We start from the raw sequence: 72,089 nt of genomic DNA, 5'->3' as shown, positions 1-72,089 counted from the left end.
AGACCCGGAAGCTACGTCCACTTTTATATACAGTCTGTGGTCCCACTCAGTTCTTGTTGATGTACCCCATAACATTAAGTCCAAATTAAATACAGTATACCAGTTCCAGACAGGCAGCCATACAAATACAAATAAACCCTTTCGTGTTGTGTCACTCCTCTCTGTCACCCACTGAACGCCGTGATGTCGGGATCGGCTGCAATTCAGACACTAAACTCCATCGAGTCACTAAATGATCAGCATCATTGGCAGGGTAGATAATGTGCAGCGGAGTCATTGATGCTCGGCTGCAATCAAAGAGTCGTGGAGTTGAGCCAAACGGGCCGCCAGCTAGAGCTGATCAGAATCTGCTTACATCGTGTTGAAATGGACAGATTAATAATTGCAGGATGAAATGGACTGGCGCTACTCTATAAAAAAAAAACCTGAATATTAAAGCAGAGCTAGAAAAATATCTTCCTCTCTCTGCCCCTCCGCTCAACTCCTAACTAGCGTCTCCCTCATAACTGGCGTCATTAGCGGCCGGCGAGGAGCGACGTTGATACTGCCCTCCTTCCTTCTAACGCTAATAAATGTTCACCATGTCTGGATTAACGCTTCCCCCCTGCCCTTCTCATCATCTTCCAGTATTTTACATCGCTTTCCAAAGCCTCAAACAGGGTCACGCTGTCTGGTCCCCATGAATGGCCATTTCACGCCCACCTCACATTACCAGAAACAGTGGCATCGCCGTAAAACCCGCGGCCATATTCATCATAGTTATGATTCTGTGACAGGGTCGTCTCCCCCGCCTGAGATGCAGGGCTTGTAAAGACGGCCTCTCTGCCAGCGGGCCTCCTGTTATGGAGCCTGTAATTGGCTGATTGGCGGTGAGGAGAATGTGCCGCTGTCTTGGTGAATGGATGACCAATAAGGAGCGAGTGCGGTCCCCAGGGCAGACAGGTACCTATTAAGGGCTCCTTCTCCAGCCCGATGGCTTGTTGTCATTGTTATACACCACGAACCTTTACACGCATCCCTTCCCTCCTCCCCCGTTTGAGTGCCTTTGCCTCCGCTGTAGACCAGTAAACTCTAACTTCTAAATTGTCTGTTGTTCAAAGAAAGTACATCCTGGCCCAGTTTTCTCTGCTGTGGGATGCTTTATTGCTCTGCCTGGCTGTATCGCTTTTCCTGCGAGTAGTTTAGACAATGGCCCTCGAAATTGCCCCTTGTCCTTAAAAATAAATTCTGTGTCAAACAGGGGTAATTAAATCCTAGCGTCTCTCCGCCGTTGCTAATTCGCCTCACCATTCATCGTGTCCACGCACGTCTCCTCTCGCCGCACGCGGCCGTACTCGGCGGCAGATGTTTGGCTTTGTGAGGCACAATATCTCAAAGACCAATAAACCGGATTGTATGCAATATTTACAAAGGTTGGTCTTTTCAATCAGTCTTGATGTACGGTGGCGAGAGCTTTTTCCCTCCATTACCATGCTGAAAGCAGACGCAGAAGTAGAGGGCGAGGAGGGTAAATGCTCTGTCTTCATGTCAAGATTATCTATGCAGCTTTTAGGCAGCGCTGGAAGCTGCTTTTGTTTAATAAAGGGCTGATTAATGAATGGAGCAACAGAGGTAGATAGGAAGATAGGGACAGAGAAGGAAGAGAAGTACTCCAGAGCATCTGGTGTTCCCCCCCCCCCCCCCCCCCCCCCCCGTGCACACATGGATATGTCTAAGGTTCCCTTTCTAGTTTTGTCTGAATAAGCCTGATTTTTTTTTTCCTCCCATCTCTTTTTCTGACAGGAGCAGGAAAAGCTCAACATTGCATCATTCAGCGAGAACTACAGTTTTTCTTTTACTTTTTTTTTAAAGCATCAAAGGCTCTGGAACCTTTTGAGTATGGGATTTTCAATCATAAGAAAATGTTGTGTTTCTTTTTGCTCTCTATAGGTCCAGTATTTTGTTTCCATTCTATGCATTTTAAAACCGACAATTCAAGATGTTTTTTGTGCGATTTTTATTTAATTTTTTCTTTAAGCCCGCTTATTAATAACACTAACTGCAAACACCACAAGCACTCCGAAGAGGATGTGAGAATTACCGTATTACAAGAATAACTGCAGCTTTTCAGTCCTCGCAGCTTGTCTGTGTCAGCCGAAAGGTTGCGAGCTATAATAATCTAAACTTCCTAATCAGATTTGACAACGAATTTGTTATTCATTCTTTGATTTAAATCCCACAAATTACCAAACCGGATGGTTCCTCAGAAGCAAAGCCACAAATTGGGTCCGAGATATAATTGGCTAAATCTTATTCTGTGATGCTTTAGATTAATTATAGAAATGGAGTTGTAGTGTTACACAACTGTAATATATTTGGCATATTTTCTTACTCTGCCATTAAACTTATCACTGATGCAGAATTAATATCTGTTCTCGGGGGAAAAAAAAGAGGGATTTGGTTGAATCATGATTTAACAAAAAAAAAAAAAACACAAGAAAAACGACAGCAGTGCCCTGCGTCCATCCACTGTGCAGTTTAACAACTCATAATTTCACACACTGTATTCTGTTGCCAGCTAATTACTCTGTAATTATAGAAAATATGGGAGCTGTAATTAGAATGTTTCCCAGTACATCATGCCGATGAAACGCTGATGGCACTGTGAGTCCAGACCATCCAGGCCTTTTAGGAAGGTTCAGGCTGATAACGCAACGATGTTCAAGACTAAGAACGCCGGAGACGTACGTATGGCGTTTCAACGCGGGGGGGAAAAAACAAAAGGTGCGCGTGTGTGCGTCCAGGTGTAGAGGAAAGGGAACCTCGAAGTTAAAGAATTAAAGGCCGTCCATTTGGAGGCAGCGACTGGAGACGGCGGGGTCGAGGCCAATTAAACGGCCTCATCACACTCTGTCGTCTGTGTGTTCGCGTGTGTGCGTCTGCGAACGAGAGCGGCGCTTCACCGGTCGTCTTGGCAACCGCTTCCTTCCCTCACCCCAAGAGCCGGGAATCAATTATTCATTACATTGTGTTATTGCACCTAATCTGACTCCTCTCTGCCCTTTTGCACATACACTAAGGAACCATAGCTAAATGTTCAGGAGTAAAACTATGCCTCCGCCTACTCCTCGTGAATTTTCATAGATCATGCTTACCAGACAAAATATTCAATACAGTAATAAAAAATTTAAATAAATGACGCTTGTTGAAAAAAAAGGCTTTATGGGGTTCTGACAGGTTATTAGAAAGAGTCATTGATTATTTATGAACGGACAATTCCTGTATGATTAGTTATCTATATTTAATCTGTGCATGTTTGTTTGATGCTTGCTTGTGTTGTTTTCTGTGTGTGAAAAAGTGCAGAGGACAGGAAAAATTAAGTAGGTGCAAGAACAAAGAGAGGCACAGCATGGGTGTGTGTGTGTGTGTGTGTGTGTGTGAACATGAATATGAATGTCAATGTTTACGTGTTATTTGTGTGTGCACATGCATCTTCTAACATGCTCGACTCCTGCGGTGCACGTGGCCACTTGCGGTGGTACATAGAGAGAAATCGATGCCAGCGCCGATCAAACTCCAGCTTCGGCGTGGGCGTCGGGGGGCTGCAAGATGCCACCTCGCAAAATCAATTAACACAACACAGGAGCGCAACCAAATAGCTGTTTGATTCCACAGAGAGCGGGATCATCGCTCAATCTTCACCAAACAGTTTGCAGTGCTGCGTTACCGGGTTAAATAATTAATTACATAAAACGGTCATGCATGTTTCTTACGGTCAGATTTGTATTAATTGTTTTTGCTGCGGAGCTGAGATAAAGGAATAAGAACCGAAGACTTTTTCTCTCCCAAGTCAGCCCACATAAAGATCCTTTGACTGTTGGACAGCTATTATTTATGGGGGCTCCCACGTTCTTAAACTCTGTGCACGGAGGCCTCTTAGCCTCGGTAGTCCGGTAAATTACTAAATCTTTTATACCTGTCACTAAACTAAGTACTCGGCATATATCCTGGGCGATAGACTGTCCTGGTAAACTTTTGACATTGAAGAGATGTAGACTTAAGCGGTTGAATTTTGTGTGTAATCTGTATTAAGAAGGCTTGAGAGGGCTTTCTTATATTTATATTCAAGCCAGTATCACGGCAAAGTGTGAAAGAGACACGCCCGTCCACTACAGCAAAACGTGAGACAGCCACGCTTTGGGCTGTCTAGGCGTGAAAGTTACACGTTTTGTAAGCGTGAAAATTATACACATGTAAATTTCATATGGCACGGGATTATGTGACCAAGGTCCCGCAATTTTGAGACCATGTGCAAAGGACATTTTTTGGCACTATTGGGAGGCAGGTCAGATGGCATTAGCATTATAATGTCTTTTCTACAAAAAAAAAAGTTTAATTTTCCTGTAAATAACTTTGCTCTAAAGGAAAACGTGTAACTGTCACGCCCAAAGCGTGGCTATCACACGTTTTGCTGTAGTGGACAGGCGTGTCTATTTCACACTTTGCCGTGACACTCGGTTGTCATATTGGTTCACTAAACAGCAGACACGTGTTAATTTGTTTAAAAGTGATTCACTATTTTTATTATTCCAAGATCATGGCAGACAACTTTTAAGACTCTGTGTTCTCCAATCTGTAATACATGACAGTAAATTGTTGCATTTATTTTAGGACGATCTATTTATTAATCTTTTCTGGCAAAGAATTTCAGTTTTGTCCTTTCTGGAGTTTTAGGACACTTACTTTGGCTTACTTTGTATGCTCAGAGGACTCTGTAATTCTCCCTTCACACAGTCAGACAGCTCTATTGATGGGCACAGTACAAGCAGCAGATGGAGTTTGCCCAATCATAGAAACAAAGTTCTGTGACTGGGAACGTCTTCAAATTTTTATAGTATTTGAAGAATATTGTGAAAAGTATATGAAAACCTTTGTGCCTTTATACTTTTGTTGTGAGCCTGTTTATTTTGATTTACCATTGGACCCTTAGTTCCAATTAACACAAATCTCAGTGTGTATTATGACTCTTTATGCGCATCCAACTTTGTGGCAGCATGACATTTTCAGCACGACATTGTCGCAGATGCACTGATCTAGGTCTACAAAGAAATGGTTTTTCAGGGTTTGTTGATTAGTTTGGAACCCAGAGTGGGAGCCAGGTCTTATTACACATCAATGGTGGCTGACCTTACTGAAGCGCCTGAGGCTAAATGGGAGCAAATCTCTTTACCGGGGTTCAAAATGTTGGGGAGAGCCTTTCTAAGAAGAGGAGACTCTTATAGCAGAAGGTTAAGGGTGTGAAATGTGTGTCCACATACTTTTGGCCATGTAATGCAACTATTGCAGCTAGATGACGACTTGTAACCTTCTACTTTACAATGCATGTTACAACCGCGTTTCCAAAATAGTTGGAGCGCTGTGTAAAATGCACCATTAATGCTGAAGGATATATATATATATATATATATATATATATATATATATATATATATATATCCTGTATATACAGGTTTTGGGGCAGCATATCCTTTTTTGGGCAAGAATGGTACAACATTTCACTTTCAAAACTCCACCACTTCACTGATCACCTAAGTCCCCAAACGTTTCCACAGTGTTGTCAAAAGAAGGCATTGAATTCAAAATAAGTTTATATTTTTCATGAAACAATACCATTTCTCAGTTTCAACATTTGACATGTTGTCTTTGGTCTATTTTGCAATTAAATATGGGTTTCACATGATTTGCAAATAATCACATTGTGTTTTTATTTACATTTTACACAACGTCTCAACTTCTTTGGAAACGGTGTCGTAGTATAAACAGCACTGCATTGAGTCTGTAGCTGCATTGCTATATGCTTTTATTAGCTTGGAACATGCATGTTTCTACTGATATCAATTCAGAACTGTTTCCGAAAGCTCCTTATGGTTGATTAATTACTTCCTTTTGCTAGAACCACAAGACAAAGTATTTACACTATGGCTACAAAAAAAAAGGTGCACATACAGTGTGTATATATATATTACAGACTAATTTAAAATGCAAATCACACACAGAAAGCAAGCCTGCACATGATTAATACCTACAGCAGTGGCGCATCACAAAGATACAACACTGCAATGAATAATGAATGAATAAACAACAGGATAAGTTAAGGAATTGCAAAAAGGTCTGTGCTGTAAGACCTGGCCTCTGCAGCAATCAGTGTAATACACCAGGCAGTGTGCTCTTAAACAGTTTAGCCCTCGGGACATTCAAGTATGAACTTAAAGTAAAGTCGGGCTCTTTGACCCTGTGATCCTCCGGTAGTGAACAGGACCCGAGGGGGAATCTGAGCACTGCACAACTCGCTGAGCTTAAAGTGCAGCTCCGTGGCCAGTCGGGGCTCAGCGGACGAGGGTTCAAGGAAAGGTCACGTACACCTCTGAGACCTGGCAAAGACAACAACCGTTCGACCCCGGCCCCGTGTCCATGTTTAACTTGAGCAAACAGCAGCAGATGAACAGAAACATGACGGACGTCGATGTGACTGGCTGCGTGGGAGAAAAAGATGTCTGCAGGTCGACCCAAAAGATCTAACAGAAGAAAGCCAAACAGAGAAGATGTATTAGCTGCTTCTCTGTGGCCGAACGTCTAATTCGATCACCCCTCCCCCCTCCCTCCCTCCTGTTTTCCCCTCCTCGCTTGCTGGGCTTTGCTGCCCATTGTGCCATCAGGATGTCGCTCATAGAAAGAGACAGAGCAATTCCAGGGCGAGTGGTGTGAAACTAGGGAGTTTAACCAGAGGGGGGTTGGAGAAAATGGCTTGTTCTGTCCTGTCTCGTTTGCTCTGGCTGAGGCGGCCACACTTGGCCTCCCCCGGCCTGACCGATCCCATAAATAAACACCGCAAAGAGCTCGGCGCTTTGCTGGTGACCAGGCTCGCTGCTTGTTGTCACTCTCTTGTAGAGTCAATTGCTGTCCGTGGACGGTCACACATCGAGAAGCAACCTAAAGTGAGGGATTGTTTGTTTGTCACAGAAAAAGAAATCATGGCATGTGAGAGGTGAAAGTCAAAAGAAAGCGAAACATTACCAACAAAATTATATAAAGACACCACTAAAAATATTTCAGACATCTTGGAATAGACACCTTAACCTCATTGCACATCTTGTACAGCACTTATGTGAGCAACAAATCCAGTTTTAACACATTTTAAGTGGCATCACTCTCCTCCTCAAATCAAACAGCGCTTCTACCCTTAACTGCCGGTTCCTTATTTTATAATGATCCCTCATTATCAGGTCCCACTCCAGCTTCGTGTGTTTCAACAGGAAATACATCAAGAAGGGTTTGAAATCAGGCTACCAAAATTCATTCCTCGGGATATCTGACACACTAAGAGCATAAAGTGGCCACTAAAAGTCCTTTCAGGCAAGCATTCGCAGCAGGAAGGAAGATCTGGTACACTAACTTTAAGTAGCCGGCTTTATTGTATGTAATGGTGAGGTGACGGAGGCCCACTGAGGCTATATAAAGCTACTGTATGGGGCACAGGTTTATGTGCTGCGCTACTGACTACAAGTGTCATTTTCAATAATTTCATGTCAAGATGAACACAAAATATCAGTCAGACCCACAGCCAATGGTGATATAAAAGGTAACGGTTTAAAAGTTACCAGTTGTGTTACTATAAGTAGTATAAGTGGCCTCCTTCAGTCAAATAATCCCCCGTTTGCATATCATAGTGGTCCCATGGGACCTCGAGCATCTGTAAATGTTAAATACAGTACAGGTACCAAATGAACCTGGCTCAACTTTTACTGCAGCACTAAGTTTTATGCTGGTATACAACGCCGCTGCAGGGCGATACATCATGTTTTGTGAGAGGGAAGAATGGATGTGAGAGCGAGGGGAGGGAGGCAGACGGTGGAAACCTCCACACGGCTTTTGGCTACAAAGGACTGAAAGGTGAAGGAAAGCCAGAGTTCAGACACAGCGAAGCTAGTTAACTGGCAGGCGGCGGGCAGGGATGGCACAGATATGAAGGTTGGAAGCCTGAGGGCGTGCAGTATCAAAAGAGGGGGAAGCAGAAACCTTCGGAGCACCGAAGACTGTTATGCACTCACATTTAATCAGAGCATCTGTCTTGCAAGTCTATAAAACTTTATGAAAGCACTTCTAATTTAAAGGAGGCCTTCATTAATACAGGAGCCAAAGACGGCTCACCCTGAAGAGGAAGAAAAACAAAATCCATGAGGATGGATGCATGAGGGAGGCTGAACCACAGTAAGGGTCTTCAACTTTCGATGTACGGTCAATATAGCCACAAACAAATGCAGGTTAGGGAAGTTATGTTTTGGGGAAAGATTGTGTTGATGGAGGAAAGTTTTGTTGTTTAAAACTCATAAAGTGAAGTTGAGATCGCAGTTAGGGTAAAAAAAAATTTTTTAAAAATGGAAAAGTAAAAATCATTTCATGCAGTTTAGGGGTTAGATCTGTAGTCGATAACAATGTAGTCTGTTGGTTTTTAAGCTAAAATGGCCTCATACAAAGTGACTGATTGAAGCATTGATCAGACGACCGAGACTCTAAAGCATCTCTGATTGTTTTGGACACTTAGCTTTTTTTTTAAAAAGCTTCCTGACAGATCACATAATATGTGAATATGATGCCTACGTGAAAAGTAGCCAACCTGGTATCATGGCAAAACGTGAAATAGACACACCGGTCCACTACAGCGAAATGTGAAATTGCCACACTTTGGTAATATAGGTGTGACAGTTATACGTTTTCCTGCAGTGGAGGAAAATGAAACCTACCGCCTGCGTAGAGCCGTGTGATTTAACTCCTGGTTGGCGCTTGGAAACGTTGTCACATGATATTTGCATGCGTGTAGGTTTCACGCTTTCGTAACGTGAAACTGTCACGCATGGTAAAGCGTGGTAAATTACACACTTTGCAGTAGTGGACCGGCGTGTCTATTTCACGCTTTGCCGTAGTTTGAAGTAGCAGTACGGTACGGGAGGCCCATCGCATGACAGAAGCGTCCAATCTGCGGAGGATCACTGCTCCCGAGTGAAAACCCACACAAAGTAATTGCAGCCTCATGAGTTTGAATGTAATTCCGTTAGTTCAGTCTGGTGCAATTTCCTCACTTTTATAGCTTCGTGCCTCACACACACACACACACACACACACACTAATTCACTTAAGGCTGACAAATCTTACAGCCGAATGTGAAGGGAAACAGTCAGCTCAGCTCAACTCTTTCGACCACTGCTGCGTCATTTCCCCACGAGTTCATCAGTTCACCGTTCCAAGGGGACCAAACCTCCCCCGTGCATTACGTATGCCCTCATAGACCTAATTGAAACTGAAAATGTTATGTTCCACTCCGGTGCCCTCCTAATAAGGCTGGCTCTCAGCAACCAGGCTTGTGAGGCAATTACAAACCGAAGTCTAGATGAAGCCCAAAGTGTGGGGTGGGCAGGGTGGGTGTGAGTGACTGTGTGTTTATACTGGGGGTGTCTGCCAGCTGTGAGAGGCGCTGGAGAAAAGGTGAAGCCTGACTGACTCACTAATTATAGATTTTTTTATTTTTTTTTTGGGCTTTGCCTTTATGGTTCACGCTGTTCTGTCTCGATGAGGGAACGGAGGCCTGGCAGATCAAATGAGACGCTACGCTTTGTCGGCTCAGCTCTGGGCTGCCCAATCAGAAACAACTGGGCACCAAAGCGAGAGCAGCCAGGGTGGCATCTTTATCCAACAGTTTAAAAGGGGATGAAATTTAGGGCACTTTCAAGCTTGCAGTTTCATCTGAATCTGGATGAGGTTTTGCCTGAAACAAAAATTGGTAAATATTTTTTTTCCGGAACAAAGTGGAACGAGATCAGTTCCAGTCGAGCTGCGGTAGCCTAGATGTGCAGACAGAAACGCACCCGTACTCCTGCAGGAGATGAAGTCATGTCTGCTTTTTTTTCCACTGGCTTTGTTTGCAAGAGAACATGACAAATAAAATGTCCAACTAATGTCTGAGCAGGAAATAACATTTAAGCCCAGCCTCATGCCAGCCCGAGCTAAAACCGTCAATGGATGGTAATTAAAAAGGGGCACTCTTATTTCTACTTAGCCTTTTTAACGTTTTTTTTTTGTTTTTTTTAAAACAAAATAAATCTTATATTTAGACTGGTGGACAACAATTCAGGCAGACCTGAAGACACAACGGTTGAGTTGTGAAATGAAATATTTTGACAGTCTTGAGATATTCAGTTGATTAAAGGCAAAAGTGGCTGAAGAGAGTCTGGAAGCTCTGACCATGACCCCTTTATGACATCAGACTGTAATGAGAGTCTGGAAACTCTTGTTCGCATTAGGTTTTGCTCAGCCACCCTGAAGGGCTGTCCAATCCAATCAGCGACAACTGGTGCCGGCTAAGTGCGATGCTGATGAAGTAGTTTTAACAATGGCTGTGGCTGTAGGTTTTTATAAATGGTAAAAGGTGGTCAATGACGATTGGTTAAAAGTTGTTCCAATAGAATCAAAATTAGCCCGAGATCCACGTCCACTAGGATGCAAGAACTAAACAACAATACTCAATGGCGCGTCGCAACATCCAGTGAATTTCGGTCTGGGAAAACCGGGACGAGCTGCCTCCAACAGCTTTGTGTGAATACATGAGTACCAAATTGTCGGCTTTCCAGAGACTGACGGCGATGGATCTTGTGTTTTTTCGTGTGCAAATACGTGAATGCTTTGACTTTGAGATTGTCAAAAGCTGTACACGGTAAACCTTGTTCGATTATTAAATCTCTCTCTCCATGATGCCAGGTTTTGAAACCAGTCTTTGAGTGATGCCATTTGGGACAAGTATAAACACTTTTTGCCTCAGACATCACTTCCTATGAACCAGTTCATTTCAAGCATTGGAGAGTTTTGCTTAAGTTGATTTGTCCCTTATAGTTGCACAAGGATGATTGTGCTCATGTTATCAGTAGTTAGGAGGAAGCCTCTACATGCTAAAACTAGCTCCAGTCCTAGTTTGTGGCCACGCTGGTAAACACCTTCTCCATATTGACAAAGGAGTCAAAGAAGTAGACCAGAGGGAGTTAGAAGTACGGGTGACAGTCGAAATCTGGACTAACAAATGAACTTAAAGTCTCTGGAGGCTTTCCTATACTGTCCTCCATCCCCCTGACCCTAGGGTAGTTCTTTTTGTATAGGTGAACATCTATTACTGTCTCGTGCAGCCAGAAACTAGAGAGCGGAGTGGAGTCGGTCTGGCCCCCGCAGGTGTGAAGCTCCACAGAGGATTAATTAGAAAAGATGGAAAAGGTTGCTGTGGAAGAGCACAGGGGTACGAGTCTGTATTCTGGTTCAGAGCTGTTAGCACCGCAGTAAGTGGTGCAAAAAAGTTCAAATCAACAATTTTACAAGTTCACAAAGTTCATACCTACTTCCTCTCTGTGCCAAAGGAGCACCTCAGCGTTGACAGCGGCACAGATGCTCATGTTCGCAAGTCAAGAAGTCCCAGAGAAGCGGCATAATGTGGCCTTTTTTTACGTTTGAGGGAAGAGTGAAGGTTAAAAGTTGGAATGCAGTAAATGCTTTGTCACTTTGGCAAGTCTTCCCACATTTTATATACGACATTATTAATTAATAATGCTACTACAGCTATTGTGCAGTTTTCTATTTAAAAATGTTCCCAAAACACGATAAAAAAAAATACTTTCGGACAGTATTGTGGATGAAACATGTACGTTTCTGACTAACATTCATCATAATTGTGAATTCTACATCGAAAATGTATTTTTTTTTTTTCTACCTTGTTTAATATGGCAGGGACCGGTGTGTTGATGGCAAATGACAAAAATGTCAAAACTCACACCAAAGAGTAGTTTTGTGACCTCAGTACTCTACATGTTAAGTGACTTGTGGCGTCACGGAGTAACGTAGGGCTCAGATGAGTCGCAAACAACATAATGCAAAGTTTAAAAGTCGGCACCGCAAGCTGGTTAACTGCCTGTGGGGCTGCTGGAATTGCAGTGATATTAAAGTCTATTTTTAGTTTGCATTGATATTGAAATACTCGAGCCTGTGTTGTAAGTTGCAACAAACAAATCCACACACCAGGGGAACACTTTGGCACAGAGTGCATTCACTGCACAAAACTCGGTTGCGTTTATTTTTAGTCATTCTAATTTTGACTTAATGAGTACAAAAGTCAAAACAAATATTTAATATGCATATATACCAGCAGTTTTATTTCTTTGTTAATTAAATAAATTATGTTTTTGCGAGTTTCAAATAAGACATAGTCTTAAACATTACATGGTTACAGTGATTCCTTCATATCTTTCCTCTGTCGAGATAAGTGCTGATTACCAAACTGCAATTCACAGGGCATTAATTGACTGTTTGCTATTTTCAGATGGCTAATAATACAGTACAAATTCATAATGAAGGCAATCTCATTAAGCCAGCGCACCAACATGATCGGCAAGGTCATTACAAAGTAGCGTTTGGCACACCACCTCTCTTACGGATACGACTGTATTAATTAACATACAGTGTGACTCTCCAATAGCAAACGCGTCTGCCGGTAGCTCGGTTTGACCTTAAAGTTGATTCCCTGCTTTCATTAAAATAATTAATGCCTAAAACAAGCGCGGAGTGAACTTATCGTCAGCTGCCCAAAATGCGCCGTTGATGATCTTCCACTGACTTTTCCCTTTTCTCCTCCTCCTTTAATGTTTCACCATTGACATATAATGCTTAATGTGGATGGCTACAAATTGCACTGCAGATTAATAGGAAAGACACAAAGTGACACATCGACCGGGAACACTGCAGAGAGATTCAAATAAACGATGCGTGTTTCTGGAGATATCCGGCGTTATTAAGATCCGTTCGGTTTCTACGTTCGGGAAAAGGTCAGACACTGATTGCCTTGCGCTCGTCCGTCCGTCCATCTGTCCATCCATCCATCCATCCAAACTGTGTTAATTATTACCGGGAATGTAATCCTGCCTGAGCATTTAAGGCTCTCAGATCTCTGCCCCAGGCCGCGAGTACTCAATACCGTTTCCGATTTTGGATGTGAGCCAAGAATAGAGAGTCTCACAAAAAAGGTACCACTGTAAAGAATATGATTAGTTGATTGCGGAAGGAAGCGCGCTGAAGGATCTCGATAAGAGCTGTCAAATGGGAGGCTGAGTGGTGCTGAGAAACGAAAAAGCAGGAAAAATAAACCCCAAATCCTACCGAACCAAATGACTGTTACGCTAATCTCCTCCTCCTCCTTCTCCTCGGCCTTTCTACTCTTCTTCCCTCTCCCACTCCTCCTCCTCCTCCTCCTCCTCCTCGGGCACGATTACTGGATCTATCACTTTAAGCAAAATGCACAGAGAATGAAGGGTAGAAATCTACACAATATAGGGTGAAGAGAGAGGAAGGAGAAGAGGTGCCAAGAGAAGTAGTACTGCAAGTATAAAATATTGCCTGCACACACACACACACACACACACACACACACACACACACACACGTTCATGAGCCAGTTGCACACATTCACACTCCCACTCTGGGGAGCTAATGACCAGCAGTCCTTTCACAGCTAGCCTGAGCAGCCTATAAAGAATTGGGAACTCGACAAGAGACAAAGAAGAGATAAGGTTCTGGATATTGGATTGGGGCAAAAGAGGACAACGCTGACAAGATGTGGAGAGGCTTGCTGATATGTCAGATTTTATTTCCTTCCTCCTCCTGCAGCTCGTCTCTGTCAGAGCAGCACTCATCTGCACGGAGTGTACGGGGAAGGAGGGGAGCCCCGCGAGGAGAACATTAGCCCTCCAGCGATCACCAAAAAGCCGCAGACACTCATCAGTCTAAGAGCCCTCCAACTATGACATGGCATCATCTTAGCCGTGACCTTGATTGACTGGTGCCAAAGACCTCCCATCCTTTCCAAATGAGAGCTAATGAGTATTAATGCAAGGCTTCTAATAGATATGTGCTAACTGGCGTGAATATTGCCACAGCGAGTCCGTTTTTTTTTTTTTTTTTTCTTCTGTTTGTTAATGTGTTCAGGACTTCTTAAATTGGTAGTAAATAATACGTGACCTCTGTGAGAGCAGGAGAAATGTCGGCGCAAACTCCAGCGTCTCTTTTCCTCAGACGTCTCCACTCGTGTTGCCGCTCACACAATTTAATGGATGAAATTTTTCTAAAAGATATTTTTGATTCTCTCAGAATGAGTTGCAATCAAATACTGTGTATAAAAATGGATGGAGCTTCCGGGTCTGAAGAGCGAGGCCGGTGCGAAAGTGCCTTAAGCTGCAACACCACCGAGGGCCACTCTGGGTTGACTCCGAAAAGGCTCCGGCTCCATAAACTCCCATTTAACGTCTCTCATTAAATACGAAGTCAGTAATCTTTTTCCACAAGTCATTATGGTGTCAATCGTTAAAGTCTTATTCGTTTTCTGGTGGTCCATCTGAAAATAATTCAATTGTTTATTCGATTTTAGGCCTTTAAAAAGCGGTATGTTTATAAAAGCGGTGGCGTGTCTGTTTGATTGACAGGCTTCTGGTGCGGTCAGGTTTCTGCCATCGGTGGGCGGGGCTTAGTTTAATCAGATTTACCACTCGCTCCTCCCCAGCTCGTCCAAATGTGCCTCCAAAATAGCAAGATGGCGATGGCCAAAAATACCGAACTCGAAGCCTTCGGTTGATGATTGACTGCCGCTTGGTTATAATACCTTTTTGTCATCTATTATCAGGCATTTTTTCAATACTTCGGTTTATGTTGATACTAATACCGCCCCAGCTGATTGGTTAACATTACACCTGCTAAACATTAGCAATGTAGCATTAGCACAAAGCACCGCTGGGTTTAAGCAGAACCCAACAGAACTGCTGGCATGGCTGTAACCGTGCGATCATTGTATGCTCTACCACTGGTGTAAATGATGAGTACATTTTTTTTTCTTGTACTATACAACCTCTGTCAGGAAATGCTCCGGGGAGCATCAGAGTGACTTGGACAAGGGACCCCTGAAGTGCACTTCTGCAGACTCAACAATCACATTCATGGCAAGGGCAAAAAAGGGCAACAGAGGTGGTTCGGTCCTTCTCTGAGAAGTAGTAGCAGTGCCTCTTAACATGTCCTTGGTTGTGACAATCCAGTATGAGATGTTACTGGGAACATCGTGATGTCTGTGTAAAGGGACTTTTACGGTAAGGAGCCATAGACACTGGCAAGGTGCTGCCACAAAATCACCTCTTCCTTCCCGAGCTTCGTAAATTAGCTGTCTGACTACACCGGGTTCACCAGGAGGTATCGATGTAGGAGTTCTGGAGCGTGAACCCAGAAAACAGAAAGTGGTCACGGAATTACTCTTTGAGTTTTCCACCTTTTGGGATTCGGATACTTTCTGCACACCTCCTCGGAGCTGGACTCGGGTCAAAGTCAATTTCTGAGCGGGGGGGAGGGGGGGTGATGGACTGATGAGATCAAGCACCTGTTCCTTCTTTGGGTCATTCAGGGTCTTGATAAGGATTTTTTTTTAATCCAAATTTAAAAAGATAAATGAATATAAAAGTCCTTGTGGTGCAGCTTGCTCACGTAACATATTTTTTATAGCTCAGACTCGTCTGCTGTTCAAGATGTTTTTCCTACGATCACTCCCACCACTACGCTGTAGCTCAGGCTTTATCTGCCATGATGATGACTAGAATAACCTTGTTATACATGAATTACTGGGTAGAGTTTTTTTCTGTTTTCCAAAATATCTGGTAAGAGAAGTTTTTTTCCTGAATGGCCAGAAATTCTTGCAACTCCATTTGTTGCACACACTTGGAAATATTGCTATCCCTTTGTGCAATGGGGCAGAGAAAAAAACCCTCCTTGTTTCCCCTTTTAAATGTCATAGGGCGAGTTCAGCGCTGACAGCCGTAGGTCCACCTGGCTCAAATGTGAAGTGTTGATCAGATGCAGTTCCTTGGGAGCTTTACAGTGCTTTTGATGTATTGATATTCCGTGACATTTGAAATCCGCAGGTTTCTCTCTTCTGCTTTATGCCGTTGTTCATTGGGATTGATGGCCTTTTATTGCTACAGGCAATGCAACACAATGCTACCGAATTCCTCGATTTGCTCAGCTATCCGCAGAAGAAAATTAACTCGAGTTATTGGCTTGGCAGGTTTCCAGTGGACACACAAGATTGACTATTTATGCACGTCACAAGAGAATATTTTGGGGTTATTCAGCCGGCCTGCTAAATACAGTGCTGCACCAGAATGTGATGAAAATGGTTATTTTTCATTTTTCTTCTGACTGACAGGTAGAATGAAAAACAGGAAGTTGCCCCAATGATAAATTGGTTCTAGTGTATGATTCATATCTTTTCTTGTATTGATCATAGCAGCGATATCCAGATGGAGGTGTCCATCATTTTATAGATTCAGGTCGGAGTTGGAGGGATAAAGCATTTTTTTTTCTTATTCCTTTCAATATTACCAAAGGTGGATACCACATCCTGTGGAGTCCTGGGTCTTTACAGTATTTTTCACTGTCAGGAAATGCTAGCGAACGGTTGAATGAACAAAATGTCAGTGGGGCTTAGCTGTAAGCCAACAACATGGCTCTTTATATGATTCTTTGGACCAAGTTATATCTTCACCACCAGCGTGTCAATAGATCATAAGCGCTGTCAGCTACACGGCTGTGATCCAGCGGCTGTTATTGCTTGTTCTGACACTGCTATTAACAATTCTGTTTCAATCTATTGCTACTGTATAGAAACACTAAAAAAAAAAAAAAAAGATCATTCGAAACATATGGTCGCAAAATATTTAGCAATCAAGCCCACATTCCAATCAGAGCACTCATCGTCCAATTAGACAGGAACTGGCAGATGGCTGCATGGCAAGGACAGCTGGTTTGTGAGATTTCTCAGCGTTTGTCTGTCCATCAGCGTGTCAATCACGAGCCGCTCTTCTCAGCTTCACAAGTACGTGGCTTGAGACTGTCAAAATTGTCAGGCATGTGTCCCAGGCACCCAGCATCACAGAGACGAGTGAGTGATGTTACAGGTGTTGGACAAAGCAAGAGCTCCATCTAGTGGTGTGCTAGTGATGACCAGAGGTTGTTTTTTTTTTTAGGGTGTTGTTCATACAAACTTCAGCTGGATGATTACATGCTTTCAATTCTCCATACTAGAATGCGCTCAGGAATTTCTTGTTGGGGAAATAAATATTTGGGTGATTTCCAATTAAATTCTGCAAATTGGAATGAAACACGGTCTCAAATAAGGGCTCGCTTTATTTTCACAATCAGTTCTTAGAACTGAACTTACTGTGGTTATGATATATTTAATGGAATATAGTGTGTGTAAATGTGCGTTCTCTTTTTTTACCTCGGTTTAAAATATGCTACAATTATCTTTAGTTTTGAGATCATTATTAGTTCGAAATTACATGCTGGAAATAATCTTCTGACATTTTGTCAATTGAACTGTCCAAATTAAGTGCAACCATATGTGAAATGTTAAGTTGTTGTTTTTTTTTTTCGAAGAATATTTAAGTGGCGTTGATTATATTGTTTCTGTTCATTGTCTCAACAAGAAACTTGCTTCAGTCACCTTATTATAAGTACAACTCATTGTCCAATGAAATCGACAAGCGCCACAATGGATGGTTGAATACCGAAGGAAAACATCAGACTTCAGTGTCTTATCAACTCGACACAGTGGGAGTTCTGTTTTTGCAGCCAAACCGCTGCACACACACACACACACACACACACACACACACACACACACACACACACACACTATGCTTATCTGAGACTCACAAACACCTCAATATACCCCCCCCCCCCCTCCGCTCCCCCACCCACCCACCTTCACCGCCAACCCAACCCCAAACACACACACACACACACTGTTTCAAAGTCAGGCTCCTGACTACACCAGCTTCACATGATTTGCCAGCAGGAAAGAAAGGGGGTGGGAAAAAAAAAAAGGAGATTGTGGGAAGACGGTTTTTGGTCTGTGAAGCGTTAGGAATCAATGTATCTTGGTTGGCTTTGAACACTCGCAATGTGAGATGCTGTAATTCAGAAGCAATGAGGAAGAAAGGATAAATAGGTTAATTGAAATATTAAGAGAGGGCACGGACAGGAAATTGAATATCTCACTGCTGTTGAGCACAAAATAAACAGTGAAAGATTTCCCCGTGACATAGGTGAGAGCGTAAAAAAAGTAATTCCTGCAAAGGAGACTCATGTGTTCTTACATTGAGGTTTTTGAGGAGGGTTGCTAAACTCAACAGGGGTCAACCAGGGGCGTTTCAGGGCTTACTCAACGTAGTGTCAATCTCCGACCATGTTCACCCAAAAATCTAATTCCACACGACCTCTTCTAAGGATTTCTGTCAGAGTAGGGTGCGGGGAGGAGAGGGGGGGGGGAGGGGAGGGGGGCGTTGAGACACATAGTAACACGGTGCCGAGAGCCTTCAGATGTCCTTCACCACGCTGTGCTCCATTTGGCCCTACAGTGCACAGCAGGCAATTTCAGACATTTACCTACCATCACCTCCCACGGTTTACACGCTGTTCCCGCTATCATAAGACTGTCACTATCTCTGAGTTTGAACTTACAGATGGAAAGGAAAGGGGAAACGGAAGATAGATAGCTTTGATCATCCCTTCAGTCCCAGCGCAGAGTGGAGAACATTACAGAGGAGAAAGGGGGAAAAAAAAAAGATAAAATGAGCTGGCTCCTCAAAATGAGAATGAGGTCCATCTCTGTCGGCTGTAAATTAATGGGAAAAGACTGCAGGTCAGAGATAATCAGTAGCATGAGTTCAGAGAGGAGGGGGACGGTTTGAGATCTGGTGATCTCTGCAGAGTCTTGCAGCCCTGTTACGTTAGAGTAAATGTCATTTTTCAACCCAGTTGAAACTGTCTAAGTGGTTTAAAATAGACACACCGGTCCACTATAGCAAAATGTGACATAGCCACGTTTTGGCCCGTGGCGTGAAAGTTACACGTTTTTTTAGTCTGTAACCTACATGCATGTACAGTATATGTCTGTCTAGGTGTTAAAGCTGCACATTTTGTAAGCGTAAAACTTACACGCACATAAACGTCATGCGACGGAGGGCTCGTGACCAAGGTCCCCCATCAGACGTCGCAAGACCCAAGTACAAAGGCCATTTTTGGCGGTATGAGGTAGTCGTGCGGGACGAGGTTCGAATTCAGGAGGTGACAATGTTTTTCTTGAGGTTTTTTTGTTTCCAAAACTCCAACCATGGGCTCATTTAATCACCCCAACCAAGTTTTTGCTAAAAGTTAAGAGTAGATTTCATTCTTGTCCACTGCAGGAAAATGTGTAACTCTCACGCCTAGACAGCGCAAAGCGTGTTTATTTCACGTTTCGCCGCAACACCATTTTTGGTCATACTATAAGTCGCCAAATTGTACTGCAAACGTTTAATAATTTTCGTTTCCTTTTCATAATTAAATAGATGAAGAAAGCAAAACATTGGAAGGGGATAATGCATCACACCACACACTATTGCATTGTTAACGAAATAGGAAGTAATGTTGCCATTTAGTTTGGTTTATAAGGAGAGACACTGGATACAGAAACGGCAGGCGGGGCTGCTTGTACTGTCATTACCACTGCGCCAACTCAGTACAGCTCCTCTTGCTCATATAACTATGACAGGAGGAAAGAGGCATGTTGGCGGAATGAAAAACACAAGATGTGACAGTAAGGAGGGAAACTGAAACTCTGAAACTGAAAAAGCCTTTCAATCTACAGTAACAGGAAAACGGGAGCTTCAATATGCATTTCTGCCAAAGGCGCAATAAAAACTGGAGGTGAGGTACAGATTCAGCAACATAATCCCAAAAAATACACAAAATGCAAGTGTCAAGTGATTTTGCTGAGATAAATTAACAAAATTTAACGAGTATAACATCTTCAAAATAATTAATTATGCTGCTTTTTCAGAAAGTCTCACTGAGAACAAGTGATTTAATTTCTTGTGGTTAAATAAATTGGACTGTTTGCTGTTCATTACGGCAGTTGGGTGCAAAGTCTTGGTTGGTACGAGGGAATTTTTAATGCGAACATATGGTACAAATGCTGTTCATATTGTACAATTCAAATTTGCAACAGCAAATATGATTTGAGAAAAGCACAATGCCCTCTGAAACATGTTTAATAAACATACCTGGCAAGTTTGCAAAAATGCTGATACTGAACATGTGTACTAAATGTCCTCTGGCAATCTAACTTGCTGAACAATTTCTGCATATAGCAACTCGTCTTTTTTTAAAATATTTATGGTGGTTAAGCTGCAGAGCTTGAGGGACAGTTGTGGACAAGTTTGTTTTCTATGACGATGACACCACCACGCACAGAAATAGCAACACATCAAATATAACTAACAAATGCAAAGTAAATGGCCACAGCGACACAGATACAGAAGCACATTGTCATACAGTGAAGGTTATCTGATATATGTTACTGGTTCCTCAGATAATAGCAGCCCAAGAGGGAACGTTGCTCAAAAGAAAAGCACAAAATACATCAAATTTTACTTTGACATTCAAGAGATCACATTTCTCTGATGTTTCCTTCTGGCAGGAGTCGCCGAACATCACATACTGTAAATGAGACAAACATTAAACGAGAAACACACGAATATGAATGATATTTTCTCTGCTGTGACCTTGATGTTGAGAATTAAGTCATGGAGGCAAGTCTGACAGTCGGAGCTGAGGAAGAGCTTTCTGTTGACACCCCACTGGTGACTCATAATACGCTGCTGCATATTTAAAAATTTCAAGACTACCGTAATTCTCATCTCGGGAGTGATTGCTTTGCTTATCCCCCCCCCTCCCCCCTAAGTATTAAGAATTCACAGCCGAGCCAACCAGTAAACTCCAAAGCCGACTTTTAAGTTTTTGGGAACTCGTTATTTATGACTGTCGCAAAGACAAAAATGCTGAATGTAGAGAAACCGGAAATTGGGTAAATTTTGTGGATGTTTCCAAGTAGTTACAACAGTAGTTATAGTTTACGTTATAGATTATTTTTTTGGTTTGGTGTCGAAGCGTTGCACGAAAACGCTTTGTTTTGGACACCGCAAAACTAAATGTGGCAGAAGTATGAATGCAGGCAAACACCGTCATAGTGCTCAGCACACACACACTCACACACACACACACACACACACACACACACGCTCATACATATTCCTCTGCTTGACTTCCACCCCTTTCACAATATCTGCAGGAATGAGGGTGTTTTTGTATAAAGACAGAACAGGAGACAGTATTTATTATAACCTGCTGGAGCCCCCGGGTCTCAGTACCTCATATTTCATCTTAATGTATCTTCACTCTCAGCCGCGCAATTTTTTCCTCACCCTCTCCACCCCCCCCCCCACCCCCCCCCCCTTGTCTCGCCGTTGCCAGGAAAACTTCAGAGAGAGAGAAACAACAATGGCAAAGCAGGTGACTTGGTGTTCACAGTCAGCCTCACCTTGGCCTTATCTGGGTCTTCTCATATCTCAACAGATTAAACTGCCTAAATTAGACGCGCCGCTCTCACCGGGTGCCGCCAGACGTCCCCCGGGCAGCTGGGAGAAGAACGATGGGGGCTTCTTTTTTTTTTTGTTTCGCTGGAGCCGGGGGAGTGCGGTAACAGGGGCTCGCTGGGCAGGCCATTATGTGCTCCTGCCATGCTGGATGGGTGGGCCGCTGTGCTTTCTCTGCATCTTTGGTTTCTGCTTCATGATGAGACCCGCAGAGCCCCTTAACGTGACAAGAGTTCCTCACGGGAAGTTACAAGGATCTCACCTCTGAGCAGGTCAGGTGCCGAGCTATGAAATGACAAATGCTGCTGCTGCTGCTGCTGCTGCTGTGTGGAGGTGAAAGCCTCAGATTTTCTGAGCTATTTTGGTTTCCCCTATACAATGTGAATGAAGTAAATAAAAGGTGTGTAAATTAACGGAGCGCTGTCAGAAATGGAAGATTTTCCCAGAAGTAAAAAAAAAAAAAAAAAAAAAAAAAAAGAACTTGTCTACACGTGTTGGAAAGCTGCGGCACCGGCGTAGCTGCGCATACATCGTTACCATATCAACCGAAGCATATAAGTTGGTGATGTCTGGACGCGCTAAATCCGATCTGTTTCCTTGCCAATAGCAGTGCGGACAGTCGGTCCTGAAGATCGGATTTGAGAAAAAAAAATCCGATTCGCCTGCAGTCTGAACACAGCCGACCCGCTCTGGGGACGTCACGGGTACCTTTCATCGAAGATAATGTACGATTAGAATTGAGGTAATACTAACAGCTGCCAAAAGATTGTAGTGAAATGGCTACTTGAAGTACTGAAATGTTTTGAAACGTCCAAAACGACCTGATGGTGATGCTGAAGGAAAATAATCTGATTCCTCCTCAAAGAACTCACGACTCCAATGTTATAGTAATTTGGTTGAACGAGACGGTAAAGTATATTTGAACAATTTAACCAAAGTGTTGGATGGACAAATAGGCCGACATCGTTATATCCCGCAGGATAAATGTGTGCAGCTGTCGGATTACCCCGAGTTAAGCAAAGCAATCCCATGTTGCATTTAATTATTTAAAGCTTCATCTGAGAGAGGAAGGATCCATATTGTAAAATTTATTACATCTTTTCATTATTAACCGGCATGTCATTTTCTCCAAATACATGAAATATTCAGGTAAAACCGGAGCGAAAGCGATCGTAAACATAAACCGGACTGAAGACGGCAGACATGTCGTGTTTACGCCAGGCGGAGGAAAGTTTCACCGTACCGTTAAACCGTGAAGTGAGTAAGATGGGATCCTGCACACCGAATGGAATCTGCATCGTTCACGCAAATTACAGCAGGCGCCCTCGAGGCGTGCGCGTTTTTGGCACTCGACCACGTGTGTTGCAATTTCGCTTCTCAGCTCGCCGTCGTAAGTGGCTTTTGAGATTTATACGAGGTATAAACTCAAGTTTGGGACATCCAGACATCTTCAAGAAAAGTACACTTAATACCAGAAGGACACAGAGACAAAGCAATTATATAGTAAATGGAATCCATATATACTGCTGAAAGGTATCCGTGTGTGTCGATGACACCGGCAACATGAAATATATACGGTAGAAACCATTAGTGGAAATCGTGTGATGCTACTTTTAAAAGCTTCTTATTAAAAAAAAGAGCGATGTAGTGCCTACTGACCTTCAAATAGCTTAACACAGAGTTGAATGTATACAATGGGAAAGACAGAAGTGTGTGTGTGTGTGTGTGTATGTGTGTGTGTGTGTGTGTGTGTGTGTGTGTGTGTGTGTGTAGCCTTGTTGGAGTAAAATCCATCAACAGAAACTCTACTCCATCAAAACCAACAAAACTGTAAAATAATCCAGATAATTTTTATTTTCATTAATGTTTTTTTGATTTACAAACTTGTTTTTTAAATATGCTCTCAAAACTATCTACGCTTGCATTTAAAAGACATTAAGTTACCTAATACATTCAAAATTGAAAAAGTTTTCACCGATACAACTTTTGCCTTAAGTAGGTAGGTAGGTATTTACTTTATTAATCCCCGAGGGGAAATTTTTTCGCTACAGCAGCATACAGAAGCAATAAGATAATAATAGAAATAATAGAATAAAATACTAGAATAGAATATAATAATAGAAAAGCAATAAAATAGCAGTAAATAGCAGTAAGAAATATAAATATAAAATATACAATATAAAATGCATAGAAACACCACAACGACTGGGATATTTCTGTTTAAATCTTTTTTTTTCTTCTTCTTTTTCTTAAGAGAACATATTCTAAAAAACATAGAGGTTGTTACTATTCTCTGCCTGTGCTCGTTTTCTGCATATATGTAGCTACAGGGAGGTTACAGCTTCTACCAGGGTGCAGCCCTATAATTTGTTTTGCCTCCACAATTTCATTGTTAATCTCTTTTTTGGGGGGGGGGGGTTGGGGGGGTTTAATCCCGTGAATAGGAGCCGCATATGCACATTTGCTCAAGTAATGTACTGCAGTACAATTTCCAGGTACTCGTGCTTTCAGGCACCGAGTCCTCGAGGAAATATAATTCAATTTCTTCCAAGAGTTAAATCTTTATTTTAGTATGCACAGGGAATACGTATAAGTGCCTTTACTATTCAACATATTTAGGAAGTGAAAACAAATGTTGGAACTGGATCATTTGGGACAAACTGCATTCATTGATTTTTGCCCGCATGGGAGCAGTGCAAACAAGCTGTGAACACAACACGTATTATCAAGTCGATTTTTCGCAAACAGTCACATTTACATGTTTCTGGCCATCTGATTAATATAATTGCAAAATTCACACTCACACTATTTTTTTTTATTTATCTATTTTTGTTTTACTGCAAAAGGAAAATATCTGTAACTTCTAATCTCTCTATTGAATTCATGAGCTCCCTCCAGAGTTTTCTGCAGTTGCTGAAGCAGGTTTGAATAAAATAAGTTTTGGCCCAAAAATATTCGCTGGACTGACAACTACTGCATAACAACAGTGAAGGTGAAACCAAAAGCAGTAAAAAAAAAAAAAATGTCACAAATTCAAAATACCAAAATATAAATGACACAATAAAGCTGAAGGGAACTGCTGAGTCAGGTGATTTTCTCTGAATTTGTTTTTTCTCACTTCTGTTTTAACATTACATTACGTTATAAAAAATATTTATTTGTGCAGCAATGCCTTTAATTCAAGTATCTGAATTCTGTTTCCACCACTGGTTGTTCCTTAGAGTTTTGTGTTGTCATCATTAGGATAAAAAACAGGCGACCTCCGGAGGTGTAATGACGCATATAAACAGGTATATGGTGTACATCCACTTCTGGGCTGGGGGATGTTCTGCAGACTTACCTGAAAATTCCTACTCATATCTATCAGTGCACATCTGCTGCAATCAATCATGTTCTAGTCATCTGTTATGTTTACTGAGCATTCAGATTCCCCTTTGTGGGCAGTGACTCCTCCCAGGAAACATGTAGGAGCCCTGGCAAAACTGCACCGTCGGGGGAATAGCGCTGTCTAAAGGGCAGACTCTGGGAACAAATGTCCTCTACTTGACCTTTCATAACGCACAAGCTTCATATCGCACACAAAATATGAAAGCAAAACACATCAGTGAACCTTAAAGGTTTGTCGACAAGAAAAAAAAAAAGGTTGGTTGGTTAAAAGACACTTTATTTTGATCATTTTAACCTGTAAAATGTCTTTGACTTTCTTAAATGGCACTATATAAATGAAATATAGTATTATTATTGTATCGTGTGTCATAAATGATCAACATTTACAAAGCAGAAACACTGTCATACACAATATTTGGAGGCATTTTAAACAGAACCGGTTCCAGTTTTCGTGAGAAGTCCATAACATTTTAATGGAAGTTTATGGTTGTCATACAGATTCCACAACAGCAAAAATGATTGAATAAACAAACAGAAAGACAACACAATCCTTTTTCCACTATCAGTATTTCACAACCCCCCGAAGCACCGAAGACAATAGGAGCAGCATTAATTAGACTATTTAATTGCCTCCTCTCATCCCCATATGGGTATAGCAGCTGCTGCCATCCAGCCAGTGCACTTTTATTGATTATAGTACTGATACATTTCTGTATTCCCCCAGAAACCGAAGGCAATTACTCTGTGTAAACCACATCCAGCTGTATGCCTCTCACTTGTAAATAGTTCCGCCCAACATGCAGTCAAGCTGTAGGGCCCGTGTTTTCATATTTCCCCAAAGATTCCTCTTATACTTCTCTCTATTCCGCACTTAGAAAACATCCCAGAGGGAAAAAAAAAAAAAAAAAAAAACGACGGGGTAAACTATGAATATGGATTACCAACATGATAAAATATGGAGGAAAAGCACAACATAATTTACTATTTTCATATTCAGCGTATTAATAACTGTAACCCTTGGAGTTTGGGGAAAAAAAGTTGTTGTTTTTTTTCTACTAGCTCGCTATCAAGATGAAACAAAATGTGCGTGGAGAACACACTGTTTGTTTTCTGCGGTACGGCTGTCAAGGAGAAGGCGTCGCAGGGGCACCTTGACTTCATCCATTCCTCTGTGGTCCAAAGGAGTAATTACAAGTCATTTACACATCAAAAGCCCTTTTCCTTTTATTTTATTTTTTTGAAAGCGAATTAATAATACATTCAGAACACAGTTTCAGGCAGGACGTTGACTCCTCGAGGTCGCAGATATCAAACGCTGAATTTTTCTTTTTCCATTTAAATTTAGGACACAAGCCGGAACGTAACATGCAGCAATTCAAATTTGACTCCAGCAGCCAAACATGTTATCTGATGAGTGTGAGGTCACAATTCTCCCCCGCTGGTGCCACATATTACAAACTATTTAAGTGTGTCGCCGCGATTCATCTTGTGTTGGAAACTTTTTAAAAGGATCACAGCGAAAGGCTTGGTTACGGCGTAACCTTGGTTCTCTGAGAAAACAGTGGAGAGACAATAAGAAAACTGGCGGTTGGAGTTAAACTGGAAATTTGACAAGCAAAGGAAGACGAAGGAAAAAAAAAAAAAATGGGTGCTATTGAATTGCATCATGGGAAACAGGATTCGGTGTCGTGACGGTGGTATGTCGGTGGATCAGCCCGGGGTTCAATATTTCAACAACTTTTAGATGGATTGGTACGAAAATAAAAAGTGCACAGATATTCATGGTTCACAGCAGATCAGACATGAAAGTTCTCAGAAATTTCAGAGAACATCCACCAGTACTATATAGTGGTTCCTATCGTAACGGGGAAAAGTACCTCCCCAGCGGTAGGAGCTAAAAAAAAAAGTTCACGCAAAATCATCCGAATGCTAATTTTGTAGCTTACAGCCATTTTTTTTGATGCGTGGGAACCAAAGTAGTTATAAATGTCTCCGCTATTTTCATGAGGAAACTTACTCGGATTAAAAACGAGTCTGAATACTGAGTTTTCAAGGTGGGTTCACACCTGGAACGCATCAAACCGAGCTAATATAAATGTACAAAGTTAGAACCACAAAACAATTCGCCTCCAACTTTTAACTAAGAAGAGAATGAGATCCAGAGGACGAGAGGGTATTTTAGTTTGTGTTTTTGGTCTCCTACTTTCAAACATGTTTGCTTACTTTGCAGAATATAGCTGCGTCTGCAGCGAGGGCCTTTTTTTTTTTTTTGTCTTATTCACTCGTCTATTCCACTTTTCCTTTCTTTTTTTTCCTGCACGTTTTCCCCCCATTTTCTTTTCTCTTGAGCATCAGGTCGAAATTTCAACTGGCTGCATTTCTTTCTTTCTTTTTTTACTGGCAAAACATAACAATGCAACATCCCTCCATTCCCTCTTTCATCAAAAGTCAGGCACATAAATTTGTCAGAGAAAGAACCCGTATCAGCTCATGAAAAGCAAATCGATTTATTTTTTTAAATTCAAATACAGTTTCATGCAACGTTGAACTATTTAAGTGTTTTCACTGCAGTGTCATCTTATTACGGTCACAGCGTCTTCTTTCTAGATCTCTTAAAGTGCGTGCTGTCACATGCAACGCAGGACAAATACAGACATCCAATTAAAGTGAGATCTGCGCATCACTTTGGTATTTATCATGAACTCCTGCAGCGTGAAGGTACTGTATAGACCATTTATTGATTCCTCCCTATGAAGCTGCGCGGCTCAGCTTACTGTTGACCCCCCCGGCTAAGCCTCCGGTTGACAGCGCTCTGGAAACCGGTCTCATTATTCAAGTCTCTCCGTTTGACCCCACGAGTCTTCAAATCAGAGCCAGGGGGATTGATTTAAATACATCTTAGACACAGTGAGCGGCCCGGGCGGTGTTTATGTCGCACTATTAGCACTGATTGACCAGGAACACACCAGGAATCAGAGAGAGATGCAGGGCATTCAGGAGATAAAGAGAGCTCTGAGTGAATGGATTTATATCTCAAGGGAGTCTACGCTCGCCTCGCCGCTCGTAACTCAGATTCAGCTCTTATTTAACTTTCAACAATTAGAGGTGATGTTTGACCGAGGGGGCCGGTGATGAATATGGAGCAAACAAGCTCAATGAATGCGAGAGGGAGGAGACGAGCGAGGGCGGAGAGTGTCGGAGGATAAAGGAAGTTGCCGTGAAGTAATCAACGCTCCGAAGATTCACACAGTGAAGTCCAGCAATTTCACATCCACCAACGAGGATAAAGGTCTCATAACTCCCTCACATGTGGAGGGGGAGGGGGGAAAGAAAAAGGGAAAAAAGAAGCTTTGTGAGCTGTGCCACCCGGTGGCGGAAAGGAGAAACGTCGCTTTCCTCCAGATTACTGTTCCCAGCTCAGACTTTAATTAGTGTAAGGGGATGGGGATGGGGGAGGAGGGGGGGGTTCGGGTATGAGCACCAGGGGAAGGGAAAAACTTGTTAAATATATTTGTGAGAAACGAACTGTGAAACAAAACTGCGGAAATTAAATTTCCAAAGCACGCCAGTGTGAATTTTGAATGTAAGATTTTATTTTTTGTTCTTTCATTTCTTGCAAACAATATACAGTAATTAATGCTCCACAAAACAAACTATAACACCCATAAAGTCAACATTTTACTAATTGTGTTCCTAATTAAAATGAGCAGATGCTGATTTCTTTCTACATTCGTATACATTACTCTTCGAGGCAATTTCTATAAGGTCCGTTTGTTTTATTTAGCTTATTTTTTACACAGTGTATCTAAAATAATTGGTTAATTCAGGCTCCATCTGCACTCATTACTTCAATAGTTTCCATGTTTCTCATGTTGGATTGTAGTACCTTTATACCATCACGAGCAGGTCGGACTGCAAAAGAGAAGTTGCTCTCAATGCTTTACCTGCTTAAATGAAGGTAAAAATTTAACTCAGGAGTTTTCTAATAAAAAAGGCTTTCAGTCTTACCTAAAAAATTTTTTAAAAAAAAAGCAGCCCCGAGTGGATCCTTGAACTTTAACGAAAGTGTTTGATGCAAAATGTATTTTCTAAAGGTTTAGTGTGTAGGTGTGGAATTGGAAAATATTCATAATTATGCTTTCATTGGTGTGGAGTGTTTTCATTATATGAAAAAGAGGCTTTCTTATCTACATAGGGAGCGAGTCCTCTTTCATGAAGCCCACCGTGTTTCTACAGTAGCCCAGAAGGGACAAAACAAACACTGGATCTAAAGAGGACCGTTTGCATTTTTTTAGGTTCAGACAGAAAAAGTAAAAAAACTAAAAATCTGACTTTTCTTTTCCAATATTTGACAGTAATTTGTTGTTGGTCATTCACATAAACCTTAATATTACTAATGAGATTAATTAATGCTCATTTCACATAGTCTCAGCCCTTTTGTTTTACAATGTAAAATGTTTATGCCAGTTTTCAGATGGTCAAGATGTTAAACAGGAAGTGCAATGCATTGGTATTTGGTGGCGTGATCGTGACAGAAAGTTTTATAAACTGAGGTTCACAGTAAAAAGATAAATTGAGAAACATAAAAATTGCGTTTGAATAAATAAATGAAATAAATGGAGGAGTGTTGATAAAAAGCCGCAGGACAAAATGATGCTTGAAGGATGTTTTCTTGAGGGAGGCAGACCACAAGAGGCAAAACAGAACAAATGAATTCAATCATGACTTCGTCATCACCCTCGGCGCAGGTAACCCTCACATCTCTTTTCATTTCCTTTTTTGTTAACAAAAAAGAGGTGTGCACACCGTGTTACATGAAAAGCATCGCTGCAGGCAACCAGGCACAGAGAGCTAACAACCTGCCAGAGGGCTCCCACCGGTGATGAGTCTCTGCGACATGAGAAAATGGTTTTTATAACTGTCAACACTGAGGATCCATTACTGCAGAAGCAGAAATCAAAAGGAGGGAAAAAAAAAAAAAAAAGCCTCGCTGGAAATCCATCAATATGTTTAATCCCTCAAAGAATTTATAGTCAGTCATCATCAGCAGGATTTAACCAATCATCTCTACAGACGTGCTGGGACTCAAATAAAAGCAATACACAAACGTGGCCACTAGAGGTCAATATATGCACAATATAAAACAAGCAAAGCACCACATGGCAGATTTGTGTTGGTTTAACATGCATCATTATTTTTATATGTAAATATAACTAGTATGCCACACTAAGTGCCTGAAAACAACTATCAAATATCTTGGACATTCAAAACTAAATTCTGTACTTCAAAATTTCCCTAGGGATTCATGTTTCCTTTCCTCTCAGGGCACATTAATCTAACTTTTGTTATTTAATTCTTTGTTAATTGATTGATCGATGGGATCGTCATTAACAGCCTCACAGACACAATGCAGTGAGTATTGCTCTTCTAGAAAACCCGGTTCTACAACTGCTACTTAAAAGAGACATATCCTGTTACAGCATCTCAAATCTCCCTAAAAGCCTCCCGGCTGGTTGTTTTGCTGTTTTGATACTGAGTCAACATTGAGTCCGGAGTAAATTTGTTGACTGAGGGGCTCAAAAACAAGCGAAGGGTGCATATCGTTGCCAGGTAGCAGGTCCATTTGTTTTTGAGCCTTTTGTGTGTGTGTGTGTGTCCATAACCACCTTTTTATTAAATATGCGCGCATACTCGCACCTGCGTGTATTTCCAAGAATGTAAATCTGAAGAAGTCGGCTGCAACGTGCGCCGTAATCATCGTCCCTCCTTTCCTCCTCGGGGGAAAAAAAAAAAAGATTCTCGGCAGGTGGTGTGTAAACCTGATGCTCTAATTTCTGCATGTTTATGATTTTAGCCCATCAGCTATTTCTGTCCTAATTTGTCAACACGCCATACAGCGGGTCGGGCTGACGGAACAACAAAAAAAAACTTTAAAATAAATGGAAATGACCCTTCCATACGTGGTCAGATGATGCATGTATGGTCACGTCTGACCAACAATTCATAATTACAACCGTCAGTTAATCGGGGTTCCAAGATGGATGACGGGGGCAGCTATTACTTAAAATGAGCTGGCATATTACATGTGTCACACGCGCTAATTGATCACGTCTAGATGCTGACATGTCCCCCTGGTTCTGAGTCTGGCGTTGGTCATTAAGACTCTTATTAAATGTATGGTGAAGAAGCGGCTTCTTCGCCACTTAATTGGGCCGGAAGATTGATATTTAATTGTAATTTATCAAACATTATCAGGTTTATTTAAGAGTTAAATAAGCCCCGTTTCAACGCGGTTGTTTGTATTGTCGCAGATGGCCCGCTCCTTAAGTGAAAGTGAAAACAAGAGTGCGTCACACGCTAACCGGACTCTGCGAAGCGGCTGAAGGGAGGGTCGGTTTCTCAGGTGCACCGGACCTCATGCTCAACTTCCTGCACGCGTGTGTGCAACTGAAGTCGTTACAATTTGCACAGAAGTGATTGTTCATACAGTTTATTAAGTATTGGTTTTGTTTGTTTAATGTGTTTTTCTTCTCTTTGTATGATGGCAGCTGTTGAACTCCCCCTCTCTCCCCCCCCCCCCCCCCCCCCCTCCCCGAGCTCACCTGAGCAGATGGTAGAGTCGATGTGCAGGTGAGGATAAAAAGAGCACTCCCTGATCAGCAGCAATTGTGGGAATATAAGAAGGTCAAGATGTGGGTTTTATTTTTATTGATTTTTTTTTTTTTTTTTTTGTCATGTCATCGGTATAATTTATTCCCAGACGTCAAATCGACTGTCTTTGTTTTTCTTCTTCCTTTCGTGCCAACATGAGGTTGACAACTTGTGGGTTTTGGTGAACTTTCTAAACAACTTATGGGATGGATATCTACGGGGATATTTGCTACAAACATTCTCGATGAATTGGAATAAAGGGAGCTCACAGAAATACATTAAAAGACAAAAAAAAACCACACAAAAAAAACAAAAACGACGTAACCGCGCATTACTTGGTGGAGCAGCGCAGTACGTGTCACCAGCACCAAAAACAGGTCACGGTAATATCACGTATTTTTTGTGAGAACACGTTGGCTTCCGGCATCGCTTTGACACGTGTTTGTTTTTTTCCCCCACCATATAAATGCCATTACATTTTGCCCACAATTAACACATCGAGGAGACGACTGCTGTTCTACATCTTTCCGCGACGGACCTGCCAAGTGACGTCTGTTCATGTCACGCGGCAGATCCGTCGAGGCCGTCACATGTAGATATGAAGGTGATTGAGAAACGCACTGATTCCTAGTTTCAGGTGATCGCACACCAACCAAAACATAATTATGAACATTATATTCCAATTTCTGACTCTTAAAGAGATTGAAATCTTCTTTGCAAGGGAATGCATGAAATACATTTGTAAAATCTCAATGATACATGATACAGTGTGTGTGTGTGTGTGTGTGTGTGTGTGTGTGTGTGTGTGTGTTTTAAGTAACACTAAAAGCCTTTTTTTTTTTTATCTGAAAACCCTTCGAAGGCTCAAGGGTGTTATTTATTTATTACCTTTTATTTAAACTGCATTGAGAACAACTTGCCTTTTACAACCCTGACCTGGTCACGATGGCGCAAAGTCACGACCACTTCAGCCCGAGGTCGAACTCCGAGAGGGTCATCGCAGTCTTCAGGATCATTCACCCGCGGACGACCAACGTTTCTACGATCTGTTCAGTCGCTGAGATTTTTCATTCAGGATTTCAGGATTGGAACCAACAAACCCCGACGTTGTATCCGCGAGCGTCACGACGCCCGGCTCGTGCGTCAACACGAGTGATTCACTCTCCGGTTCTCGAGCTAAACATACGATGCATCTCAGTCCAGAGGAATGGCGGATGTGGCGCAATTTCTTGAACGCCTGAACTGTCTTTCCCCCTCTGCCCTCCGAGGTCACACTTCTCCCATCGGCCGTGCATCGGCCTGTGTGCCGTCCTGAAACGTGGAGGTGCACGTGTGATTGCCACGAGGGCTGACGTCTAATCACCTCGGTCCTGTAATCGGGGTTGGCAGAAAACTAGGTTACGAGTAACAACGTTACGTAGTTCGATTACAAATTAAATGTAAACGCACCAAAAAATTGGTTCAATGGTGTTTGTGATTACAAAGTGTTTTCATGTAAATGTATTAGTTTTAGTCAAAAGCTTGTGTATATATGGGAACATTTTTCCTTTTCTGCAGTCTGTTGTGACCTACGTACTTGTGATTTTGTTTGGGCGGATGTGCTTTAATCAAAACACTGTAATCCTAATTCAAGTTATATCGAAGAACTTTTAAATAGAGTTTGGCTGATGAATGCTGTCGTTGCTGTCGTGAGCACGTGGCGAGTATAAGCTATTCTTTAAATAATGTGAACCCTCATAATGAGGGTTGAAATGAAGCCCATCTGTGCAAAACAATTCACCAAAACAAAACAATGAGAGCAAAGGGAGGAAGATTCATTTAGAATCTGTGAAATATAATGAGATAACTAAGGAGATGACAAAACAACAAATGACTAACAGGGTGAATATATTTAGATGTGAATTTTGGAACGGTCATGTCTAACAGGGCTGTAATTGAATCTCTGGACCTTTTTTTGCTGTGTTCAGAAAACCTCCTACTTAACGACCATAACGACTTTCATCACAAGACATAATAACGAAGATGACAGTCATTAACAAACACCAAAGATAGACGCAGGGTTTTGACACCAAAATTCGAATCTGATAAATAAGAAGACAAAAGAAGAAAGCTGTCACATCATTTTCTAAGCCACAAAATATAATAAGCTTTCGTTGAGAACATTTTCTTCTGGTCAAAAAGAGGTTTTTTTTTTATTTCTACAAGCCGGCAGGATGAATCAAAAGCATAAGGACCACAGCATGAGTGTCTCCTATAATGCATAACAAACCTGCTCTGGGATTGCAGATGGAAATGTGGCACAGCTGCATCACACTGATGCTGATTAGTGAGTGCTGCGGTCTCTTTTTCAGATTCACCATTGAGGAAATGGACTGAATTGTAAGTCAACTTCTTACTGTCGATGACCTACATTTCTAAAATCCTAAATCGTAATAAATATACATTATGTATATAAGGACAGCATAAAAATTCCGACCTTTTGGACCCAATTATATGTTGTTGGTTTTTTTTCTACCTTATCATCTGTACATGATGTTTAAGGCTGAACAAAGGGGACAACCTGGTATCACAGCAGAGAATGTAATACACCAGCCAGTCCACTAGAGGGCAGAGTGTCAGTGTCACGTTTTTGTCTAGCGAGGCTACGTGGTTTAGAACAACAAAAGCTCGTAGAAAAAGACGTACTTAGTGGGAAAAAAACAACTTGTGTTAAGGGTTCTGAAAATACAGTCACCAAAACACACAAAAAAACTACCAATTGAACTCTCTCAAGACATGTTGAATCATTTGAAATGATGATTTGGTAAAGTTTGTAATGAGCCGTATCAGAAAATTCTCACGGAGGAAGAAATTCTTCTGAAATGTTCCTTCCCTACAGGTTCAGTCATTCTTCAGATCTCAATCACTGACGTTGGCGATGGTGTAAAATGCCAACGGAGCTGGAGGACTCTGCGTGTCGGGCAGCGTTGAAAGACAAATTACTCCACGAAGTAGGGACAAGCAAAAAAAAATCAATAAATAAAAAGTCAGCTTCCGGGAGAGGGTTTCCGATTCGTCATCCAGAGAGAGAGAGACAGACAAAGACGAGTGGGAAACCTCCGATACGAGCAGCTCTCGGGCTGCAGCGTCATGAAGGTCACCCGTCGCCCGGTCAGCGACGTGGGCGAACATTTTTCATCACTCTCCCTTTGTGGCGCGCCTTCCCCGCATCTAACGAGGGCTTTTATTTGCGTATAATCTGAGCTTCGGCTCGCCGTGATGTTCGAAACTGCTGGATGACATCAGCACGGATCAAATGAAAGGATTGTGAAAACCTGTAATTTCAGGAGCTCGTGTGTGAGCACAATCATTTCATTTTCATTTTTCAAGGTGATTCACAAGTACTTTTGTCATAATTGGCAAGTGGAATTTGAAAGGAGACTGAATTAACAGTTGACCGCTTTCTTGCAGCTGCTCTGTGCCTGACTGGAAACGCACCACGTTTTTGTTTTTGTTTTTGTTTTTTTTACCATTAAATGGTATTTGCTTTAATTCGCTTTTTGCCCAACAACTACTCTGGGAATGAGTAATCTAATCACACACCATCTTTTTGTCTTTGATTTATTATGTACTTTTAGGAAGTGAGGCACAGATTGTATATAAAAGTGAACGAAGCTACCGGGTCTAACAAACAAGGCCGATGCGGAAGTGCCTTAGGTTGCAATACCACCGAGTGCCACTAGAGGTCTGCTCCAAAAAGCCTCCGGCTCCATAGACACCCATTCAATTTTTCTCATGAAATTCAAAGTCAAGTTATTTCGCTGTTGCTAGACCAAGTTGCTGCCTCTTGTTAGTTTTCTGGTGATTGCATCTGAAAATAATCCCGCCATTAATGATAAAATAAGCCTCAAAAAGTTGGTCGTCGTTTGGGATTATAGTCTGGCAGCCCTGTTTGGCATTAAGGTTTGCTCAGACGCATATTCATTATTGCGTAATCACTTGAAACTTAAGACTTTGATCCTGGATATGTTTTAATATTTACATTTACAGCAGGTCTTTTAAGGATTTTGGTTCCTGACTGTGCAGCACCTGTAAAACTTCTTCTCGTGACACTTTGTAAACTTGAATTCTTGACGTGCAGTGTCCTCCACTCACTTCGCTCTGCAGGTGAGAAGCAGCTCCTGTTGGAGTCGTCTTCTTTAAATCGATGCCGACACGGCAAGAAAAAGTAAGCAGGTTTTAACTTCAGCTCTCTCGGGCTTCACATTAGACGTTACAGCTTCAGCATGTTTCGCACGAAGCGCTCGTCCAAATCGTCTGACAGCGTCTGGAAAACATTTTTCTTTTCTTTTTTTTTAAAATTCAGCCTGAGATCCGCTTCCTAGATAGAATAATGGTGTAAATTGCTCGAGCTAAATTATTTTAACGCTTACTGCCCCACCGTTTAACTCTGAGTCTGCATGTCTGAAACTGAGGAGGAGACAGAAGGAGAGGGAGACTTAGTACATGTGTGTGTGTGTGTGTGTGTGTGTGTGTGTGTGTGTGTGTGTGTGGGCCGTGCATGGTTGTGTGTGTGTGCGTGCGATTTTATGTAACACTCGGTTGTCTATTCAGTGGAGAGAATTATCTGTCCTCGGCCAAGCTGCCTCCTCCACACTCTCAGTTCCTTGCAGATCACATCCTCCTCTTCAGATTTGCACAAACAGATAAATGTTCCTCACCCTCTCTTTCTTTCTATACATGTCATCTTCACATGTCTTCCAGGTGTGCAAACAAATCGAGGTGCAACTGCATCAATTATGCGCATCGTGTCGATGGCATGCTGAAGTGCCAGATTTGCATTGTTCACACCGTGACATGCTGTCACTCACTTTTTTGCACAGATGTGCACATCGAAGACTTTTCTTGTGCCGTTTTCTATGCAGCTCGCCGTTCATGTGAGTCATCACAACATGCAGTGACGTCTGATTTGTAAAGAATCCTTCCCAGTCTGTGCTTCCTCAGACTAAACCATACAACCCTATGCAAAAGTTTGAAGAGTTTTTTTATATATATATCTTATCCATCTTGCACGACCATCACGGAGGCGACCGATCTCTCCCAAATTCATTCTGCGGCACGGCGACAACCCGAAACGTATCTTTAGCGACGAGGGGAAAGAGGAGTCCTGCAGCAGATGGCGTGGTCCCGTCCAAAGCCCCGATCTCAACATGATGGAGTCTGACTCGGAATATTCAAAGAACCACAAGACGCTGGGATGGAAGAAAGTCAAGTCTTCAGTTTATTACAATTGGATATATATTAAAAAAAATAATTATGGCTTCATCTTTGAAAGCATCATCTTCTTCATTGAACTGTATATCATTATACATCTAATCTAATATATCAGACAATCTGTCGGTTCACTTTACGATAACGTGATAATTAAATGGATCAGAAAACATCTTGAGCTCTGAGCTTTTTTTTTTGCCTTTGGAAAAGAAATTGGTCAAATCTGTTCATAATTAATGTCAGTCATTTAATAAACTCGTCTTTGCAATGGCGATCAAAAGCAAATGTGTTATCGAGGTCACTTTGGTTTGGTGAGGATCTGAGGCTGGATTTTTTTTTTTTTTTCCTCCAGAAGTCGCACCTTTAGCCTTCAACAGCTCCCCCCCTCCTCCTGCTCAACCCCCCCCGCCCTCCCTCCAGCTCCCTTCCTGCAACCGCACATTTCCGCCCCTTCAGAGAAACACGACATCCCCGAACGGCACCTCTCTCTGCACTTCACAGATGTGCTCGGGGGTTGTCCTTGGAGATTTCCCTCTGCAAACAAACCTCTCTTTCCCCCCCCTTCTCCATTGTTCCCCCCCCCCCTCTCCCCCTCTCCATTTCCCCCTCCCCACCGCGACTGCCTCTATCCATCTCGGCTGCCTCCCCACTCCCACCCCCACCCCCTCCCCTTCCCATGATTTCACACCAATGAGCATGCCGCATGTGGCTCCCACTCGCTGGCATCAGAAACACTGGATATCTCCAGTCTCGAGCTGTGCAATTCCATACAAATACATACCAGCATTGGGTTAGACGGAGGCTGCGTTCTGCACAAAAAAAAGACCAAAAAAAAAACCAAACAAAAAACGCACGTTGGGGATAGGTAGTGATTTTTTTTATTTTTTTTTTAAACCCCCACCAAAAAAAAACAGAAGGGGAGAAAGAGTCCAGCTGCTCTCTCGCACACACCGGACTCAAGGTAAAGGATCCATATTCATTTATTGGATGACAGAGTGTTATGTAATTCTGCTGTGGACACTGAGCTCTCAGCATCATGCGGGTCTTTGTTTGTTCTTTAATGCCTCCCAGCTCCTGATTAGTATGTGTAGCTTTGAATGCAGGATTAAATGAGAGGGAAAAACAAAGAGCTGATGGAGTCATTTTCTCATCTTTTGCGGCTGATGTTGGAAACGAGCAGCGAAACTCCCTACCTGCCATCCTTCGCTGATTCCGTGGGTGTTTGCATCCACTGCGTGTCCACCTTTCTTCCCTCTCAGTGTTTGCTTATTCACCAATGCTTTGAGTGCCGTTTCCTGCGAGCTCTTATTGGAAATCTGTTCACACCTTCCCCCTTCCCTTCACTTCCCTTGATGCTGGCAGCTTTTTTTTCAGCCCACTAAATGTCACTCATCAGAGCTATCGGAGGCGGAGTGGAGAGCTTTGAAGCCCACACGAGTGCTGCCCTCAGTGAGACCTGCATCCAAAACCCTCCCATTACACGTGTGATTACTCTCCCCTTCGTAATCCTCCGTGCCCTATCCTTGTCCACCGCTGACCGGTGATACTTAAAGGGTCAGTTCACTCAAAACAAAACACTTTTTTTTTCCTTCTCTCATTTATCACCATCATCATCATCATCATCAAGGAAACTCCTCAAACGAAAATCGTTGGATGAATTTTATTATACCACCTGTTTGTTGTGGTTGAGAAATTTTGTGGGTTTATTTGTTGTTGTTGTTTTTCTCCAACCGTGTGCAGAAGGAATAATGTGACATTTTTTCAGACAAGTGTCACTTGAAGAGATCAAAGCCACTTCTTGTTTACCTGCATGCATTGATAAATACGATGCTCCACTATACAACCAGGGAGGTCAGCTTTGCGCTTAGCCTCGGATGGGGCTAGGCTAGCTGTTTCCCTCTGCTTTCAGTCTTTGAGCTAAGCTAAGCTAAGCAAGCCGGCCTCTGACAGTGAATGTGATGTGAATATTTTGCGCAGACACATTTTACAGTGTGTAAACTAGTTGTGTTGTTAACCAGGAGTGTCCCTGTGCGCAAGTGGTCAAAAGGAACATTACGCAATGTTCCCGGTTCGATTCCAGCTGGGGACTTTTTTTTTGTAGCGTGTCCTCCTCTCTGCTCCCTCCCTCGTGTTTGTCAGCCTACATCCCAGCTGTTAACTCAGGGGGGGGGGGAACTTTGAAAGAGGGGAATAAAATACATAATCGTTTGCATCCAGTGGCCAGAGTAATTGTTGTTGCCTTCACATGAATACATTATATATTTATATAAATGTTTGTAATCTGCATAGTATGCTATCAGTTCTGTCGTCATTGGATTCTTTCATTTGATAGAAAACTGTTGTGATGCCGGTTTGAAAATCATCCAAAATTCTGAACAGACACGTTTGCTGTTCATTTGTTTTTTTTAAATGTAGAGGATGGTTGTTGATATCTGAAAATCTAGGTAACAAAACCAAAACTATCTTTGTAGTGAAATGCCACTACAGGTTAGCGATAAAAAAATAAATTAAAAAAAAATAAGTTTTTGAGCCTTTACAAAACGAGGCATGTGGCAAACACAAGAGCGCACAATTGTCACCACATGCGGGCGTTCGGGTAAAGCGAGCAAGTGCCACCTCCCAAGCTCAGCAACACCATCCCGTGTGCGGTTGTTACATTTGTACGACAACACAGTTTTAAATCCCACTGACGAGAAATGCTTTTTAGTAGACACACACTGACGGGCCCCGGAGTGAAGCCGCTTTCTGCAATTCCAAATAAATCCCCGGAACGAACTGATTACATAAATGGCTAAAGGCGGGGTGAGCGATAAGAGACATGCACACAGTTTTGAATCACTGAAAGCTAAGATGAACAAAACAAAACAACAACAAAAAAAAAACGCTCGGTGCACCTCGGCCAACAGGCCCCAAGTGAAAAAGAAAAAAAGTACTGTACACATTTCTTCACAGGGTTTTGGTTCCACACGGTGAGAGAGGGGGGTGGAGGGGTGGGGGGGGACTGGTTGCATTGCATTAATCCGCTGCAAATATTCATTTCGTTTACAAAAGAGCTCGGCAACCACTTTGACGTCATTCAGCCACAGAAACAACAGATTACTCCCAGGGTCGTCGCCCCTCACCCCCACCCCCACCCCCGCCTCTCACCCCTTGCACGTAGTTTGTCAAAACCCAAAATAATAATTTGCCGGTAATGAACTCTGACCGTCCTCAAACTAACATCCCCCAAACAAGAAATCTAAACAGGACAATACAAAAGCCCATTCAGCGCAGTCACTTCTCATCATGTTCGTATTTAGCCTACAGTACGTGACAAGCTCTAATTTTATCACCGAGCATAAAGAAAAAAGAAAAAAAAAGTGCTCCAGAAGCTAATGCGAGTGCAAGTATGCCCTTATCATCCCGAACACGCGCGTGCTTTTAATAGAGCGGCCAGTGACAGGCAGATTTACTTGAGTATAATCTGACATAACTCTGAGTCAAGTACTCGGCCAAAGATTGGGAATCCGGGCTCGCCCCCCCCCCCCCCCCCCCCCCCCCCCCCCCCCCCCGTCGGAGGTGAGTGGCAGCGGAGAGACGAGGGCTGCAGGCGCTTCGCCCTTGAGAAGTGTCTGAAGTGAAAGCAGAGATGTGGAACAGATTATTCAGAAGATACTGCGAGAAGAGTTTCTAAAGTCTTGCCATACTGTGAGCCCGTGTAACTGATCGGGTTTACCACTTTCTGTGCAGACTTGTTATGGTTATTTAAGGGACATGAAAGATAAAGCTAATATATTTGTTTCATAAACAGCGGATCGAATCCCCGTCTGTAGTGACAAAGCTCCAGAGAATCATCACTCTTTTTGACCCTGCAGTCAAATTCGGCCGCTGACGCGTAAACCTTACCAAATTAGATGAATCCATAATACGCCCCCCGGTGGCCAACAATCATTGGAGCTGCTTTATCTATTGACTTTTTTTTAATTTATTTTTTTATCTCATCATTAAGACGCATTTGCGACTGACATAACTTTGCGGTGGCAGCAGGCTCCAGATAAATGAGCTGCACGGTTCTGAAGACAAATTATAAAGTATTAAATATTTTTCCTGACGCTCTAACAGAAATAAATGAATGCAGTTTGCAAAAACAACATGATGCCGTGCAGTAGTTTGGCTTAGTTAATCACATTTGTGCATATTAGTGATGATACTTAATGAGTAGACATCATTTAATTTTAATTAGCAAAAAAACAAACAAAAAAATATGCGCTTTTTTCATAGATACCTATAAAGGATTACTTAAATAATGAGTCCCAAGTACTTACTGGCTCTTAACTGACCAGGTTTAGAGATTGCATCGGGATTTTCCAGTTATCTCGTCTGAATTAAGGCTTAAATTCGGTTTCATGGAAGAAGTGTCATGTACGTTGCCATGGAGATTTATTCTGTTCAACCAGCCGACTGCTCCAGACCAGGCTAACAGTTTAAAATGAATTAATCCTGGTGTCTTTCAGTCAGGGTTCACTGATCAGAAACCAATTTATTACAGTATATTAATGAATAAAATAAGCATTATGAACCGTGTTGTTTATATCGTTATTTGAGGTTTGATAAATATTTTAATTGCAGCCAATAAAGTTGCAAAGGTGTTTTTGTCACAAAAGAGTGGCGACCGCAGAGCACCTCGAAGCAGGACGGTAACGTTAATCCAAACGAACAGAGCGGGAAAATCTCTTTCAGGTGGCCAAACGAGCCGCGGCGACAGATAATGTTCTGCCTGCCCTCGTATTCTTTTGGAGATTAAATCATAATCTGCTGGAGTCGGCGAACTGGACACAGATTACGGCGATACGTACAGATAGAGGAGGGTCGGCGTGGCAGGGGAGCGACATTAATCTAAGCGTATGTGAGTGTACCTTTCCCGAGCAGAGTGGAGATGAAAATAGTATCAGGGCATTATGTGCTGTAAAGCCCCCTCCCCTCCCCCTCCCCCCCCCGGGTAGTTTCATCCCAGGTTGACTCCTGAAGTGAGAAATGAGCTCAGGTGTCCTCACAAGAGGCTTCAGAGGACCGAGGAACAGTGATGGAAGATGATTCATACGAAGGGAACATGATTCACTACAGAGTTTTAAATCTCTCTTTTCGAAATGATCTCTGGGCTCGTTACTTGTGTATATATATATATATATTTTTTTTTTTTTTTTAAGTTTCAAAGTAGAAAAATCAATCGCTTTGGAAATTAACTTTTAAAAAAAATCTATACATTTTAATCAAGTAATTTCGAGGGACAACAGAGGACGGATAACAGTAACAGTTCGTCGTCTTGGATCACTATGCTGTTCTTTTCTCTCTCTGCTCTCCCAGAAGCTCCGCCCACCTCTGAGCCAGATTCTGTCGAAGGTTTCTTCCTGTTAAAAGGTCGTTATTCTTTGTGGGAATTGTTAAATTTTTGCTTTCCTTTGGACGATGTTGTAAAGTTATTTTGTAAGTATTTTTACTATGTTGAGCGCCATGAAAAAACGAGTGTTGTAATTTGGCACAGAAGACACATTTTGCTGATTTTTACCAGATCAGCAAGGTTGTGAAAAATGTCCGAACAGCCAGACATGCAGCAACTATTGCACACGACGGTAAAAAACCCTTTTTGTGTTGGTATTGCAGTTTTTACGAGAAAACACTAAAAGATATTCAACGGTTGAGTTTACAGCCCTGTCAGCAAAATAGACTTTACAAGGTTCTGTATGAATGATAATAAAAAAAAGATCAATCAATGTAAATCTGAAGAATCTGAACTATTTACAACCCGATGGTAGTTACCAAACTTAAGTTTACAAATGCGCCTTTGTCTCATTGCATCGTTTTTATGCGACCTCTGGTCTTTCCTCATCATTTTTTTTTCCACACTGTGAATTCCCAGAAGCCTGTTCTGAGATGCCCTTGACAAAACAGGACTCTTGTTTACTGTTAATAGCAGTGACCAAAGTCCTCTGGCAATGGAAAAATGCAACAAAAATAACACGTAAATCAGATAATGCTATTAAAAATGATCTCATAATAAGTAAAAAAGAAAAAAAAAAAGAAAAGGCTCCTCAAACTTTCATGATCACTTTTTGGGGCTTTTTATTAGATAAGACACAACATGGCCAGTGTTTGTAGCTGCAGCGGATCTGAGGGGCAGAGTGTGTGTGTGTGTGTGTGTGTGTGTGTGTGTGTGTGTGTGTGTGTGTGTGTGTGTGTGTGTGTGTGTGTCGAGGATCGTCCTGTCCTGAGACCTGCCCGAGACCCGCCGAGCTCACACATCTCCCAGGGACCAAAAATAAACACAAGATCTAGGCTACGAGTTCTCCTTCTGTTGCTGCTATAGGTGGCAACATGTCATATGGTCTGACACACTGACACACACACACACACACACACACACACACACAACACACACAAGCAAACACACACAAGCAAACACACAAAAGTGCCAGGCCTGCAGTTGTGTGCTCTTATGAGTCAGGTCCCCAAATCTGACAGCTTGGCAGCGGAGAGGAAAAGGACGTCCGCGGACCGACGCCAGAACTAATCTGCTGTTCACTCACCCCTTGATAACTTGACATCTGAGTCACGGTGCATTTTAATTAGCCTGAAAACAACAACAACAACACACACACACACACACACACACACACACACACACACACACACACAAAACGATTGAAAATGAATGAAAAGTAAAAGCCAGTCAATGAATTTCATTTCTTCTTGAACCATTTGGCAGCAGTCACACCTAAACTTGACAGGTTTCCAGTACTTTGGGGGATTTGAACATTCACGTCTGTCGCTCGCTTCTTTTGTTGCCGAGACTTCAGCTGTTATCATCGTTGGCATCTAATGAGCAAAATTTCTCTTTTACTATCACCTTTTTGTGAATATAAAACACTAATCCTTTTTATCTATATGTACCGTAACACCACCACCTTCCACATATGTTCTTCTGTCTGCAAGTAGTGTGATTTTTTTTATTTTTTTTTATTTAGATTTAGAAAAAAAAAATGCAGGATGATTCCTTCGCTCGCATTTGTTTAAATATTTTTGACCCTTTGTTCCCTGAAGAACAATAAGTCTACACAACAAGGCTGCACAGTGTCATCGATGCAAAGCACCCGACACAGCTGAGAGGTTCTGCACAGATAAGACAAGCAAATCACTCGGTTTCAGTGTGTGTGTGAAAAAGTGGAAGTGGAGCAGCAGTGAGGCTCCAGTGACTGAGAGAGTTAATTAACAAGCTCATTGATTCATTAATTAATGGATGTGTGAAAGACAGTTTACTTGTGTGGCTCCGCTGGGCTGCAGGGAGAAAAAGGTCCAGTGATCCTGTGAATGTTGAGATGTCAGAGTGGACGTATTTAAGAGAGAGGAAAAAGTAAAATGCCTTGAAATTAAACTTAAAGGAATAGTTTGGGGAAAAAATGGGGGGGGGGGTGCATATTTGCAGAGACGATTAATAGCAAAAGCGAGAAAAATAATAAGTGTAGTGTGGCGTACCCCTCCGAAAGATGGACTCATTGGCACTTGAACTGATGTTTTAGTTTTTATTTAAAAATCCAAACTAGTCTAAGAGTTGACGCAAACACACAAAACAACAAAAGATATCAATTGCTTCTTCTTACGTTGCCCACCTGTTAGCTTGCGCAATCGTCAGCGTCCGTGGCTTCTAGACGCCGTCCACATTGCTGTTGCCGGGGCAACGGTGTTATTACGACTGACCTCATACCTCTTCTTGGGTGCTAACATCTTAAAACAATTATCTTTCTTCCTTCCTTTTACCGTTTCATAAAGTTTTCATCTCCGCTTTGCGCGACTGGATCCAAGTGAGCTCCTTTCAAAATAAAAGCATCTAAAATGAAAACGGCAAACAAGACCGTCCGAACTCAAAAGTATGAAATAAAACCGCAAGATTTACTGTATAACAAGTCTATACTTAGCGAGAGGTAAAACAAATTTGGTTTATTTACACTAAGCAACACTGTTTCCTAAATTCTTTTCCTGTAAACAATCGCAATGACCTATTTTACTAACAAAAATCATCATCGTTGAACGATCTGTATCTGTTTTTTTTTTCCATTTACAACAAACTAGTTTTGGTTGCTCGTAGATTTGTTTTATTTCTATATTTACTAATTTGATTAGTTTGTTTCTTTTAATTAGTTGAGTTGGCGTTAGCGGTAGTACGAGCTGTACCAGTACTAAAACCACCGGTACCAGCTGTTCTGTACACTGCACAATCATTGTTTTGTTTACTGGCGCAACACAATAGAGCGCACAATAAATGCGCTATTTGGTAGGTGCCAGAGTGCGACCTGTTATTTTTGGCCGCAGCCAACGACGTCGGAAACCTTTAACTTGACGAGCTGCTATTTTTAACTCTCGACGCGGCCTGCACTTAAGATCATCTTCTTATAATCTTTGCAGGAAGTGACTCACAAGCGCTCGTCTGCCTTTAACACCAACGTCACCGTGGATGCATGCACCCGAGCATCCATGCATACGGGGCGATGCCGCGTCCACATCAGTACAGTATCAATCATTCAGTCGTTTGCTGTCCACCGAGAAAACGTCTTTTTTTTTTTTTTACCTGTAAAATGCTATTTTTAAGCCGCAGCTTCTGCAGAGTAAATTCATTTGAATTTAATCTAACCCATTTATTATCATACAGAACTTCTTTCATAACCCGTCCGCAGCTAATAATACACACATCTACTGTATAGAACCGCAGGGTGTCTCTTGTCAGCATCCACAAATGAGGACACGGAGAGACATCTTTAAAAACCTGCATTGCACCAAGTTAGGTAACATCAAAGAAGATATTCACACCCGCACACACACAGAGACGCAACTTCCATGATCTAGATTTTTGACTTCTTAATCCGCCAACCCCACCAGGCATCTCAGATACAGGGGGGCGGGGGGCGGGTGGGGTGGAAGGGGGGGGGGGGGGGTGTCTCGGTCGGATGTTGCTCGTATACTTTCAGATTCACGAGGCGTACTCTGTGTGTGTATCTGAGACTTTAAGAGCGCCGTTGCTGTTTTTAGCCTCTTTCCTCCAGGAGCCGGCCTTGCTGCATGGCTGAATAGAACATGCACTGCTTCCTCCTGACTACATGGATTTGTCAGGGATTTTTATAAATAGCTCAGCGGCGGCACGTGTCTGCAGCATACTGCAGACGAAGTAGGTAGCGCACGAGAGGCGTGGGGGGAGGGGGGGGGCGGGGTGGAAGCGGACTTGTCAAAGCCGAGGAGGCGAGAGGCAAGGGGTCGGGGGGTGAGGGGGAGGGGGGTATAATAGCGGGAGGGAGAGAACCCGTTATCGTGTTATTGACAGTTTGGCGCGCGGCGGGCTCATCAATACGTCCACGTCTCATCTCATCAACTTCACTTCGTGGCCTTCGCCTGCTGAAAAACGACACACGCTGCCGCGCGTAAAAAAAGCTGATGGCTAGTTTCCATTTCAAGTGCCGATGCGTTAAAGCTGCTGTCTAAGTGCCAGAATATCGTAGCCGTCCCCGTGTTCGTGCCAAATATGAATCCACGAGCAGATGTGTTTACATGAAGTTGCAGACTATTGATGCATTTAGCAATCTGCACGAAATAACATTGAGGTTTTTTTTTAACGTGTCGTCACTCATGAATGGACGGATGTCTGCAGGATGGCTATGTTTTGCATGACGAGCAGTTCAAAGAGCAAAATGTCATGCAAGTCGAGCTCAGCCTTTATTTGCGCACAATTTCTAGCATCAAGGATATTCCATGTGCTTTACAGAAGACGCTAATATACATTACGATATCAAAGAAATAAAAGAAAATAGATCAAACAGAGAATTGAAAATGAGTTATAGTGCATTGCAAGATACAAATAAAGTCCCACATTTAATTTAATAAAAGTCAGTAGCAAACAGAAATGCATCACGCTTCGATTTAAAAGAAGCGGAAGTTGATCTCAACAATCGAGGAAACGAGGGAAAAAAAAATCTATTTTGTGATGCTGAAAATTTGGTCTGGGTACCAAATCACTTCAGTCCAGACCAGAAAATAGTCTATTAAAATGTTTTTTAATAGACTATGTGATGTACAGATATTCATGGTCCTCAGAGGATCAGTCCTGTTTGACTAAAGATCCATTTCTGAAGCTTCTGTTCAGTCTTGAGATGGAGGCGCTCATTTGTCATCAAAATTCTTTCCTCTAAAGACTTCGCGTCATCTGTTGGGGAAGATTTTATGATACGATCAAAAAAGGCTCCAGAACTGCCAATAAATAAATTGAGATTTTTTTATTTTTTTTAAAGTTCGAATGATATTTATATTTGTAGATTATCTACAACATGTGGAATCAAGACTGCTGAAATGTCCCCCAAAAAAAACACGATTCCTCGACCTCTGTTCGTTTTAGGAGTCCGACTATAAAGGAGACTAAAAATTAAAAAAAAACATACCGTGTCCAGAGTGAAGCAAGAGAGTAAGTGCTTTGTGTTGTTGGTGTTCCTGCTGTCAGAAAGTCATCCTAACAACACTCTTCATCCCTCACCCGTGAACTTCAGTGAACTGGATGTGTATACACACAGTCGGCTCTTAAAATATCCCGGCCTGCAGGGCTTTCAGAAAATAACTTTTCATTAACAAATGAACTGCACCTCAAGATTATGACTCACACAGATGAAACTACCCTCATGGTCGACTGCATCTGCTTTATATATATATATATAACATCTGATACATAACATGGGTGTTTCTGGGGCAGGCTGCGTCACACGTCTACATCATCTGAAACGAGCTGCACAGGCGGCCCTTTTGAGGTTTATTCCTGGTGGAGGAGGAGGAGGAAAAATATATAAATACATTTTTTGTTTAAAAAAGCTTTTTAAAGAGCCATGCAAACTATTAACTCTTCACTGAAACCCAAACAAATATTTCTCAAGGCGAGGATGTGACAGTTTTGGTTGATAAACTCATGTTCTCTCCCTCTGAAAACACATTTACTTCGCTGATTTATCCGTCACACTTGACAGCAAAGCCGACTGCCAAACAATTTTCATTAACAGAAAGCTGATACATTAGTCCAGGGCGAAAAACAAACAAACAAACAAAAAAAAGCACATGCTAATATGTATTACCTCGAAACGCGAAGTCAGAAGTAGATGGAGGACACAAAGTGACATTTTAAAAGAGCCTTGGTATTCACATGGTGGATGAAGCCTTATTAATTCCAGCAAATGGCTTTTTGGCGGGCTAATGAAAAGCACATTTCACGCAATGTTCCCAATTCAAGGTCCGAGCATCAAAACAATCTCCAACGAACAGAGAGAGAAAGGAAATACACAACAAGAAAAAAAATAGTGGCTTTTTTGGGGTGTTTTGTTTTCCATTGATGAGTTACCCCAAGAAGTCACACGGGCCGTCCAACGGGCCGTCCAACGGGCCGTCAACAGTCCTGTGAACATTTCTGTAATACGTTTGCACGCTTCTGATCATCATCTGCTGTGTTGTAGTGACTCAAAGGCTCTTGTGATGTTTGAGTGGCCTACTGACACACACACAACCACTTTATACTCCGAACCACACAAACTCAATACTCCTGTTAACTCACATTCAAAGATTCATATTCAGTCAAACTGGATTATAGAGATCTTGGGAAGTGTTTTTTTTTTTTGTCAAGAAAAATGCAGCATTGCCACAAAGTAAGATGTCATTTTTTTTTATTTTTTTTTAATCTTTGGGTCTGTTTTGTGTCATCGGAGATTAGATGAGAGAATTGATACCTGTAACGTCGAAATGATGAACATGAAGATACAGAAACCTGCGAGTTTGTTTAGCTTTGCACAAAAATCAGGCAGCAAACGATGAATAATCTCTTAACTAATTTGTTAATTTGGGTGAAACAGATCAGAGGTGGTTATTTAAGTTAACAATAAATGTGTTGGTCGGCAGATATTTTGTTCCCCCCTCTTTGTACAAAACCAAGCTATCTGTTTCCAGTCTCTGTGCTAAGCTAAGCTAACTCGCTGTTGCCATGACGCCTCCCAAAATGTCAAATGATGCTAAAAACAAAAAAGGAATCGTGAAAGGCCTTTATTTCTTCTTTTTTTTTTTTTACTTAAAACGCCTGAATTCTTTTAAGACTGTTTGTCTATTTAATTCAATTGCTTCCATTCTTTTGTTTCTTTCTGCAGAACAGACCTACTTTTAAAGAAATGTTTGGCCTTTGATGGAGCGTCTTTATAGCCGTGCCCCATCTGGCGCGAGCCGTGTGTCCCAGAGGCGGCGCGGTGACAGATAGGATGTGACAGCAGCAGTGTACAAATGAGACGGGACAGACCGTGATGACAAACGGGGATATGGTTTATTTCATTTCGTTCTGGAGAAGCAGCAGCACAGAGGCTCTTTATGTTCCTGTCACAATTACGGGGCATCAACGTAACACAGACTACGTTATGAACAAATAAATAAACAGATGAATAGATTTCTTTTTAATTCCGCTCCATCGTTCGAGCTGTTTCCAGGAAGTCGGATGATGCTGGTAAAGATTCGAGGAGACGTTTGTTTTTATTTTCCTCGTAAAACTCGGATGCGATCACGCGACGTTTTGCAGGGAGCGTTTCTTAAACTCCGCACGATACAGTCGAAAAAAAACAAAAGACCTTATCGCGACGCGGCGTTTTGAATGAAGCGGGGTGCTGTGCCGTGCTGACTCAGCTCTTTTGCATAATGTAGATGCACCTGTCGTCCACATTCAGTCCAGTCACAGCTGCTCTTATCTCTCTGCATCTTGTTTCTTTGCGATCAGTTTATTCAGCAGGGCTCAACATTTAGGAACGTATTCATAGTCTAAACATCGAAAGGAGCAGCCCGACCGCTCGAAGCCAAAACATACAACCGGACATCTTAACAACAGCAAAACAAAATAAAAAAAATATGCCGGCAGTCTTCTTCACGGCGCTGAGCTCGCAGTTGAAATGCATTTTAAGTTTTGCATGAACTTCGAAGTCATTGAATGCACCAACAAATGCTATTTCAATGCAGCAATGCACGTTGTAAACAGGTTTGTTGCTGATGGTCCCAGTTCTGCTAAAAAAGTCCGGGTTGAACTTTTTATTTCAATATTTTTTGAGCAGGTTGTTTTTTTTATTATTTCTTTTAACTGAGCACAACCGTGACTCTTAGAAGCGGGATGGATAATAGTAACTATTTTTGTCTCCGTGTGCATCGAAGGTATCATTTCTTTGTCGTAATGTTTGATTTATACGCACAAAAAGTTTTAGAACATAAAGCATTTGTGTGCTTCGTCAGCAGGATCTGCACCATGAAGACCAGACTAGGCTGCCTGTCCAACAAATCCGACTCCTGCAATGACTTCTCCGAGTTCCTGCCTCCCGCCCACGAGACCACGGCCAGGTGTCTGAAGTAAGTCTGCCAACAGAAACCCTGCACCATCCTGCTTTGTTCCTGTGGAACTACACTTGAAAACTCACCCTTCTGTTGTGTGAAATCACTGTCTGGAAACCATGTTATGAAATTAATTCAAAAAATGTGTCAAACTTTTGAAGGAAAAGTTGCCTTCTTTAAGAAATAAGGAGTTGTATTTACCCCTGTTGAGAGGCTGCCTTGACATTTTACAAACAGCGGTGCAAACCTAAGCTGCTAAACGTCCTGTCGTAACGTCACAAACACTTCTCACAAATAAAAACCAGTCGTGCAACCCGGTATCACGGCAAAGCGTGTAATAGACACGCTTGTCCACTAAAGCAAAAACGTGTTATTCTCACTCCTAGACCAGGCTGCAGCAGACATGTCTGTTTTTTTGGAAAACTAAACTCAACTTGGTTAAGGTTAGGAACAAAAACAAAAAAATAAGTTTGAATCCTTCTGGATGTGACGTGCCCATATTTACGTACACGTCACTGTCACAACTAGCTATCGCACCTTGTCCTTTAGTGGACAGGCGTGTGTATTACACGCTCTGCTGTGACACTGGGCTGAGTCGTGACGCTTTTTTTTAATGCCTTAATTTCCAAGTAAGTTATTCAAATAATTTGGTCGAAAATAGCTTCGTAAGGCTAAAAATATATTTTTTTTATTTCTGAATCAGTGCAACCATCTCTATGCAAAGTAACCCAGTAGGGGGCGCTAACGCTCATCATGTCACAAACTTCTTTGGGCAAACTCGTGGCAGTTGTTTCAAATGTTTAACATATATTGTTATTTAGCTTTCATGTTCACGCTAATGTGTTTCACAAATAGTCTTAACGAGCTGCATACCGTCTCCGGAGGTGGAGGACTAAAATAATGTTAATGCATCTCTTTAACCCCTGAGATAGTGTTATCTCACCATGTTTTCACCGCTTCATGAATAGCATTAAAATGCTAACAAAGGTCAGCCGTTGCTATTCCTGTCTTCATCTCCTCTCCTCTCCTTTCCTCCTGTCATCGTTCTGTAAATGTAACCGGATATTTTAAGTACTTTACAGCGCTGGAGAGGAAGAGAAGCAAAATAAATCAGACATTAAATCCGGCAGCCCTTCAATAATACATACAATACCATCTCGTGTTAAAAATGCATGGAAGCACAGCGGTTGGTTAGCAGCTCTTCTCAGGCACTTCCCCTCTGGCTTTTTCTCTCTCCATCAGACTGTCAACGGATGAGGTTGTTCGATGGTCTGAATCGTTTGATCATCTTCTCTCTCACAAATGTAAGTGAACATTTTCAGTTTTTTAAGGGGGAGAACAGTCCCGACGGTACGAAGCAGCAATCATCAAGAAAATCAAGGCCACCTCTAATTTAGCAGTGAAATTGTCCCTTTTTTTTGTTTATTCAATGTTATGTTGCCTGAGGAGCAGCATGCACAGACTAAAAAGTAATGGGACCGAGGTAACTTCCCTGGAGTACTCCGCAGGTCAGGTTGCTCCTGCATATCTGATGAATAGAAGTAAAGTTTCAAACAGATCCAGACAGACAAACTACATTTTCTCGCTGATTGATCGAAGACACGGTGGTTAACTGAGACTAAACTGATCCGAGTCTGTTGAGAAATAGGAGCTAAAATCACAGCGCGTTCAAACTAAGCTACTTTTACTGAAGACTTTTGACCACTCAAATATTTTGATGAGCATGCAACTTGGTCTTTCCCACTCTCACTACGAATATCTCTGTTCCCAAAAAGAAACAAGTTTATCTGTGACTGCAGCTAGCTATCATTTTAATTTATCATCAGTTAATCTGCCAAATAATTTTTGAAATAATTGACAAAATTATTCGGTCTGTAAAATGTCAAATTACACAAGCTGGAACCAGTAGATAATTAGTGCATGAAAAAAAAAATGCTTTTCTTGTTTAAAACAATAAGGCAAGTACTTTCGGTGTGAATTCTGTTTTGGTCCCATTTTATGCAAGAAATCCTGTTTATATGGTTTATTTTAGGTCCAAGAGACTTTAATTAGTCAGTAAAATGTCTAATTCCAAATCTTTTGCGATTTGATTTGTGTCTGGTCTTTGAAGGTTTTAATAATATTCCAGTCTGTTTCCAATATGCTTGGAAAATATGATTAAAAAAACTAAATCAATTATAATGGGGTTGCATTCTGAAGCTTCCTTTTTTAGCTCGCAAAACCAACTTTGACACATTTCTTGATTTCCGATTTAATCACTCTGTGCTGACGAATGGCCGAGAGACAACCAGCCTCAAACGAAAGAAAGCCGCACTTACGTGAGCGCTGTGTTTTTGCTCAAATCGAGGTTATGATGCAACACGGTGGTCTGACACACAAACATTAAGGGTTATAATGTTCCTCGGGGAAGTTTTGTCACAGAGCAAAACCTCTCCCTAGATGGAGAGGGAGCGTGACACACCGGCGCTTCCTGTTTGAATTGACCAAACATTGAAGAGGTCTACGAAAACATGTCCTACACAAACACACACTCACACACATTTACATTACATAAGTAATGGCAAAGCAACAGGGACACAGTACTGGATGTTCCCTTGGGAGGATATTGCATTGACACCAGACTTAATTTGATGGAGGTGTACTACACCTGGCTGGGGGGTGTGGGTGGAGGAGAGGGGGGGGCACTCTGTGAGCTATTACGTGCCTCGTTAGTACGACAACACTCCTTGAAGCTGATTTTTTTTTTTCCTTTTAGCATATTGAATTGAATTTGAGTTTGTCTCCACATTAAAAATGTCAGCACCTCAAAGAACAAATAGATTTCCCGGCTGCTCCCGAAGCGCCACGTGGTCACGGAGGGCTGCAGCGAATGCTTTGTCCCCAGCTGCCCTGCGTTGATTACACCCAGCTGCTCTTAATTGCCGTGATGTATTTAAGCAGCAGTCTCTGGGCGGCCTCCTCTCGGGTCATCAAGGTGCTTCAGAGGTTTGCTCGCTGTACTCGCTTTGAGTTTTCCTGCAGAATGACCCGCTCTGGATTCTTCACCTGTACTTCACCCTCTGCCATTTTTTTAATGCCCTACCGAGTCATCACCCCCTGCTGTCGATTAGCTCTTCCACCGTGCCCCCTAGTCCAACCTCCACAACCAACCCTCAAGCTGAAAGACCCTTAGCCCTTCTCCTTTCCAACTGCACAGCAATTAATAATAATAATAACATACTTTATTAGTACGGCACCTTTCATACAAGAAATGCAGCTCAAACTGCTTCACAGCAGTGTTTCACATAAAAACATATAAAGGAACATTTAAAAAATGCAGAAAAGAAATGAAATTCTTGAGAACCGATAAAATGCATAAAATTAAACCACTAGAGTTGAAATATAAAATAAGCAAAAATGCATTTTTAAGGCGCGGCAGTTCAAAGTGCAAGAGAGCTTCAAGAGTAGGTCATTAAAGGCTGATATAAAGAGATATGTTTTGAGCTTTCTTTTAAAAGTGTTAACTGAGCTCACTTCCCTGATATCTAACAGGTAGTTTGTTCCACAGCTTTGGAGCGAAGCTGACAAAAGCCGAGTCCCCAATTTCCTTTCGGCTGTTTGCTGGGAATTAAAACTACCTTTGTCCTGGTTTTGTTAAAAAGTCCTCTCAAGCCCCATGAAGTTTTTGAGAGCTCCAGCGCAATGTTGTTGTTGTTGTTATTTTTTTTCTACTGATCGGTCACCATTTTGTTTGTAGCTTCTGATAATCAGCACTCCGTGGTTGTAACGTACCAACAAACCAAACGAAGCACTAACAGACGCGAGATATTTACAAAATGGGCTCTGCAGATGTATTCAGAGTAAGAAGTGCTCTCGCCACACTCGCCAGACCCTCGAGGACACACGGAGACAACAACTGTTTCCAAGAAAATCCACCACAAGACGCTTCAGCTGGAAAAATGATGTCTCTCTTCTGGGAAATACGCGCACTTTAACAAGAACGCTATCAAAACACCTGGAAGAAGAAACACAGCTGCAAACGACAGAATAAACGGCAGAGCGGGGCTAAAATAACACATTGTTTGCGAGAAATGCTGCACAGAAATGGACTCGTGTTTACCGTGTAAACGAGAGGAGTCTGTGTGAACGGCGCCCTCTTGTGGCATTCACGATGTCGGAACTCTACATTTTCTATAAGGCCGAGGACATTTTTGCGTTGCCAAAAACACATCTTTTTGAAGCTTATTTTCTAATTAATGACGGGATTATTTTCAGATAAACCAGCAGAAAACAAATAAGAAGGAGCGACTTTAGCTAACAACACAGACACTTTATTGACTGAGAATTTGATGAGACTAGTTGAATGGGAGTCTATGGAGCCGGACGCTTTTTGGAGCCGACCTCTAGTGGCACTCGGTGGTATTGCAGCTTAAGGCGCTTTCGCATTGGCCTCATTTCTCAGACCTTGAAGCTACGTCCTCTTTTATATGCCGTCTATGATTTGAAGGCAGCAATTATCCCAGTGATTGGAACAGATACCATAAAAGCAGACTGTTTAGATTAGAAATGACACCTGTAAATTATAATTGTTTTTCAGTCCTGCACAAATCCTGATTCCACTTTAAATGCAAGCTCTTTTTATTTCTCTTTTTTTTTCCCCTTTAAACGTCAACTAATACAGACACAACATTGCAGACACTGTAAAACCCTGTCATGTTTGCTTTTCACGTGTGCTACAAGTTATTTGAGGACTCGTTCAAACAGCAGACCAGTGTTTGTGTGTGTGTATGTGTGTCTTGTTTTGCCTCGTGTCCGTGTAACCTTGCATGTCGTTGCGGTACAATCATGGGAATGTATGTTTCTGTGTGAGTAATGGACCAGCCTTTTCTGCTCTGCCCAGCTTCACAAGGTAAACGGCAAAAAAAAGGAAAAAGGTGGAAATAACATGTCACCGTGACACGGGGCCCGAAACAAAAACATGCCCTTCCTCTGTTAACATCAGCCGGCAGCAGGTTAATTGATCACTTATCTCGACTGCTGGAAGACGGAGGAGAGATCTCGCCGTGGGAGTATGTTTTTGCTCTGGTTTTGTTTGCGTTCTAATCCTGAGAGCATTTCCCGCTCTCTTGCACAAGAGTGTGCACATACTGGGAATATATCAACACAGCAGGAAGGGTATAATAATCACATGATCGAGCTACTCCATCAAAATGAGGGAGGGAAAAAAAACATCTCTAGAAGAGGGAGTTTCTCTGCTGCCGTACTGACATGGGAGCTGGGCTGAAGCCTTTAAGTGTTTTTGTTTGGTTACAACTCTTCCGTTTTACTTCCTGATTTATTGGTTCTTTACAGATGGGCTGGCTGCCTTCCGGACATTTCTCAAGTCAGAGTTCAGCGACGAAAACATCGAGTTTTGGATGGCCTGCGAGGAGTACAAAAAAATCAAGGGCTCGGCCAAGCTTGTGTCGAAAGCGAACAAGATCTTTAAGGAGTTCATTGACGTTAAGGCGCCGAGAGAGGTGGGTTCGGGTGCAACTGGGGTGAATGAATTCTTCCGTAGATGACTTGGAGGCTATGGAAAGGCTTAAAAACATGAATGAATTTCATACTCAAAGGTAAAAGCTGTATTTTGATAGAGACAAAACACCAAAACAAGGTTAGGACTACATTTCAGATATACCCACAATGGAAAGAAGTATTAAAATCCACTATCTCCTCTTCAAAACATTGATATGGACTCAGTAGAATAATTCTCATGAGCATTTTCCCCCACGGTTAAGGTTTGTTACATCAATGTACTCTTGAGTTGTGTGATCCGGTGGTCGAGGTCTTTGGCCGCAAAAAGCCCTCAGCGGCCGAGTCCCTCTTTGGACTTCCGGCTGGCTGGACCTTCTTGCTGCATGTTATTCCTCTGCTCTCTTTCCACATGTGTCCCGTCTCCTATCTGATGAAGGCAAAATTGCCCCAAAAAATACTTGTATGATGTTAAAAGTGCTTCCTACATCACGGCTAGAAACAACCAATCGAGGTTGCCAGTATCTAAGTTGACCCATCGTGACCTCGCCCTTAAAACAACACTACTAATTCCAGCTTTCGTTCCTCACAGACGAGTCTTAATTCAAATGGCCTTTAGAGATCCTGGACAGGGAAAAAAACTTGAAAATTATGTATTTCTATAACTCCACCAACCTCTAACTACCTCTACCCCTGTTCAAACTTCCATCAAACTTTCAAATAGATTTTCAATTTTGTTCTCTTCATCTTCACTCAGTTTGACTGTAACTTCTATCAAATGTCGACTCTGCTATGGTGCTTTTCATCTTGTCGAAAATTATGCAGTATTAAACAACGGAAAGACAGGAAGGGAAAATATTTATTTTTTTACCAACTTGCAGAAGCTTTTTTTGGAGAGGAGGGTTGTTCAAAACTGACCCGTAATTTATATCTGAATAATAATAATAACACGGGAATTACGTTGACATGTGACGTCTTCTTCGCTGTCCTCATCCCGCCAGGTCAACATTGACTACCGCACCCGGGAGAAGACCAAGCAGAGCCTGGCGGATCCCTCCCCGACCAGCCTCAACGAGATCCAAGCGAAAGTCCACAGCCTCATGGAGAAAGACTCGTACCCGCGGTTTCTCAGGTCCAAGATGTACCAGGATATGGTCAACAGGGCACACGCGCAAGGCCAGCGGAGGTCCGTTTGACCCGACCCGACGACCGCAGTGGACATGAAAGTGGACCGACACTGTAGACCGCTCCATGAAAACCCTTCGACATCATCTCCTCAATACTGTGAATCTGCAAGTTGCGGGGCGACCTGCTTTGACTGTTTCCTTCGTCCGCACCAGCTCCATGCATGCTAACCCTCTAGATGATACGTGTCTCTGTGGACTGCACTGTACAGAGAAGATATTGGATGAGGAGAAGCTAATTGTTTTAACTCGTGCGTAGTGCTGGGCGAAAATATAAAATGACGATATTACGCGAAAATGATATTTATCACAATACATGCCATTTTCTGTTAACTCTGATATCAGTCATCGCCATGTCATTAAAGTGAGGACCAGCTGACTGTAAACACCAAAACTCCTTGGCTAGTAAGTGTAAAAAAAAAAAAAAAAAATTAATAACGTATTCCAAGATACATCAAATATTGGTATACAAAACTGATTGTAGCTCAATGACCACAATTGGATACCAAAATCAAGATTGTCTTTGTGACCCATTTTTGGTCGTTTTCAACATTTATTGTGACCATAATTAGCTGCCTTTGGTAAACTATCTCCTCTGCATTTATTACAGCCAACAAGTCCTACAATCTGAATTATCATCAGAGTCGTTTCTCCCTGCCTTCCAAATACGATCCATAGGAGCCCCTGCTGGCGGCAGGAGAAATAACACCGATATCTTTCCACCTGGTTGGTGAGGTATGAGGGAAAGATCAGGGCTTGGTTGCTATAATAAATGTTGTGAAACAAACAGTGGTCTCCCATGTTAAGATGAATGTTTTCTTGACCCTTCCATCCACCCCGAACCTCCATCTTTGTGGACTTGGATTCGACCATAAAATTGCAAACATAAAACTGGTGACTTGAAAGAATAATTTGCTCTGCACTACACTGTGTATGTACAGTTACAATGGAAGGAGATTGATTTCCCTCCGTATGCTTTTACTTTCTGTCCTTTTCAGACATGTCCAGTACTTGACTGGGAATACTAAATGCCTTGCAACTGAATCGTTTTGTCACATCTCATCCTATATTGTGATAATTATCGTCATTGCGTCATCGCCCAGCCCTGCCGCTACTTGTCTTACTTCGTGAACTAGTCGTATGCAGTTTTACTCGGCCTGTTGTGGTAGCTCGTGCGTTCACAACGAAGTGAGTGACCACTTAATATCTGAAACTGTGCCAAAAAAAAAATATTGAATTGCACTTGGATATCGATGTTGCATAATCCTGTTTATTGTAAACTCTTGGAGGTTTTCTATGTGATATTAAATGTGGAGTATAAAGCAGGGTTCATTTTTGCTTTCAGTTCAGTCAAAGATTCACATCACCCCAACTTGTTGTAAAGAGTTGGACCAATCATGAATGACCAAGATACTGTCGAGATTTACAGTATTATACATATCTATTGATTAGGCTTAAATCAAGCCAAATATATTGGGGTTTTTTTTGGACTACCGATCAACGTTGGCTTTAAAAAGAAAAAAAAAAGTCATAATTTGCATTTGCAAAGTTTGGACGCACTGACAAATTAAAAATGCTATTTAAAAATAGCAATGGCAGTGGATTCCAAAACTAATTTGCTAAAACATGCAATTCACTCAGCAGCCAGCGCTTCATTAAACAGAGTATGACACACTGGTCCCCTAGTCCTGTTTGCAGTGTGTTGAAAGAGTCACCCCCCCCCCCCCACCCCACCCCACCCCACACATAGAATCAGAGTTTAAACATGTGTTGTGCACATTTCCTAAATTATTGTCAGCATGATGTCATATTCTTTGACTTGTACAGTATGTGATGAAAAACGACTGCTTAAAAACAACCTAATCTAGAATACGTCAGTAACACGACACTGTGCTCCCTCAGCGCTTGCACTCCTTTTGAAATGAGCAGATTCAAAAAAGATCCTGCTCTGAATCTTTCCTGAGCATTAAAGGTGTGACAGATGTTTCCTTTAGTGCATGTTGTACCAAACCTGTTGGCGATGCAACCACAAATTGGCTGAAAAAAGACCTATTACCATGTACGGTATGTTACTGTGTTTCCATATGAATGTAAACCCCCTCCCCGAGATTTGTGAATAAAAAAAAAATATATATATGCATCTATATTTTGTGCGACTGTCTGACTTCACTCTCATATTACCAAAACAAGGGCATAAAGCGCTATGAAAATGCATTCAATCCCGATCAGACAGACGGATTGACCTGGTTTCAACCGCTGCCATTTGGTAACGGTGATGAAACCAAATGACAACAACAACAACAAAAAAAAAGTCTCCAATAAAAGAGAAACCAGTTTTAAATCTGGGTGATTCATCGCTGGGCTTCAAAAATACACCTCTCAAGAGATCGCATGTAGGAAATTAAATAATAATAAAAACAACTGCCTCGACAAACTGCTTTGCAAATGGAAGAGAAGTTTGCTTGAAATGCTAAAACTTTAGATTTTGTGACATAAAGTCAGACGCTCAGACTCAAGAGTCACACCTGGTAAATTTATGACTGGGAGTCGTATTCTCCGCCTTTCTGCTTTACTTTTGGAGTAAGTCATCAAACATACATGCCACCATTTCTACTCCGCGGCACCACTCAAAATGAAAAAAAAAAGAAACAGAAAACAGCACTCGTTCCTCGTATTTGGGCCACCGGTCGGGGATGCAGTTTGCCCACCGTGTCATTACGCCTCCATTAACTTTCCTGTTGTCGTCGATGTGTTCGTCACTCGGGGGAATGAAGAGCGAGGGTGAATGTGGGGCAGCTCGGTAGAAACAACGCACACGGCGCTATCTGGGCCAGTTGACCGCAAAACACAAGCCGAGCACTCATCTCGCCGTGGAAGTGATTCTAGGCAACAGAAGCAAACGCCACCGGTTCCATTTGATCTGAGAGTGTCAACGACAGTAATGTGATTGGACATCAGAGAGTGAGTTAGCTGCCTTTTTTTTTTTTTGGAGTGACTTTTGCTGTCTTTCACATAATGGGGATAATTCAGCGAGAAGGCAAACACACTCATTGCTTTTAGAAACGGTGCCAGAGAATGAGTGTGTTTCTCTACAGGAATTTATCAGCAAGAAAGCTTTTTTTTTTTTTCTTCTTCTTTTTCATCTTGACCAGTTGAAAAAAAACCTCGAAGTAAAAATATTTGAGGTTTTTAATTCCAGGCAACTAATATAAATACTACAATAATCATCACTATTTCTCAGTCTCTGTAATTCGAACCCTCCGTTCCTTTCCCTCTTCTATGTCTCTCTCTCTCTCTCTCTCTCTCCATCGCTCTGTATTTCTCTGGTCTCTTTAATCAATAGTTAACACGATATCCACGGTGCAGCGCTGCCATGACTATGGATCACGGGGAGGATGAGAGGAACAGTTGATTACTCCTCCTGTTCGGCGCCGAGACAAACAACAGACGCAGTGACGGAGAAAAACAACAAAACATATTGGATTGTCTGCTTTGCTGCAACCTGAATCGAAAAATACAAACATTTTCTTGCAGTAAGACGCTGCACTGCTTCCACTTGCATAAATCAAACAAAAAGTAGTAAACACTGCAGCACAGAGCATTTTATCATCTTTATAATCTCACTGTACGCCGTCCCGGCGGTTAGCGACAACGCTAACAACTAGCTACCATTGACAACCTATTGAAGGTTGTTGTTTTTTTTGGTTTGTTTGTTTTTTGCTTGGTTTTTTTTGGTAGGAGGTGGTGGAGACCAAACCAGAGTTTTATCAGCTAGCCAGAGGTCATGAAAGCCAATGTTTCTGTCGGCCAGATGTACGTTAGCAACTGATTTCTTCAATGTTAGTTGACATAAACATGATTATAAATGTCAGCTGTGCATCCACAGATCTCTTTACCCCAGTGATGACTTCAGATAATATACTGTTGCCTTTATATGGTGATTTCAAAATTGCTACAGCCCAAAAATAAAGTGTAAAACGTTATTGGTTTCTTGTAAAGTTCTATGAAATAGAATAATTCTTCAACATTTACAGGTTTGTTACAAAAATGTAAATGTTCTGTATAAAGAAGTAGAGTTATATTAATTATTCACAGTAATGTAGACAGTTTAACACTGTTAATGATATTTTACATTCCTGGATTTATTTTACTGTCAAGGGAAAACTTATTGTCTCATTGTTTATTAGTCAACAACCGCTGATGGAGGCGGGAATCTAGCGCACAAAATATAAAGTGTAAAAATTAAGACGTCACAGTTTTAAGTCGAAGTCCAAATACAAAACAAGCAAAAACAAAACAAAAAAAAGCATTTTATTGCAATTCACCATAACACAGCTTTGACTGGGCTGTTTTAAGATGATATATTATATTTGAATATGAAGGTTACAGGCATCAAGGCTTGATTCAGGTCATTAGCAAAACAAATTCCAACTGTGTCATCAGACCGGATTGTACATTTGCGTGTTATTTTTAGTAACGTCTCTCTGCGAAGAACAACAATACCTGCTGCTCCCTGACATCGCTGATTGTTTTGTTATAATCTCCAAGGCAGTCCGCACATTTCCTACTGTGTCTATGTGATGTTGACGAGAGTCAAATATCAGCAGTGTTGTTGTCGGGGCCTGACATTTGAACAACCCCACCACCGGGCTGAAAACACCAAGCCATCCATCCAGCTTCCAGTTAATGATTATCAGCGCTTTCAGCAGAGGACGCTCCGCTGGTGAAGAACCTCCTACAACTCTTTCATTTAACTGCTGCAGGGGCTTTTTGTTGTGAGCATCACGGTTATAATTTATTCATGGCTTGTGAAATCCGTTTCAGCTCAGCCACATAAACCAGCTCCTCTCTCGTTACAGTCCACCGTTTCAACACAGTTCCCCTCACGTTTAAAACGGTCTTTTTTTTTTCCCACTGAGCTCTATTATGGACACGATATTTAATCTGTAAGGGTTCAAGGATTTCTGAGGATAAATTAAAGAGCACCAGCGACAGTACAGACTTAATTTTAGACTTTAGTAATCCCGCAGTGGGGAAATTTCGTCGTCACGGCAGCATAGAAACACAGTCAGGAAAAAAAAAAAAAAGGTGCACGCGATAAGAAAGAATTACAAATACGTATACAATAAAATAAGATGGATAAAAATATTTTTTTCAGAAAAAGTAAGACCAATGAATAAATACACACACAAATACACTCTATAAATAAAGTACGCACGTCCTGTCGACTCTCTCTCGGTACATTGAGGATTAGTTAATGGATTTAGGACACAGCTTTGTTGTTTGGTGATCCTCTGACCAGCCGCCACCATAAAGATCACATTTTCTGTATTTATTATGTCTTTGTATATTTTCGATGAACTGTCATGACATTTGGTAGCTTCAGTTTCCACGGGATTTGAATTTCATGCAGTTACCACCAGCAGGTTCAAAATCATCTCGTTAAATATCGCAACATCTTTTCTAACCGACTAAAAACATTTAGAATTACCTGAAAATAAATCCGAATCATGTTGGGAATCTTCTTCATCTTTTTCCATCACCAGCTAAAAATTTGAAAGTTGGTCATGTATTGATTTGTGGCCAAACACAGCTGAACTTGTGTGAAGACACAAGTTGGTTACAGCTTCAAAATCAATACGTCAACACTGGAAATGTTAGCATGTTAATGTCAGCATCGAATTCAATGCTGTGAAGACTTTCAGTCAAACACTTGACCTTCCTCCTGGTGGTCCCAGTCGACTGCCCACTGCACTCCGTTCACAGCTTCAAGTCGTGAACTTTATAAAATGAAAACTCCTCGAGGTGACGGCAGTCATGAAGACGTCGTGAGCGCGCCCTTTTTCGCGAGGCTTAACGAAAGAAAAGAAGGAAATGCAAACTAAGACTTCAACGGGGGAAAAAAATAAATAAATAAATCTCATCGTCGAAGGAAAAACAGGAATAACTTCACAGATTATCACTTTAAACCGGGACAGTTTGCATATTGTCGGCTCGGCTGACCTCCGTCGAAACAGCCCCCTCGGGAGCAGATCCCAGTGTTGCTGAAGGGGTTGTGCGGGGGAGGAGCAGGGGAGGGAGGGAGGGGGGGGGGGGGCCACACTCCAGTGGTTATTGTTTAACAGCCACAGCGAGCATCTGTCCGGGCCTCCGGCAGGCTGCTCTGCTCCTCCCCAGAGGACGATCAGACAGATGAGCAACCTGAGGCTCCGACGCGCACGTTGCCAGAAACGCTCCCGCCGAGACCGACCGCGACCGTCGGACCGTCGGAGAATAAATCTCGGCACTTCGGGTTCAACTAGCCGGCGCAGGGATTTTTTGGCGTCAGGTGGACCACCGCTCGAAGATGTTGGCATCTAAAGCTGTCATGAATGTCTTCAACGCATTCTAATGCAAAGTGTTGTTTTTTTTTAAACTCTTAAGAGAACCCGAAGTCGTGATTCAAAAATACAACGTTATATTATGTGGCTTTAATCCTCAGTAGAAATACAACAAAAATGACGCCAGCCAATGCGTCCTCCCACCTTCACACTTCAGCTCGTTATTGTGAATCGAGCCGAGTCCCACAATCAGTTTACAATACGGTGCAAATGTATGCACTGAAAATGTGTCTGACATTTACGGTCCATTAACAATGCAGGAAAATGAGGACTGATGGAAATTACACCATGTCTTGTGTTTACTAGAACGGTGTGTTTACAGAGCCATTTTTTTTTCAATTCAATTTTGAGATGTATTCCCCTTTTGTTCCTGAGAGTTGGGTGAAAACACCAAACTCTCATATCTGTATGCCAGTCGGCTTTAGCATAAATAACTAAAAGACAGCTAGTCTGGCTCTGTCCAAAGGTAAGAAATCCTTCCATCACATCTAAAGCTCACTATATTACCTCGTTTGATCAATACTTAAAAAATAAAAAAAAATATCAGTAAATCTTGATTTTTACCTTTTAACTTTTTTGATTACAAATTTTAGTGGCTAGTTAAACAATCTATAAATGTGTTTTTCCAGTTAGCTACACGAAGTATGCAGCTCCCTTGTAGGATTTAGTGGCACCTCACACCTCCCAAACACCTCTGCTGCCCCCCCCCTCCCCCATCTATCCCCCCTGGTGAGCTGCATAGACACAGAGCCCTCAACTTCAAAGGGCTCTTCCACCATCAACGCCATATACTGTACTGTATATACTGTGCATTTTTATATTGAATAGTTTTTACTGTTATTTTATTGCTTTCCTGTATCTATAAATGCTGCTGTAGCGAAAATCTTTCTCTTGGTGATCAATAAAGTAACTACCTACCTACCTTATGAGTCAAATACTTCCACCAACAGCAGAACCAAAACTATCTTAATCATCCATCCCCTCTTTTTGATTTCCATTTAAAACATTCATCTCATCCTTTTTTCTTTTTTTCATTCACCCGGTTAAGAATTTCCCCACAGAAGCTGTTTTTTCTGCTTGAACGTTTCCATCGGGGAGCTTTCAGCGATCCTCTTCCGCTCCTCAGTGACTCACCGCTCTGAGGGACCTTCAGATGAGGAAAAAAAAATCAAACAAACAAACAAGCCGATGTGATGCCGGGAAACATTACAGGCAGTTCCTGTGGCATTGAGACTCGGCGGCTGGGGGGGGGGTTCTTTTTTTTTTTTTTTTTTTCATTAACTCACTCTCTCTTTTATAACACATGCGCAGGCCACGAACACAAACAAATCAGGTTGGCAGAAAGCACTTTTCCTCTTTCTGGGAAATGATTGCCTCGTGTTCTCATCACCTCCTCCGGTGGAAAAAAAAAAAAAAAAAAAGCCACGCCGAGGCCGACCCACGACGGTCTCCGTTAAGATCGGACGGCACGGCGACATTTGGGGCGCGTGTCAGACAACTCGGTGAGCGTGTCATCGGAGCAGCTGCTCGCCGTGTTTGTTCTGCAGCCCTGACGTTGCACGCTTTGCATTGGGGACGTGATTTGCGATCAGCGTCACAAAGCCGAGCCGATTTAACAGCCAGGTTTAACGCTTGACGCGGAGACAAAAGGGGGCTCGAGCTCCCCGTCGGAGAGAGGAGTTGTCCTCAAAGAGCGCAATCGTTTGTTTTGAACATTGATCGTCAATAGAAACACAAGGAGCAAGATGTTCATGCTGTTTTCTAAGTGTCTGTTCAAAAGCGAACCTCATTTTGACTCCAATTCTGACTCGATACTCTGAAAAAGGAAAAAAAATGTAGATCTACATAAAAGTGATCATAATTCAGTCTAATACAGCATCCCAACAATGTTATACAACCATAATGAAGGCTACAACGCTCAGTTTCAGGGACGTGTGAATTCAATTTCAGACGTTTTTGAGACTGTAGTTTGTTGTTGTTTTGAAATGTCAAGAATCGAGACTGCATATAAAAGTATTCGTAGCTTTCGGCTCTGAAAAATAAGGGCCGATGCTGAAGCGCCTGAAGCTGCGATACCACCGAGGGCCACTAGAGGTCGGCTCCAAAAAGCATCCGCCTCCATAGACTCCCATTCAACTAGTTTCATGAAATTCGTAGTCAATAAAATGTTTCTACGTGGAAAGAACGACACGTCAATTGTAAACTTAGCTGACATGAAAAGCTGACGCCCATACGAGGTGGAGGCCCTACACGGCCGAGGTCACAAACGGTACTGCTGAAGCTTGAATCTCTAAATGGAAAAAATCTTCAAAACGTACGTTTTCAAAAAGAATGGATGTGATTATGTCTTCAAGAAGATGAGAACTTTTGTTGTGTGTCATCCTTTCTTGCTAGCTCCTTGGCCTACTTTTTATGCTCATCAAAGGCTCTCAACGTCAACAAAAAAAGTAAAAGAAGGTTAATAATAAACTGCTCGGGGGTGTAATTCTTCAGCAAATAACTTCCTATTATCACCTGCTGGAGGTCTTGTTGTCCCGGGCTGCTCCGTTTCCAGCACGGGGGTGAAAGCAGGGGAACCGGGGACCTCATCTGATTTGTCGTCTCTTTTTTTTTTTCTTCAGTGACAACACTTGAGAAAGCAGCATAACAGCGTCCCCCCCCCCCCGAAGAGAGGATGATCCCAATCCCGTCTCGTCTCCGAACCCCACACGGAGGCGAACTGTGAAAGGAGCAAGCTGAGTCGAAGATGAGCTTTTTGTATCTGCGACAGCTGAGCCCAAATGAAACCGCGAGGTCCTCGCCGGGCTCGGAGATGGACGGCCTGCGACAATGAAGGACTTTCGCAATCTCGGGTAGCGTGAGGTAAAATAGGCTTCGCAAATGAGTCGCAGGGTGAAGCGAGGCCCGGAGACGAGGGTGTCCTGGACCGGCCTCGAGACACGATTCCGTCCCAGAGGTGATGAAGCAAAGCTGGGGAGCGAGAGCTGACCTTTCACATGATACGCACTCATTCAGGTAAATGTCAATTCCTGTTCATCGGGATTGCCCCCTGCGCTCAGTCTCCTCGGTGCCGTTCAAGTATTTGATGAATTGTGTTGATTTTACAGCGGGTTATTTCAAATTTGAGCAAACGAAATAATAAGATTACTTCCACAATGGCCGATATTACTTCCCTTCATTCAGAAAATAAATCCTTGTGAGCTGCAAAGCATCTTAAAATATCTTGTACAGAAGTCTTCAAAGAGAAACACAAGCCGCCCCGAAGGATGCTGCACAGAAAAGTTTTCCGTCTTTATTTGTCTCATCTGATTTGATGGCGGCGGCATAAGTGCCAGAATCTGTTTACATTCTCGAATGGTAGTTGGTCTTTTATCATTAAAAACAGACACATCATGGAAACAGTTTTGAATGGAGGTTCTGTTCTCAAAGATACAAGGCCGTCTTATCTGTTAAGACAGAGTGTGCTGGTTTGTGTTTTTTCAGGGGAGGAGGGCAGTAGCCACCTCACAACATGACCGAGTTAAAAATATAAACGTGGGATGTTGCTATTATTTCTCGCCCATTGAGAAGCTCCGTTACTTGCAGTAGTATGATTAACAATGGCAGTACTTCCTGCCCCCCCCCCCCCCCCCCCCCAGTAATGGGTGTCCCGAACCTTGGTCGTCGTGGCAACAACAATAACCACGTGGTTAATGTCGTAAAAGAGTTACGAGCTCTTTGTCCCCCGCTGCACCAGGAGGGATTAGTTGAATTCAACCCAAAAGCTCTCGGCACACCTGGCATTAAATCTGTCCTGGCTCGGCTGACCCCCTAACCCGTAACCGCAGCGGCTTACCGATTTTAAAAACGCAAGCTGGACCTGAAGCTTATTCCACCAATCTTTATCTTTTAGTTGATTTCGTCTAAATTTCTGACACACATCAAATCGCCAACCGTGGAACAGCCCAAAAACCCAACCCGCTTGAATAATCAAATCATCTCACCTGAACCGACCGGGCACTGATGGTTCAGGCTGTAAATTACAATCTCACCAACCTGTTTCAGACATTTACAAGCGTGAAATACGTCAATGAGTTCCTAACAGGTGGAGCAATAAAATGAGAAAGATGTCAAATTTTTTGAAATACCTGTTGCTGAAACTCCTCTTTCACCGTTTCTGTATGCGTTCGAGTGCTGTGTTGCCTGCATATTGACTTGATTTACATGTTAATTAGCATATGAAGCGGGGAAAGTGAGATCTGATCACAAGTGGGTCACTCAAGACGCATGTGGAGGTGCAGGATAATGCCAGGTGAGCGCTCACGTACTCAAAGCCCGCCACTTGTGATTGCGTCACCAGGCTGGATAATAATGCCCGGTCGGTAAGAGCGGTGACACAACGGTTCAGCCCGTGAACGGTTTTACCAAAGCGTTTTTTTTTTTAAGAGTTCTGAGGAGGTCACGCTGCAGTATGTCACAAGGAGGAAAAAAAAAAAAAAAAAAAAGCTAACATTTTCCGCTGTCCTATCTTCTTAAAAATCTCAAGACCTCTCCGATATATCAAACACCCTTTCGTGGGAACTCTCCCAAATCGCTTGTAAATTAGGGCTCTTTCTAGGACTAAAAATTAGGTAAAGACACTCGGGGCCGTTCTAAGAAAAGCCTAAATCTCAATACTGAGAGCGCGACTGCTTTCAAGAGACGGCGAGTCTGATAGCAATCACCATAATATGTTATATATGAAAAATATGAAGGGATAGAAAACAAGCCACGGGACGTCAGCCGATATCAAACAACGGGTCTCTGTTGCTGAAATCTCTCAGAAGTGCAATTCAATTCACCGGAGGAGTTCCTGAGGAATCGGATGTGAATGCCTCTGTTTGTCTCACCTATCACAACCGTTCCTTTTTGTAACGTCGGTTATGCGGCGCCAGCAGAAAAGAAAGCATTGTGCCAGACCGCTCTGGTGAAGAGGAGCTGAGCCAGAAGGCTGAACTCCTGATTTACCTCAAGGCTAACCAGCTCAGCCCGGTGCTACCGGGAACAGACCCCGGATAAACACTCATCATCCCCAAATATGGACCGAGAGAAAACATCGGGTTTTTTTCGATGGCATCCTCACATTTTGAATCAAATTTCACCGACTACACACCGAAAGCAGAACGGCTCGAGAATTTAAAGGATGCAAACCATTTCAAGGCACAAAAATGATTGAGTGATCCTTACTTTGCTTTCTTTAGTTAAAATAAAATGGGGTGGTTGAAAGCCCAAAATACACTATTCACAGTTTCTGGCTCAGCAGTGGTCTCAAAACCAGTCATAACCACAGATAGATAAAAAAAAAAACAACAGGTCAGTGTTACATCAGTCGTGTTGGAGCGCATCCCGTTACAAGCCGTTAGCATCCGCCAGCTTCAAGGACGGAGACACGCAGCGGCGAGCCCTCAAAGCCTTTTCTCAACAAGGTATTACTTTTTTTTTTTCTTCCCTTTATCTCCGTTCTTTTGTTTCTTTCATTTCCGGTTGTGTCACCGGGACAGTTAGCACAGTGTGCTGACGTCATAGCATGAGTAGGTGGGTGGCCGGGTCCCCCCCCCCGCCCCCTCAGGCTTTTCTCTGTTAAACCTTTTGTTCTACGACGGTAACAAATGGCGCAATTAGGTCCTCCCTGTGGCACAATGAACCCGGGCAGGGTTAGGCAATCCCAGAGCGGTTATCGTCCCTCCCGACCGGAGCCGACCGCTCCATATCAGCTGATTCAACCTAATCAATGCTGCCGGGTTCTGGAACACGGGGAGCTTTTCTTGCTAAAATGCTCAGGCAGTGTCCTTTTGAACGACTTCCTGTTCAACCTGCACTCAAACGTTTTAAGGGTAATTTGCGATTCCCGGTTTAATCAAAGCCTTTTTAAAATGACCCATATGACTACAGCTGTTCCCGTAAATGATAAATAGCGGTGTTTTCTGAGGTCTGGATGAGCTTTGGCGACTAAACAAGTTGACTGAAGGTTGGTAAATGTTTTCGATGATCCAAGGTTAAAAACAATACGGAGTACTGTTGGGAGATTTCCAATCATCTAATATTACTCTGCTTCCTCTTTAAGAGGACCCAATCATCAGTCGTGTAACTGGAAAAGTCACTTGTCTGTGGAACATAAAAGTCGGTTTAAAACATTTAAAGAAATGACCAACGCTATAAAAGCTTTGTTGTTGATGACGGTCACTAAAAATGTAGAATATTTAATGACGTATCTTCATATTATCTGGTTAAGTCTTGACGTTATAACTTGGTTTCTATTAGTTAGGGTGTAGTGACAAATAATTTGTCCTTGCTATACACTAAAGCACTAACTCCCAGAAAGTGAATATCAATCTGTGCAAAATCTGTTTTATTTGAAGTGACTTTAAAAATAAATGTCCTCGGTGAATAGAGCTGCTTCTTAAAGAAGAACTTTTAGAAAAAAAAAAAAAAAGTATTTGACCATTTCTTCAAAATTCAAAATGTGATATTTGATGGTTTTTTTTTTAATGAGAGCGAAGTGAAGTTGCCATTAACAAGAGTCTGTTTCATTTGTCACACCGCCATGCCGCCCCTCAATTCCCCGAATCACCCGTGGCAACAAACTTGTGTAACTGTCGCAACACAATGTTTTCACTGTCGTTTTTGGGGAAACGGTGGTTGGAGATATTTTGATGCTCGAATTCCTGTTTCAGCGCCGATAGCTCTTCCTATTATTTTATTTCTTTGAATACGAACTCTACAACAACATAACGCAAAAATAAATATTAGGAATGACTTCTGTATTTATCGATTAACTTCTCTGCCCTTTAATGTACATATTTCTGAAACGGTGTCGTCTTGTATTGCCCTGCCGATTGTCTAACGTCGCTTTATTCTGAATTATATGATAAACAGAGTGAATACCGCATTTCCTTCCCGTCATTCCTCTGGAACGAACATTTTTAAAAGGTTTACGAAGAGTGCGCCACTGGAGAACCATGAAGCAGTGACGAGGCACCAAAGAAGCCATCAAGAAGCAATTTGAAGGTCAAAAAGGCCGACACGCTTTGCTCTTTTTCATGTCTAATAAAGTCCACTGAACGTCTGTGGTGTGAGTTTAAACCTGTGCAGAGCCTGTGCTTCATATTACTGCATTTGGCTGGCATTTTTCAATCAAGTCGCATTTGAATAGTTTAATTCCAGGTTCATTATAGGGGTGTTTTTTTTTTTTTTTTATCATTCATTAGTGAGAGTTTGAATGCCCTGGATTGATTTACCACTAAACAATTGCTTACATCGTGGTTTCCTTACTTCAGTTTGAGTTTTTCTCTTTCATTTCTCCCTTTTTTTTAAGAACCACGTAGTCTAAAATAAACCCAAAATTTCCTGTACACCCTCATCACACCGCCTGCTCAACAGCGACGTTTTTTGGCAGTCTGAAATGAGAGGCCAGTCAGTCAGCTGTTACGGGCTGATTGTTGGGTTATATCATGCACAAGTGGACAAATTAAACCTTTATTTCTGCAGGATAAACTCACAGTATTTAGTAGATACATGATAAGTTCGATGCCTATTCTGACAAATTATATCAAAAGTAAAAAGAAGTCACTGAAGGGTCAGATTCAGTCGGTGACAGAACTATGAGAAAAACATGTACATGAAAAGGTTTTTATAATATTGTAATTCTATTTCAGAGGTAGAAATATGTGAAAGCTGACTTCTCCAAGCTTTGAAATATCGACAGCACCCTCACATACGCACCAGATAGAGCTTCATGTATACGTAGATCAATTTAAATAAGTTGTTTTGAAAGAGAGGAGTAAAAAAAAACAAAAAAACAGTGCAAGACTCACTGGGGTTGATGTTTTCAGGGATATGCAAGAAGAAAACATAGCGTCGCATATCAGTGGCTTTTATTGTTTCAGTCATTTCCAAGCTTCGTCCTTCAATCCCCCCTACCCCCCCTCCCCACACACACACACACACACCCTGTCTCTCAGTCTCTCGCTTTCTCTCTCTCTGCCTCTCTGTGATTGGCTGAGAGGGCCGATGACACGTCGGAGGCTGGGTGGGGTGGGGGGGGAGGTAGGCCTATAAAGTATGTGGCTCTGGCTCTTCATCAGACACAGACCATCTCGCTCCCCTCCCTGAGCTTTTCACCAAACGGATATTTCGAGCACCGAAGCTGAACCGAGTCGTCACCTCCGACCAGCTCCAACCTGCTGCTATGTGTAAAGGACTATCACTGCCAACCTGCTGCTTGGAAAGGTACATCCAGCTCCAGGCAAACACGCTGATGGTTTTTTGGGGGGGGATTGTACAATACAGAAAGCAGCTCCGCTAATTCGTCGTTGTGCGTCTGTGTGTGAGCATTTAAAGAGCTGAATCAGTTTTAGGATATACTTTGCGTTCAGATTTTAATGCACAGATATGTTTTTTTTATTATCAAAAATGCATCTAACCTGTTTTTCTTTTTTGTTTGTTTTAGAGCCAAGGAGCTGAAAGCAAGACTGGGAAGCATTTTGCAAAAACCCAGCTGGAACCTATCTTCTTGCAAAATAGGGAAAAATAAGTAAGCATCGCTTATTCAACACGTCACCACTGTGTGTATTTATGCCAGCTTGAGAAACAAAGTTACATAAATCTAACCACGCTTTGTCTGTTTCCAGGCCAACCCTCGAGGAGTGCCGTAGGTGGAAAGAGTCCTTTGAAAAACTCCTGTCCAGCAAATGTAAGTTAATCTTTACATTTTTCTTTTTTTTTTTATTGCCACGTTTGCACACCAATAAAGT

The 72,089-nt window shown here is 42.2% G+C and overlaps 2 protein-coding genes across 2 annotated transcripts in view; both read left to right on the top strand.

Annotated features, from left to right (window-relative positions):
• Positions 1-37,570: 37,570 nt before the first annotated feature.
• On the top strand, positions 37,571-59,082 carry LOC138200385 (regulator of G-protein signaling 8-like). Its single transcript, XM_069152989.1, has 5 exons — positions 37,571-37,821; positions 50,169-50,279; positions 51,504-51,565; positions 55,593-55,759; positions 56,756-59,082. Exons 2-5 carry the CDS (start codon positions 50,179-50,181, stop codon positions 56,948-56,950), a joined length of 525 nt encoding a protein of 174 aa, XP_069009090.1. The 5' UTR covers positions 37,571-37,821; positions 50,169-50,178; the 3' UTR covers positions 56,951-59,082.
• Positions 59,083-71,409: 12,327 nt separating this feature from the next.
• rgs16 (regulator of G protein signaling 16) overlaps positions 71,410-72,089 on the top strand; it is a 1,904-nt gene continuing 1,224 nt past the window's right edge. The window contains exons 1-3 of the mRNA XM_069152988.1: positions 71,410-71,565; positions 71,786-71,869; positions 71,967-72,028. Coding sequence (XP_069009089.1) covers positions 71,525-71,565; positions 71,786-71,869; positions 71,967-72,028 — 187 coding nt within the window. The 5' untranslated portion in view covers positions 71,410-71,524. The remainder of the gene's footprint in view (positions 71,566-71,785; positions 71,870-71,966; positions 72,029-72,089) is intronic.

This window comes from Embiotoca jacksoni, unplaced genomic scaffold (genome assembly GCF_022577435.1).
Source record: "Embiotoca jacksoni isolate LCO1_2020_lvr unplaced genomic scaffold, fEmbJac1.0.p SCAF_19, whole genome shotgun sequence".
Taxonomy (NCBI): Eukaryota; Metazoa; Chordata; class Actinopteri; family Embiotocidae; genus Embiotoca; species Embiotoca jacksoni.
Note: the sequence above shows the minus strand (reverse complement) of the source record. Positions and strands in the feature narration are given on the sequence as shown.

What these genes read in the sequence shown, in the direction of transcription:
- LOC138200385 (XM_069152989.1), top strand. Translation starts at nt 50,179, where the DNA reads ATGAAGACCAGACTAGGCTGCCTGTCCAACAAATCCGACTCCTGCAAT. An exon ending in TCATCTTCTCTCTCACAAAT is followed by an intron (nt 51,566 to 55,592) that starts GTAAGTGAACAT and finishes GGTTCTTTACAG; the next exon opens with ATGGGCTGGCTGCCTTCCGG. An exon ending in ACGTTAAGGCGCCGAGAGAG is followed by an intron (nt 55,760 to 56,755) that starts GTGGGTTCGGGT and finishes TCATCCCGCCAG; the next exon opens with GTCAACATTGACTACCGCAC.